The 72,089-nt window shown below is 35.1% G+C and overlaps 2 protein-coding genes across 3 annotated transcripts; both read right to left on the minus strand.

Annotated features, from left to right (window-relative positions):
- Nucleotides 1-23,483: 23,483 nt before the first annotated feature.
- On the minus strand, nucleotides 23,484-32,496 carry LOC110642737 (phosphatidylinositol 3,4,5-trisphosphate 3-phosphatase and protein-tyrosine-phosphatase PTEN2A). 2 transcript variants are annotated; one of them, XM_021794873.2, is made up of 13 exons: nucleotides 32,351-32,496; nucleotides 30,802-31,255; nucleotides 29,028-29,129; nucleotides 28,881-28,937; nucleotides 28,053-28,118; nucleotides 26,539-26,715; nucleotides 26,332-26,418; nucleotides 26,186-26,250; nucleotides 26,023-26,099; nucleotides 24,868-24,914; nucleotides 24,598-24,728; nucleotides 24,422-24,491; nucleotides 23,484-24,298 (listed from the first exon to the last, which is right to left on the minus strand). In XM_021794873.2, exons 2-13 carry the CDS (start codon nucleotides 31,225-31,227, stop codon nucleotides 23,762-23,764), a joined length of 1,842 nt encoding a protein of 613 aa, XP_021650565.2. In that variant the 5' UTR covers nucleotides 31,228-31,255; nucleotides 32,351-32,496; the 3' UTR covers nucleotides 23,484-23,761. The 2 variants fall into 2 exon arrangements, with proteins under 2 accessions (XP_021650565.2, XP_021650564.2); XM_021794872.2 differs by having other exon boundaries at nucleotides 30,802-31,235; nucleotides 32,351-32,483.
- A 23,238-nt stretch (nucleotides 32,497-55,734) lies between these two features.
- LOC110642740 (cysteine proteinase mucunain) lies at nucleotides 55,735-58,603 on the minus strand. The gene is made up of 5 exons (XM_021794876.2): nucleotides 57,874-58,603; nucleotides 57,145-57,380; nucleotides 56,863-57,003; nucleotides 56,204-56,674; nucleotides 55,735-56,108 (listed from the first exon to the last, which is right to left on the minus strand). Exons 1-5 carry the CDS (start codon nucleotides 58,349-58,351, stop codon nucleotides 56,013-56,015), a joined length of 1,422 nt encoding a protein of 473 aa, XP_021650568.2. The 5' UTR covers nucleotides 58,352-58,603; the 3' UTR covers nucleotides 55,735-56,012.
- Between the last annotated feature and the right edge of the window lie 13,486 nt (nucleotides 58,604-72,089).

A 72,089-nucleotide genomic window follows, 5' to 3' on the forward strand; every position in this document is an offset into this window, starting at 1 on the left:
GTAGAGGCATTGCTTCAGGCAGTCAGGGCACAATTGGTCAGTCAGGACAAGGAAGTGCTTCAACCAGAATCTACGCAATGAAACAGCGAGAAGAGGCTGAGACTTCTGATGTGGTAGCTGGTACATTCTCTATCTCTGATCAAGAAGTATTTGTATTGTTTGATCCGAGTTCAACCAATTCATATGTTAGTGCTAGCATAGTTTGTTCACTTGCATTGTTCCATGTGTGCAAATGGGTTTTGAAGTGCTAGTAACTAGTCCGTTAGGACAAGAGGTCGGTCAACAGAATCTATAGAGACATCCTTTGGTGATCCAAGGACATGTTTTCTGTCGGACTTGATTGAAATGCCCTTGAGAGAGTATGATATTATCTTAGGCATGGATTGGTTAGCTGGGCATCATGCTATGATTGATTTGAGATCAAGACAGTCACTTTTGGTCTCCTTTGTGCGGTGATGTGGTAATACACGGAGAGGCATTTATTGCCATCAAACATCATTTATTTGCACTAGCGGAAGGATGATTAAAAAGGGTGTGAAGCATACTTGGCACATGTGATAGACACCCAGGTGGGGAGTCCAGCACTAAGGGACATCCCTACGGTATGTGACTTTCCGGATGTATTTCCTGATGAATTGCCAGGATTACCTCCAGAAAGAGAGGTGCAGTTTGAAATTGATGTTATGCCTGGTGTGGACCCAATCTCCATAACACCATATAGAATGGCACCTGCAGAATTGAAAGAGTTGAAAGTGCAGTTGCAAGAGTTGCTTGACAAGGGCTTTATCCGCCCTAGTGTGTCACCTTGGGGAGCGCCAGTATTGTTTGTAAAGAAGAAGGATGGCACTCTCCGGTTATGCATTGATTATCGGCAGTTGAATAAGGTGACAATAAAGAATAGATATCCATTACCCCGCATTGATGACTTGTTTGATCAGTTGAGGTGCGGTATGTTCTCCAAAATTGACACGAGATCGAGTTATTATCAGCTGAAAGTACAAGAGCAGAGTATTTCTAAAACTGCCTTCAGAACCCGTTATGGCCATTATGAGTTCTTGGTTATGCCATTCGGGTTAACTAATGCTCCGGCTGCTTTTATGGATCTGATGAACACTATCTTCAGACCATACCTCGACCAGTTTGTGGTGGTATTCATAGATGATATATTGGTCTATTCGAGGAATGCAGAAGAGCATGATAGACATCTGCGGATTGTACTGCAGACTTTGAGAGAGAAACAGCTATATGCCAAATTGTCGAAGTGTGAATTTTGGCTGAAAGAAATATCTTTCTTGGGGCATGTAGTATCAGAAGAGGGCATTAAGGTAGATCCAAGTAAGATTGAAGTCGCTTAATTGGAGGCCACCAGAAATGTCACGAGAAATTCGTAGTTTTAGGTTTATTTGGATACTACCGTAGATTTGTGAAGGGATTCTCCATGTTGGCATCTCCATTGACCAAGCTGCTTAGAAAAGATGTAAAATTTCAGTGGACGGACAAATGCCAGCAAAGTTTTGATGAATTGAAAAGATGTTTGACAGAGGCTCCAGTCCTGACTTTACCTACTCCGGGTAAAGAGTACACAGTTTATAGCGATGCTTCTCACAATGGGTTAGGTTGTGTGTTGATGCAAGATCGAAATGTTATTGCCTATGCATCACGCCAGCTAAAACCGCATGAGAGGAATTATCCAACACATGACTTGGAGCTTGCAGCTATTGTGTTTGCTCTTAAGATCTGGAGACATTATTTGTATGGGGAGAAGTGCTACATCTACACAGATCATAAGAGTTTAAAGTATTTAGGCACCCAGAAAGAGCTGAATTTGAGACAGAGGAGATGGTTAGAGTTGATAAAAGACTATGATTGTCTGATAGACTATCAGCCAGGGAAGGCTAATGTTGTGGCTGATGCCTTAAGTCGCAAGACTATGGCAAGTCTATGGGTTACTCCTTTGTCTTTGGTACATGAGTTGAGATCATTGCATGCCAGCTTAGAGATTAACGATAATGGGCAGACAATGGTTGCATGGCATGTACAGCCAGTGTTGATTGATCAGATTAGAATGGCTGCTCAGAATGATCAGAAGTATCAGAAGTTGATGGAGGAAGTCCGACAGGGCAAGAAACCAGAATTCTCACTCAGAGATGATGGTCTATTGCTACACCAGGGCAGAATGTGTGTTCCTAATGATGTTGAATTGAGGAGGATCATTTTAAAGGAAGCACATGAGTCTCCTTTTGCCATGCACCCTGGTGGTACAAAAATGTATAGAGGGCTAAAGGAGCATTACTGGTGGATGGGTATGAAGAGAGATGTGGCGGAATTTGTATCCAAATGCCTAACTTGTCAGCAAGTAAAGGCAGAGCATCAAGTACCCGCTGGGTTGTTACATCCACTACCGATGCAGTGGAAATGGGAGAGAATAACGATGGATTTTGTGATGGGACTTCCGAGGACACAGAAGAGTCATGATGCAGTATGGGTCATTGTTGACAGATTGACTAAATCTGCTCATTTTCTGCCAGTCCGGATGGACTACAGTTTAGAAAGATTAGCCAAGTTATACATCGATGAGATTGTGAGATTGCATGGAGTGCCAGTATCTATCGTATCAGACAGAGATCCTAGGTTCACTTCTAGATTCTGGGGTAGTCTTCAGAGAGCCCTAGGAACTAGATTGAACTTCAAGATCGCATTCCACCCACGCACGGATGGCGATGCGAGAGGGTAATTCAGATCTTGGAGGACATGCTACGGGCTTGTGTGATTGAGTTTGAGGGTAGTTGGGATACACACTTGCCTTTGATTGAGTTTGCTTACAACAATAGCTACCAATCAAGCATTGGGATGCCTCCATATGAAGCTTTGTATGGCAGGAAATGTAGAACCCCGTTGTGTTGGGATGACGTGGGTGAAAGAAAAATGATTGGACCCGAAATAGTTCAACAGACTGAAGAGAAAATCCAGGTGATCAGAGATCGACTTAAAGCTGCATCAGATCGTCAGAAGTCCTACATTGATTTGAAGAGAAGGGATATTGAGTATGCAGTGGGTGAGAAAGTTTTCCTCAAAGTTTCTCCTTGGAAGAGAATTATGAGATTCGGCAGAAAGGGGAAACTAAGTCCTCGTTTCATTGGGCCATATGAGGTTCTGGAGAGAGTGGGTCCTTTGGCATATCGGTTGGCACTACCTCCAGAGTTGGAGAAGATACATAATGTCTTCCATGTGTCTATGTTGAGGAGGTATCGATCAGACCCATCTCATGTACTACCAGTAGAAGAAATAGAAGTGAATCCAGACCTCACATATGAAGAAGAACCCATAAAGATTCGGCTTATGAGGTGAAGCGGTGAATAAGCGAATCTGGTTGGTAAAAGTCTTTGTGGAACCATCATTCAGGCCAAGAAGCTACTTAGGAACGAGAGGAGGACATGAGGAGACAACACCCATAGCTATGCAGAGATTGATACCAGGTAAAATTTTGAGACGAAATTTATTTAAGGGGGGGAGAATTGTAACACACCGTTGTATAGCTCAGTATATTTCATCATTCCTGGCCGGTGTCGGTCCGGACAAATAAAGAGATTAGAGCCACACTTAAGACAAAATGAGAATCGATAAACTTAAATAATTAGTAATATTTAATTAGTTAACTACAAATAAGAAAAATAGAACATAAGAGGTTAAGCAGAGAGTCACACGATGAGTGACCTCCTGAACGCATCGCAAGTCGTTTTAAACTCAAATTTCGAACCGTAAAAGTGACTTGCGGTCCTTAGGACCCTTATGAACACAATGGAAAAGAGAAAATCATGAAAAGAAGCGTTAAGTCAGTCAAATAATTAGGTCAGGGAGCCGGAAGAAATATTGGATTATTTGCAAACCGGGATGAACCGGCGAGGGGCAATTTGGTCAATTGACCCCGAGAGCGGACTCCTGACATAACTGTCAAATAAAATCGGAGAAAAGAAAATTTCGGAATCGACAATAGAATTAAAGAACTAATAGAAAAATAAATAGAAAACAAAAAAAAAAAGGAAAGAAGTTAGAAAAGTCAAAGGTGATGTCATAAAAGAATTAATAAATTGAATTAATTAAATTTGGATTTAGTGGTCTTCCATAAGCAAAATAAAAAGAAAAGAAATTGGTTTTTTTTTCTTCATTCCCGTCAACCCTCATTTCCTCTCTCATCTCTCTCTTTTTCTTAACTCTCCATCTCCACAAACTCCATTAAAGCTCAATTTTGAGCTTGTATATCATAAAATTTCACCATAGAAAAATTAGCCACCATAGTTAAAGCTTATCTAGGCAACTTGAGAAGAGGATTGGGCAAGAAAGAAAGAAGGAAAATTTGAAGAAAAGGAGGAAGTAAAACCTAGAAACCCACCAAGCAAGGTTAGTATGTTAAACTTCTTATTTCTTCACTTAAATGCATGATTAATGGTTGAAATGAACTTAGGATTAAGGAAATGAAATAAAAATATGGGGGAAGGACAAACTAGAATTTCAGCCAGCCATGGATGTGGGAGAGTTTGATGTATTTTGAATGAATTAAATGTGTTAGTAAGCTTGCATGAGAATGGTAGTAAGTTGGAAATGCATAAATGGGAGTAAATGCAACATTTTAGTGTAGTTAGGGTTTGAATATTAGGGTTTGTGAACCAAAAATTTGGAGAAATGCATAAATGATATTTTTGACCAATTGTGGACTGAAAAATGGTCAATAATGACCAAATGAATTGTGTGGGAATGGTGGAAAATTTAGCTAAATTCGTAGGTTAATGGTCATGCTGCTGGCAGCATGACCAAACCACTTTGAAGGACCAAAACTCAAATTTTACAAGCTTAATGGATATGCCACCAATTGGAGATGAAAATAGACATAAAAGAGCACAATTTTCATTAAGGAACCATTGCCAAAAACTGACCAAAACTTGGTGAAACAATTGACCAAAGTGAGTTGATAGCAGGCTGCCACTGCACTAAACTGACCAAATGAACAGTAACTGTTCATTTGGTCATAACTCGAGCTAGGTAGGTCAAATTGACCTGAAATTTTACCAGCAATTAGATATGATATAGACCTAAAACTTTCATGAAGAACACCAACCCAAATTAGGCCATTAACTCATTCAAATCATTGAGCAAAGTTAAAATTTCTGTACTGAAATTCTGCAGATTTTTAGTTGAGCAGCAATGTTTGGATAGCTATAACTCTCTCTAGAAAACTCGGATTTAGGCGATTCTTAAACCGATGGAAACCTAAGACATAGTACAACATTTCATATGAAGAAAGTGAGACCAAATTATGAACTTAACTTGATCAAACAATTGACCAAAGTTGGACCAAAAATCTGCCAGACCCAAAATACCAGTATGAACAGTGCACGTGAACAGTAAACTTATTTTGGCTATAACTTGAGCTACAAAACTCCGATTGAGGTGATCCAAAAATGAGAATACACTTAAGACAATAAGGAACATTTTCTATGAAGGAAGTTTTGTCAAATTCCAACAGTAGATCGACCAATGGAATAGTGCAACTTCGGAAAACCAAAACCGAAAATTGGCAATTTTGCCAAAATGACCTAAGCTTTAAACAAATGACCAAAACCAACAAGTTTGGTGACCAAAATGTGGTATGTGGGTGAAGTTGGAGTTCCCATACCTATTAAGCCTTAGAAAGTCAATAATTTGACTTGAATAGTGCAGTGAATAGTAACCCGAAACACAAAATTTCGAGAACGTCGAATTTAACACGTTAGAGTTAGGTAAATGTGAAGCTAAGTTTATTTTGAATTTATTTTAAGTTCTAGTACTGAAACATTGTAAAATTGTGTGTTTCAGTTGAAAAGAATATCGGGAAGGAACCCGAGGAACCGAGTCGAGGCTAAAGGACGACTCGTTTGAGGTTTGTGCACAACGTGTAATTTTTGTAAATTATTTGCTGCATATTGTTTTGAATGATTTGAAAAAGTGAATTGAGACATTATTTATGATGCTTTAATCGAAATTGTTGAAAGTTATTGTGTATATTTGAAATGACAATGTTTAGCAAATTGTTAAGATAAGTTTTGAAACCACAGTATCATGACCATATATTTGAACACCTCACTAGCACGACTAGTGGGGGTAATTAATTTCGAATTTTGATTCCTTCTCTGGAGAAGTGTTGAGGTGTGCCAGTAGAAGAGGATGTGAATGGATATCCATATATTTGAGCTAGCTAGCCTTGTGATGTGATTTCTCTTTAGCGTCTGGCTATTGAGATTCTATTTGTTTCGAATGGCATGATTTAACTGTGGGTTTTATGAAATGTGTTTTGATACTTTGAAATAAACTTGGTTTACATGTAAAATCTTACAATGCATGATTGTATTTAATTTTCATGTTTAGTCAAATTTTTGAATGAATGTGCTTTAAGTTTTGCATAAAGATTATTTTAGTATATTGTGCACCACTGAGTCCTAGTACTCGTGATAGCTTTATTGTCATGCAGATCTGAGAGATTAGAGGAGCAGTTTCGAGTCTTTGAGGTGTGTGAAGTCATTAGCTTGAAGTCTTCGGGTATAATTTATACCCTAACTGTAAATATTTCTTTTGATGTATATATTGCACATAAATGTATGGACATGTACATGGGTCTTGAGCAGCTTGTACAAAGTTTGTATAAAAGTTGTAATAAATTTTAATTTGGACTTTTTGAATGTAAATTTTAGTATGATGAATATATAAATTGTTTATCTTGAATGGAATATGAATAAATGATATTGATGGACAGTATTTTGAGAATTTTTGAACTTGTGAATTTTGAGAAATTGGTTGAGATTGAGTTTGAAATTGAAGTAGTGGTTGAGAAAAACTTTTAGAAGTGCTTTTTACAGGTATTCGAAGAACGTTTTCTCAAAATACAGAGGAAACTCTGTCAAAATTTTTATAAAATTTGCGGAAAACTAAAATGGCCAAAAATATTAATTAGTTTTAATTTCAACTAAATGTTTTAAATACTTATTTGAAATGCTCACCACTTGTCAAAGATAAGAAAATTGTTTTAAAATCCCTTGTAGGGTACTTAATGAGTTATCGGTAGGTGAAGTTCGGTAGTTCATTAGGTATTCTACGGGATCATGTTATGCCTTACAGAGGGATAAGGTGTGACATACTTGTCATAAGTGTCACTAGTTTGGCCTACTTATCATTTATAAGTGCCTATCATGTTTGTCATATGGCATGAGACTCACCATTCCATCTTATTTATATCCCATATAAATAATTTGGGAACAAACATGAATACAATCTTTCTGGATAAGTCATGTTCTTATTATGAAGTATCCTCGATTGTGAACCTATTTATGATACTTTGTACTAGAAATACTGTCACTCATATTCTTAACAACTTAAGAATAGAATTTCTAACAAAATATCAATGGACCTTTTCTATTACACATAAATATCTTATGTAAACGGAAAAGTGAAAATGCCTTTTATTAATAAAACATGTATAAGATACATACTAAATGATATGCTCTAGGGCATACTACTAACAATCTCCCACTAGCACTAGAGCCATTCATTGCAATACCTTAGACCCATGTTCTCAAGATGTCGATCTAACTGAGCTTGTGACAAAGGCTTAGTGAATGGATCAGCTGGATTTTTCAGCTGATGTTATTTTTCTGCATGGCTATATCGCCTTGCCCAACTATATATCTGATAATGTGGTAGTGCCTTTCTACGTGTTTGGATCTCTAGTGAGACCGGGGTTTCTTATATCCAAACATCTTCTTTTGTAGCATTTTATGTAGCAATATACTCGGCCTCTGTAGTGGAATCTGCAGTCGTACTCTGTTTGGAACTCTTCCAACTAACTGCACCTCCATTACAAATGAACACATATCCAGAGGTAGACTTTCTATCATCGATATCTTATTGGAAATCAGAATCAGTATAACCATCCAATTGCAAGTCTCCACCTCCATAGATCAAGAATAAATCCTTAGTTCTTCTCAAGTACTTAAGGATATTTTTGACAGCTATCCAGTGTTCCAAACCTGGATTGGATTGATACCTGCTAGTCAAACTAACAACATATGCGATATCCGGCCTAGTACACAACATTACATACATTAAACTTCCAATAGCCAAAGCATATGGAATCCTAGCCATCTTATCTCTTTCTTCAGGTGTCTTTGGAGCCATCTCTTTAGAAAGATGGATACCATGTCTCACTGGTAACAATCCTTTCTTGGAATCAAGCATTTTAAACCTCTTTAACACCTTTTCTAAGTATAGACTTTGGGATAAACTAATTATTCTTTTCGCTCTATCTCTATAGATGCGAATCCCAAGAATATAGGTTGCCTCCTCTAAGTCTTTCATGGAGAATGTATTTGACAACCATACCTTTACAGTTGTCAACATACCCGTGTCATTACCCATTAACAGTATGTCATCCACATATAAGACAAGGAAAGTGATAGCACTGTCACTAACCTTCTTATATACACATGGCTCATCCTCATTTTTGATAAAACCAAAGGATTTAATGGCTTCATCAAAATGGATGTTCCAACTCCTCGAAGCTTGCTTTAACCCATAAATGGATCGCTTTAGCTTGCATACCTTGGAACCATGTTGGGATTTAAAACCCCTAGGTTGTTTCATGAAAATGTTTTCTTCAATGTATCCATTGAGAAAAACTATTTTGACATCTATCTGCCAAATCTCATAATCATAGTATGCAGCTATTGCTAATAGAATTCTAATTGATTTAAGCATGGCAACAGGCAAGAAAGTCTCCTCATAGTCGATTCCTTGCCTTTAGCGAAACCCTTTCACTACTAGTCTTGCCTTATAAGTCTCTACCTTTCCATCAGAACCAATTTTCTTCTTGAAAACCCATTTATTCCCTATAGGTACAATACCTTCAGGTGGGTCAACAAGATCCCAAACTTGATTCTTATATATGGAATCAATTTCAGATTTCATAGCATCAATCCATTTTGAAGAGTCTATATCTGATATAGCTTCTTCATAGGTAAGTGGATCATCTCCATGATCTACTTCTTCATGAGTAGACAACTCTTGTTCTTCTTCATGAAGGAAACCATATCTCACTGGTGGGTGAGATACCCTGGTTGTTCTACGAGGAACAGCTGTAGATGTTTTATCAACGGGTGTAGGTTGACTAGATGGATCTATATTCATCTGATCTGTTGGATGATCAGAATTCTCCAATTCTAACTCTATTTGCCTTCCTTTGCCTCCTTCTTGAACAAACTATTGTTTAAGAAATGTAGCATCTCTACTCACCACAAATTTAAATATGAAGTAGGCAAATAAAAATAATATCCAAAACTATCTTTTGGATATCCAACAAATCGACCTTTTTCTGATCTGGTTTCCAATTTATCAGTGTTCAGCTTTTTGATATAAGCTGGACAAACCCAAATCTTAACATGCTTAAGACTTGGTTTTCTTCCATGCCATATCTCATAATGTGTGGAAGAAACTGATTTTGATGGAATCCTATTCAGAATATACAAAGCTGATTCTAATGCAAATCCCCAAAAGGAGATTGACATATCAGTATAGCTCATCATACTACGTACCAGGGAGAACCCATAGAAATAGGAGTTAATTGCACTCTCGACCATCCTATCGACAGACCAAAAATAAGCAAAGTCTAGCTAAAGACTATAAACAAAGCACTTTTTGGGAGGCAACCCAAAAGTTTTTCTAAACTTTTCCTTTTTCTTCTTTTTCTTTTTGATATTGATTTTTTTATTTCGTACTCATTAGCATTTCATTTTGTAGGATTTTTTGAAAGGGAAGTAGAGATCAAGTGAGGAAATGAATCACCGAGTCAAAACCACAAAAGGGAAAATTGGACAAAACTAGGGAAGTAGCTTTATTGCTAAACTTTACATCCATTCCATGTGTTGTGATGATAAAATTTTTCATTTGACAAAAATTTGGAAAATCAGAATATTACACGGGTCGTGTACTAGTTTTACAAGCCCCGTGTAACTTTCTGGAAGTCTGTAAATTTCATACATTTTCGACTCCTTGGGAGACAAAAAGTTACACGGGTCCATAGACCAATTTACACAGACCGTGTAATGTCTTCAGCAGAATAACTAAAAGCCAGAAAGTTACACGGGCCTCTTTGTATTTGGCACGGGCCATGTAACATATCCAGCAAAGAAACTGGAGAAACAAGAAGTTACATGGGTCCCAGAGGTCATTTACACGGGCCGTGTACTGCGACAGAATTTGAAATTTTTGGGCAGAAATTTACACGGCCCTACATATCGGGACCCCTGTAGTGATATATGATCTGTGTATCATATCGTAGACGCGACTCCTGAAGCACGAAATGCGCGAAACGAGGAGTCCTAACGACTCTTTAAATACACCCCTAGCATTAGAACTCTTCATAAACACAAAACCTTTCATCTCCTCCCCTCCTTGTCTATAAAAACCTCTCAAATCTCATCTCCATTCACCAAATCAAGATCTTCTCCTTCCCAAAAACTAATCCATGGCTCCTGTAAAGAGATCTGCAAGAAGGATTGGCTCTTCTTCAAGGCAAAGAGGAGAATCCTCACCTTCTCCACCTTAGCTTCTACCACAATGCTCAAGAACAAGGGTAACCACTCCCTAACCACCTCAACAAGCTCAACCTCCACCACAACCACAGCCACAACCCGCTCCTCAACCAGAAATCTCTATTCCTTAGGGATTTCGTGATGATGCCCACAAAGCAATGTGCACCTGACTTCACGCCTGAAAAATAAGCTCCACCAAATACATGGATTTCCCGCTTTTGGAGCAAATAGGGTTGCAAGACGAAATCAATGGGCTACTTGATAGCATCGGGTGGATAAGGTTCACCCAACTCCAATTCCCAACACACAAGGACACCACGCTAGAATTTTTGGGTAGCTTCAAGGCCACCTTATGGCCTACCAATAGGGAGGACAGGGGCAGGATTGAATTTCGCCTCCTTGGTGTCGACCGGGTAATGAACATGGACGAGTTCAAAGTCATCTTTGGCTTTGACAGCGCCGGCCACCAAGAAATTCCTAGGAACCGCATGCTCTACAACAACATCAACTTTTGGAGTTCCATTGCCCCAAACTCAGAGTCGTATAACTCCAGCAAATCCAAATCCATGGGCATCACTAGTCCAGCATTGTGTTATATACACCAATTCGCAGCCCACACCATCATGGGCCGTGGTGACAGCCTTGGCATTGTCAATGCCAACGAGCTTCTCTTCTTGTGGTGCATGGTCACCGAACAACGGTGCAGCACTGGCTTCTTCTTGTGCAACCATCTCTGACAGCTCTGTCAACAGTCTACCAGGTATATCATGCTTGGTGGCCTTGTCACAACTATTGCCCTCCACTTCGGCTTCGTTCTAGGACATCACAGGCTACGCTTCATCACTAGAATGTCAAGAATTGACCAAACTATCTGCATATCCATGGGGATATATAAGAAGGTGGGCAACACATACTACCTATTGAATGCTGAAGGGAACGCCATCCCTCGGAGAGACGAAGCAAGAGAGGCACCTGGCAAGACTTCACAACCTTAAGAAGAAGGCCAAGAGTGGATGTTCGAAGAGTTCCCCGTTCGAGTGCCTCCATACACACCACCACCGACAGATCCGGTACTCGCATACCTACAACGCATGGAGTCCACAATATATAACAGGATGCGAGCTATCGAGGACAGCCTCCAAGAAGCCCACAACAATTAGATATGCTAATGGACAAGTTAGATGAGGTGGAAGAGGAGCTAGCATCACCAGCATCTTCATCATCACCATCAGAGACCTTTTAGAGCTAGGACTTTAGGATAAGATCTTTATTGTAATATCTTACATGCCTTAGTCCTAAGTTATAATCATAGGTCTCTTTTATTTGTTTTATGTCCAAAAATTTTCATGCTTAATAAATAATATGCTTCCTTAAAATTTTTGTACATTTTCTCTGCTTTTGCACATTATTTCAACATTGAGGACAATGTTTGATTTGAGTTTGGGGGGGAGGGAGGGGGGGATACAAGTGCATTGCATATCATTACATCTGCACATCATTACATTTTTTAAATTCAGCTACATTATTCTTGTGTATCAAAATTTTTGAAAATTTTTTACAAAATTTTGAACTTTAAATTGTGAAACTTAGCACTATAACCAAACTCTAGTAAGCTAATAATTGGACTCCATGAGATAGAGGAATGAACATATCTAGATAGGCAAAGAGGGATTCTAATATGTTATTTGTGAAGAAACTAATCTCTTTAATGGAACTAGACTAGTTAAACCTCTTCATAACTATTAATTTATCACATTGAACTTGTAAAAATTAAGAGAACAATTTTTGAAATACAAGCAAACCTAAAAATGCCTCACTAGCTCTAGAACATATCTTATGGACCTATCAAGGTGAAATCCTAGCATATGCTTGATGAAGAAATGATTAAGGCATTCTTTAATATAGCCTCACTAAGCCTTAGCCACCCCTAATTAAAATGTATATCCCTTACAGCCAACTTGAAGCCTATGTTTACCCTTTAGAATTTATTGATTACCCATGTTATCTACCTAGCCCCTAGCCTAAACACCTACCATACCCTTTTGAGGAAGCAATTTGCATAAGGAAAATGAAGAGAGAATGTAGAACTCAAGAAAGAGTGCAAGTGTGCAATTGAAATCAAAGGAAAACTTGCCTTTCCAAACTAGCAAAAGCAATGAGTTTGGGAGAGAGGACAAAAGGGACATAAAAAGAAAGAAAAAAAGAAGAGAAAAGAAAAAAAGTCCCAAGATAAGTATCATGAAAGCATGCTTGGCACTGTAAAAAGCCAAAAGCCCTTCCTCTCCATATAAAATCAATACTTTATGCATACATGCTATCCTCATATTTACATTCCCTAAAAACATTTCATTGGCAACCAAGTCATTATTCCCTTAGCCCCATTACAATCCTTTTAAAGACCTTTTGATCTTTTGAAAAGTGCATGCTATATTAGTGGAGATAGAAAAAATTGAGATATACTTATGGAGTTGGAATTGTATTACTTCATCACAATTACTCACAAAAGAGGCAAATTTGGGGGAGTTAGTGTTTCTCAAATCTATCCCAATAAAACAAGTTATGTGTGGCTTATTAATGGTCTTGTATAGAGGAATGATCAATCGAAAAACCATGAAAGGAGGTGAAGTTCTAAACAGGCAGCTATTAGAACCCTTATGCCTTGAAATAGGGAAATTGGAATGAAGGTTGGAGGAGTTCAATCCTATGCTTATTAAATTGTTGGTTATATTCCTAAGTATCCACTGAAATGTGTTTTAAAACAGAGTTTTGCTTTTCTTGAGGACAAGCAAAAGTTTGAGTTTGGGGGTATTTGATACACTTGAATTGTATAGATGTTTTTAAGCACATTTGTATACTATTTCATAGCATTTAGGCACGTATTTCCATGCATAGTAGTTGAATTCATTAGTTTTTATAATTTCTATTGTCAAGCCCTTAATTCCATATTTTCTGCATCATTTCAGGTGTTTGGGTAAAGCCCCAGAGTATAGGAGTGCAAAGGAGTCAAGAGACGGAGAAGTCAAGAGACAGAGAATTATTGCTGATACAAAGTACACAGGTCATGTAAACCAAGCCCCAGACCCGTGTAACTCTCTTCTGGAAGAAAGCCAAGAGAATCAATGGAGAAACACAAGTACACGGGTCATGTAAGTAGACCCGTGTAAATCACAGGGACCCGTGTAAGTCTCTGCCGGGGACAAGCTTAAAGCACCTTATGGGAACAATAGTACACGGCCCGTGTAACTAGGCTCGTGTAGTTGGCGCAGACCCGTGTAACTTTCTGTGTCAATGCAAGATTTCACAATTCTCCTCTAGCAAGTTACACGGCCCTACATTACGAGACCCGTGTAGTGACACACAGGCCGTGTACTATGCTGCAGCCAGTTTTATAACTCAAATTCCCCTCCTATTTTCTGATTAAAACGAGAGTCCTAAAGCCTTTTGGACTCAAAATGACCTAACCCTAGAGCAACCAATATAAGTAGAAAAGAAAACAGCAAAAGAAGGGGACTGTCTATCGTCATCGTCATCATCATCTATCATCGGGACTGCTGCTGAAGGCTGCTGCTGTCGAGCTCTACATCAGTACCAAAAGAATTTTTCCAACTGAAGCTCCACAAGATCAAAGCTGCAAATTCTCTTCGATTCCTTCGTTTCATCTCCCTAGACATATTTTTATTATTTTATTTCTTCTGCATAATTTTCTTTTTACTGTTTTTACCTTTTATCATGATGCTTGCTGAACTCACCATGAGTAAGTAGTTTTCTTATTCTGGATTTGAGAGAGTAGCTCTTATAATTATTATTATGGATGAAAACTAAGTTTTATTTATTGGATTTGAGATTCATTTCTTGATTTAATTTCTTGTGATCTTAATGCATGCTATGTGCTAGTACCCACTTAGCCATGATTGTAGATGTTAATTGAAGGACTGAAAGGTGAAGATTAACATTAGAAAATTAAGATCTTGAACCTAGGAATTCTGACCTAAACATTGGCTAATACCTTTGTGGAACTTCAAAATTGGTTAAAAATCTTAAAGGATTTTAATTAATTTAATCACCACGAAAGTAGGGTTTGAGTCAATTAGAATACACCCTAAGTTCCTTGAGGGAGGATTTAGGATAACTTAGGACTGATTTCCATTAAGGAAAACAACCCTCAATCCAGTAAATAAACTAGACAACATCCCTAATAAAATTTAAGTGTAAAATCTTAATTCTAGAATTATTCCAAAATAGATTATTTCGTTTTAAGTTTACCATCCTAGTGTTTAAAGTTATCAAACTTCATTCCCTAATTATTTGATAGCCTAGATAGTAAAAATTTCCATGTAGATTGGTACTTGCTAAATAAAGTCCTCGTGAGAACGATACTCTACTTATCACTTTATTACTTGTTAGCGATCAATGCACTTGCAGTGGTTGAAAAACCAGCAAAAAGAAGCTCATAATTCTAAGAATAGTGTGCACCCTGAAGCCACCAAAATGTATCAAGATTAAAAAGGGTGTATTGGTGGCCTTCCATGAAAAAAGGGATTGCACAGTTTATGACTGCTTGTGAGGTCTGTCAGAGAGTGAAGCTGGAGCATTAGAAGGCAATAGGAATGGTTAACCCACTATCCATTTTAGAGTAAAAATGGGAAAATATGGCCATAAAGTTTGTTGTGGGGTTACCAGTTGCCTCTAATAGACATGACTTGATATGGGTTATGGTGGACAGGCTGACTAAGACTGCTCACTTCATTCCTATTAGAGCTAATTACTCTGTGAATAAGTTGGCTCAGGTGTGCATGGTGAAGATAATAAGGTTGCATGGAGCTTCAGTGACAATAGTCTCCGATAGAGAACCATAGTTCACATCAAGGTTTTGGCACTGTCTTCAAAATGAATTAGGTACCAAGTTAAACTTCAGCATGGCCTTTCATCCTCAAACAAATGGACTTTCAAAAAGGACCATATAGACTTTTGAGAATATGCTAAGAATGTGTGTACTTGACTTTGGTGAATCATATAAAAAGTACCTTCCCCTAGTTGATTTGCATACAATAACAATTATCACTCTAGCATTAGAATGGCACCATATAAAGCTTTGTATGGGAAAAAGTGTAGGTCTCCTATGTATTGGGAGGAAGTTGGTGACCTTAGAGGGAACGGAGTTGGTAAAAGTTACCAATCAAGCCATGCCCTTAATTAGGGCAAAGTTGAAGATAGTAGCCAGTAGACAAAAAAGTTATGCAGATCTCCATTGGAGAGAAGTGGTTTTTCAAAAGGGGGACATGGTGCTTTTGAAGGTATCTCCAATGAAAGGTGTCATCTAGTTTGGCAAGAGAGACAAACTAGCTTTAAGGTACATTGGACTGCATAAAGTATTGCAAAGAGTTAGAAATGTATCTTATAAGTTCGCTTTGCCACTAGAAATGGAAAGGGTATATCCAGTGTTCCATATTTCTATGTTGAGAAAGTTTGTGTCAGATCCAAATAAGGTTATAAGTGAACCAAACATGGAAATTTTAGAAGATCTTTCTTTTGTTAAACAACCTATTCGGATTGTAGACACTCAAGTAAGGAAGCTGAGGAACAAAGAGATATCGATGGTTAAGGTACTATGGAACTACCACAACATGGGAGAGTGCATGTTGGAAACCTGCGATTCCATGATACAACAATATTTCCACCTTTTCTAAGTATGTTTTGCATCCTATGTTTGTTATGTGTTTATTTTATCATTCGAGGACAAATGCTATTAAGGGGGGGAGAATTTAATATCTGCCACTTTCCAACGTCAGAATATCTATCTTGACGGAATATTCTGGTGAAAATTAAAACTTCACTAACAAAAGAGTGGCGGTGAGATTTGAAAAAATATTCATGTATGTGGTATGAAATGTTCAAAATATATTTAAGAATAAAAAAAGTTTTAAGGGTTTTGTTCTTTTAAAGTTTTAAAGTGGTTGTTTTGAGTAGAAAAAACTTCGACAATCGAAGGATAGGCTTTTGGCAGTCAATGTTCTTTTTATGGTTCAAATGCCCATTTGAGCAGAATTAACTTTGGCAGCTGAAAGTCCTCAACAGAGAGGGTATAAAAGGGACCTTGGCTCATTTCCTGCCCAAAATACTTCAGTTTTCCTTCTTTTCTGTAACACCCTAGGCAAATCCCACATCGACAAAACACGGGAGAGATGCTGGGTTTATAAGTTGGCGGTTCGTAACTCCTAGTGACGCGTTTTAAAACTGTGAGGGCTTCAGTCCAGAGCGGAAAATATCACTAGTGGTCCGGGCCATTACATTTGTGGTATCAGAGCCACTCCGCGTGCAACCTTGAACGATGGTGGGGTCGCTCAAGGTTGCACGCGAAGCGGCTCTGATACCACAAATGTAACGGCCCGGCCCACTAGTGATATTGTCCGCTCTGAGCCGAAGCCCTCACGGTTAAAGCAGCGTCACTAGGGTTCTGCTAACTTATAAACCCAGCATCTCTCCCGTGTTTTGCCGATGTGGGATTTGCCTAGGGTGTTACATTTTCTCTCTCTCTCAACTACTAGAGCATACAAGGAACTCTTTGAAGAGATTTATTAGAAATTTTTAAGATCTAGAGGTGGATTCTTCCTTTTGGAAGTGTGGAAGAGTAGATTCAAGCTTTGAGGCTTTGGTTCTCTCACTTCTAAGCTCTAAGAAAAGAGGTAACTTTCTTTTCTTCTTGATCTAAGAGGTAGATCTAAGAGAGTTGTTGAGGAATTAAGTTTCTATAACTTTAATTTCATAAAAGTTGTTTCAAATTAAGTTTTTGGAAGTTTATGCTAGGGTTTGGGAAAACCTAGGATTTTGAGTTTTAACTAATGTATGTAGGTATTAAGCATGTTTTCTAGTTGTTCTAGGCCTTAGAGATGTGTATATGTGATGGGGCTATGCTTTGGAACCTTGAATTGAGTTTAGGTGTTGATAAGAGAAGGGATCTGCAAGTTTTTAACTTGGAAATTCTAAAAATCCCCAGGTTCGGCTACCAAAAGCTAAAGGTTCAACAACCGAAGCTTGTATTTTCTCAAAAAATTTAGAAAATTTCTAGGTTTGGCAGCCAAAGTCCCAAACTTCGGCAGCCATAGTGGCTACTGCCCAAAATAAGCCTAATGAAAACTATTTACAGATAATTAATGAGCATCCTCATGTATCATGTCATATTTATTTAGGATATATGTATTTAGAACACGAAGTTATTGCATAATTGCATAATTTACTGTTGGTGCATTGATGGATATTGGATGACCCATTACTCCTCCCATGTTATGTTTATGTAACGTTACATATGTTATGGATCCATAAGTAAATCCTAAGGGGAGATCTTGATGTTGCCCTTTAAGGGAGATTTGATAGTTGTCCCTGAGTATATGAAACAAGTCATGTTTAAAAGGAAAGTTTGGGGAGTTATTAGTGATAATATCCATCTTACGTAAAATGTTTGTGATGTAAAAATCCACGTGAATGATGCATTGCACATGTATGAAAGAATGACGCAATTAATGATGGTTAGTTTACTCACTTAGCTTGTGTAAGCTTATTCCATTCTCCTAACCCCTAGGTGCAGGGTTGGAGGACTAGAAGAGTTCCTTAGCCCTTATGTATGATGTATGGGTAGATGGACATATAATTTATGAATGGATAATACTGTGCTAGTGATTAAAGGAAAATTAAAAAAGATGTAATAATTACTTAAGTACAATGATGTATATGTTGTGTTAACCCTTGTGGAGGTACACATGTTGAACCATTACACTTTGGATCTTATGTATGTTAAGGTTCAGGTTATGAACTATAATTATGTTATGAATGTTTATGTATGGATGAAAGGACTAAGGTGTAATGGTTTGATGTATGTCAAGAGGGTGAGATCCAGGAATGTATGTTTCGTAGGTTTCAGGCTTACTATGGGTTCCAACAGCCTTAGGCTGACCCGATCCCTAATGCCGGTAATGGTCCCTTGGGTTAGGTCATTGCAAAAGCAGCCAAATGCAGAATAGAATAGGTACTTAGACAGGAGGCCTTAAATAAAAGTAATGTGGTCGATAGTGGTGGTACCTATCTTGGTAGAGATCAGAGCAACATAAGAAGTAAACTTCCCTTTGGCTCCGGTTCTATGATCAAACTAGGGGCATCATCACCAGTTATCGGTGGACCCATCAATATGTAGATATCCTTCAAGGTAATGGACATAGGTGCGGACTAAAATTAAAGAGAACATGAAATAAGTCCATAGTAGAATTAAGGAGCAAAGCAGGTCAAGTACATGAACCTCTCAATGCCAGCCCTCTAGCAAAGGCTCGAATATATGGGAGAAAGTTTATCAATCCACTTGGCCCACCCAGGTGTGTATCTTGGCCAAGATTTTATTTCCCCTAGTTTCGGGATGGCCTTTAGAGTGGTCCAGACCAGCAGCTCATCTACCTTACCAAGAGGAAAGAGAGGACTTGGAAGGTCAGTAGAGGTATGCAGCGATCTAATACTAGCATTAGAAATGCTCATTTTATAGAAACAAAGGAAAGGAAAGTTAAAGAAGCACCAGGGGAAGTGGCTAAAAGAAATTATAAATAAGGCAAGAATACTTACTATCATGGGTGAACTGGTAGAAGAAGACCCGATACTTGAAGAACTACCAAACGAAGAGAATCCTAAGGCAGCACATGGTCCAAAAAAAATTTGGTAGACTTTCCCCTGTACTGGGAAGGAATAGAAAATTGGCCTATTAAAATAAAGGCCAATCTTCGAGAAAAAGCAACGAACATAACCTGCAAGGAAACACAAAAGCACTATTATAACAATAAACACAGGAAAGAGTAGGTGCAGTAGAAAATATTCTTACCTCTAGCTACTATGGAAAAAGGGTTAATACTGGACAATGGGAAGCCGGGAGAAGAGAAAACCCTTAGGGAAGAAAGGACACTAAGTCCTGGAATAGAAGAACTCAGGGGAGATACCATAAGAGGAGATACCGCACTAGCACTGGTACCAAGTGAGATGCCAAGTGTTATACTAAATATAGTACCAGGTGTTATAGCAGGTGCTATAGCAGATATAGTGCTAGGTGTAGTAGCAGGTGCTGTACCAAAAGTGGCACCAGGTGTTATACCAGATGTGACAATTGCGGTGACAGGTGTAATGATAAGTGATATGGCAAGTGCAGTAGTAAGTGCAGTGGATGACATATTGACGGTAAAAAATATGAAGATAAATATAATGCAACCAAGTTATCTGGCATACCCCACGCACATAAAATGAGTCAAGATAGCCAAAGTTACCAATTTCATCTCAAAAGAAATGAAATTTATGGTACCTATAATTCTCTTCAAATCCATCTCAAAATTCTCAAAATTCATGAAAATCAATAACACCCAGTACTCATATTTTCAAGAAATGGCTATCATAACAAGGATTGATTTGAAAGAAAGCTTGAAATTGAAATGGAGAAGAAGAAGTACTGAATATGCAGTGGGTATAGACAGAAAATGGGGTGAGAATCACCAAAGAAGGGTTCAAGGGCTGCCAGTGAATGGAGATATCGATGATGGACATTGAGCGGTGACCAAAAAAGGATCTATAGTGATCGAAAATGACGTGGTAACCAAGAAATGGGATGCATCGGTCCAAGATTACATGAAATTGTACCAGGAACACCACGAACTAATGGTGAGAATGCTTACTGGCGAACAACTGTGGATGGTGGACTGACGATGGAGTGAGAATAGTCTAACCAAGGAGTGCATGGTGGGAATGGTAGTGCACCAACAAGAGAAGAAGAGAAGCAACAAAAGCTTGAGATGAGTTTCTCTTGGGAAAGTTTGAGAGAAAATGGATGGAGGGGAAAGAAGGTTGCAATAAATGTGAATAGATAAGTTTCTCTTATGAGGCAAAAGGCTTAATTACTTTGGGAATATGAAAGATTGATTAGACTTTTAATAGAAGTCTATTGGGATTAGGACTCACAAAGATTAAAAATTTAAAATTTAAATCCTCAAAAGAAGCCCACAGGTAAATCATTTAGGTAATAGAGGAGCAAGAGAGGTTCAAGTGTTTAATTAACCACTTTAGAATGGCCTCACCGGCCAATTAATGTGCTGGAAGCAATTATTTACATCAAAAATAATTTAATTATCTCATTAATTATTTTAAGCCCATGATTAATTAAATTAATTTTTTGTGAAATTAATTTAATTAATTTTGTTGTATTAATTTAATTAAGAGATCTAAAATAAATATTCAATTATTCTTGGGAGTTACTAGTTAAAGGAAGTTATCAGCAGTTCGTGAAGGGATTACCAGATCATGGGCAAGTCACCTGCGATTGAAGAACAGGTGCAGAGAAGTTGTTGAAACCATTGGACATGCGACGTGAGGAGCGCCTATTCTGGAATGTTCATAGGATTAGTCAGGTGCTGCTATAAATAACATCTGCTATGCTAAATTCAAGGGACCCAACCAACCACTCAATCAATCAATAACAACATACTCCAGTAGTCTATTTATCTTTAATTTTATCTATCTTTTATTTTTCCAGCATTGCATTTTTTTTCTCAGTCTTGTACTTGAATTTTCAGCAATTCATACAATTTTCGGTTACTTAAATTGTTTATTTTAAGTGAGATTTTGACGAAGTTGTGTTCAGCCTAGTGAGGTTCCCACAATTGTTTGAGAGAAGTCAGAAGAGCGCACAGCTAATACATTCTATATTTGGCACGCCTACATTCCTAAGCTGTTAGTCAGCAAAATTATTTTCTAAGGAAATAGTTCCTTTTGATACTGATAGTTATGTAATGACAACCTTTGACCTCCAATCCCAATGCTTGAATAATAAATAAGAACTCCTTTAGCTTTATGTTTCTCAAAGAAATTTCAAAAGTTCTTATTGTCAAATCTCATAAAATGTATAAATTGAAAAACTCAAAATAGAAATTGCTCAAAAGAATTTAAATGCAAATGAGAGAGAGTGTTATAACTCTATAATAAAAAAAATTTGCAATGAACACTCCTTCAAATACAAAACTCTACAACCCAAATCCATCAAAATGAAAGACACATATAAAATTAACTAAGAAGGAAAAAGGAAGGAAATTAATATACCCATAAAATTAATACAGCAGTAGAAGATTTTTGTCCCAATCCTAAATATCAACTTTGACGTCTAAACTTAGATTCTCAATCTTCAAGCCTAGTATGAAGAATGTCTTGTATGTGCACTTGCCAGTATCATGTTTTTGAGTTTGGCTTCAAATCTACTTGGACCAATAAGGCTACTCTGGCCAAATATTGTTGTGTCTGACGAGCTCAAGCGTCCTTCAAAATTACATCATGCTATTGAAGCCCAAGCCATAATTTTGCGTGATGTTGATGAGAGTGTGGAATGATTGATTGGGATGTAAGAAAAGTAGTAGAGCAAAAAGGGGGAAAGAAGGGTAAATCAGGCCAAAGGCTGGTTCAAGCCTAGAATTGGATTGAAATTGAATCAATTAAAATTAAGATTGGCTCTGGTTGTGTATAATCCATACACACATACTCTCACATCTGATGTAAAATCTTGAAGGACCAGTGATTTGGTCAATGGTTTCTAGCTCTAAATCAGTTCAAAACTTGAAATAGGGGTCGATTTTGGTTCTCCCTCTCAACCTTGAACTAGAACTAGCAGTTCCGGCGCACGAAGAAGGCATTAGGCGGTTGAAATGAACTGCCTGCAAATTGAAGCCAAAATTGGAACCACCTCAAACCAAAACCTCTATTGATTTGGACCAAACCCGCTTATAACCACCTTGAACCAAAATTGGTTGGCTAGAACCACTTAAGGTCGGTTTGATTCCAGCTCCAACCTTTAACCGAAAGCACCAATTCCAGCCAAGACTAAATTGGTGGTCAGTTTTAAGAGGGGTCATGATTGTACAATGTAGAAAGGGTTAGATTGCTAGGGATGGCACCTATTTCCAAACTCGATCCAATCTACCCCAACCCCAATATTATGTGGGGTGAGGATGGGGAGACCACTTTCCTGCCTTGAATCCCCGTAACCCACTTACACAGTAATATATTATTATTTTATTATTAAAAAATAATTCATTTCTATATACTTAAATATTATAATTTTAGAAAAAATTATAAATATGTTATTAAAATTATGTTTAAAACTTAAATTTTTAGCTTATAATTTATTTTTTTAATAAATAAATTTATATATAATAAATTAAAATAAAACAAAAAAGAAAAAGAAAAGCCCGCGAGGAAACTTGCCTTGCCCCAACCTGAAACTCTTAAGGAGAAAGGAATAATGAGGGCGGTCTCGATCTCTAACCTGTCTCATTCTTAATTAAGAGGGGAGATATGGTGTTTTAAGAATTAATATTTTAATTTTATTTGACTTTATCTAATCATTTGGAGCGTTGACTAACGGTAGCAACAATATTGGTTTAAATTGCACAAATGGACTTTTGTTTACGAAATAAAACTTTGAATGCCAATTATTACATTCTCGGATAGTTAGAACAAAAGAACAAGTTTTATCTAGCTTGTAAATTTTATTAATCGCTGTTTTTTTATTTAATTATTATTATTATTATTTTGAGTAGAACAAGTGAAGGACTCATACCTGAAACTTGAAACTGTTAAGAGAGTAATATACCTTTAATTAGTAGATCAGGCCAAATAATATGCCTTCAATTAATAGACCAGGCCTAGTTATTCTATAAGTTACCCTGCTATTTTTCTTATCATTAACCCCGAATACAAGATTTCAAGGAAATGTTGTGAAAAAGGTAAATAATCTATTCACTAACAGCTTTAATGCAGAAAACAGAACCTAAGGTGGTTTTAACTTCAACATATAGGTCTGAAAAAACATGCAGAAACAGAATTGTACAATATTAGTCCAATAATGTACATCTTATCAATGTAAGTAACAAAACAAATCGTACCACAATTTAATGCAACAATGATTCGTTCATTCAGCCTACTATGGCATAGACATCTGATAAGCCAGAAACATACATTTACAACGTAAAAAGTAGAAGAAAAAATAAAAAAATAAAAAGGATTGAACCAACACCAATGGTGCATCTATAACTTGCAAGCCAATTTATGTACAGATCCTTCGATGAAAGCATCGGCATTCTCTTTCATCACTCACTTTCATAGTCATCTTCATCTCCAAAAGAGAAAACAGAAGCATCAGCAGCCATTGCTTTGAACTCACTCTCTGAGTTGTTAGCCCCAAGGCTTGAAACAGCTCCACCAACAGCATCGCTTTTTGGCTGACTAGCAGCATGCACCTGTTGTGAGCCTGTGTTTCCAAGAGAAAATTGTTCGGTAGCATGTGTTAAACTTGCAACTTGATCTGTTTTAGTATTAGTTTCAGAACTAGAAGTGGTTGTGGTGGCAGTTCCTCCTCCTGCAGAAGCAGCTTGAGCTTTCCTTAGTTTTGAAGAAACAGATTCCTCTGCCTCACTGTCTGAAAATACATCATCTTTATCATTTCCCTGGTCTTTATTTTGCTTTGGAGCAGCTGCAGCTGCATTCGCATCAACTGGAGCTGGAGCAGCACTTGAACCTTCATTTGACTTCTCAGCAGCAGTTTCACTGTTTGGCCCTGTTGGAGCAGCGCCATTATAATCTACTAGCACAACCTCAACCTGGAATCCTGGGGAAGGCAGTTTCCGCTGCACAAAATCCATCGAGATTGTAATGGAAAGTTGTTAACATAATGAAGGGAAGCATTTGAGACAGTAATATTGACAAAGGGAAAAACCTATGCAGAGAGATAAATGCGCAATATTTATTACCTTGTCAAACCCATCAATATCATTGGTATTTAAAACCTTTCTGTTTTCCATCATTGTTGTGTTTAACCAACTGAAATTACGAAAAAAAAAAAAAATGCAATCAGTAATGCAACTTGTTTTAATTGTTGAAATATAATAGGATATCTGTTTATGGGGAATCAGACTAGAATACTAACAAGTAAAAATCTCCTTGGCGGTCATGAAAATGGACTTTAAAGTCTCCAGCCACCTCTGCCAGACCAGGTTCCCCTGGCAAAGCAAAGACCATAACCCCTTTCTTTGGTGCACTAAACCAATAGTCTTCTGGCTGCAGAAAGAAATATATATAGGTGAAAACACATCCAAAGAAAAGCATAAAATTTAATTCAGAGTCAAAACCAAAAGTCCAAATAAGCTTTAATGGAGTCTTGGCATGACAAATCTACCAAATACTCAAGAAGACCTACCGACAAATCCACGGTTCTGGGATGCTTTTTTGTGGAGAAAAGAACACCTGTTGATAAGGAATTTGTCAAAGGACACCCAAGCTTTTATTGATAAATATAACAAATTTCATGTGCATTCACGCCAGAGTACTGCAAAGATGATTTAACTTGCGCTTTTGTTCTACATTTTTCACTCATTATTCTCTTGGTATACCTTTCATATTTGTGCACGAGTAATTCCATGGCTGAAGCCGCCTCAATATTTGGGGTGCTTCAATGCACTAGTAGTCATTACCTAAAGAGGGCCTACACTCAAGTCTATGAAAGCAGTTTTCTATATAATGTTTGAGAGATTAATCACTGCAATCTCTTTTGGACCTCAGTGTCTCACATATTGTTAAAAAATCCTTATATAATAATTCACTCACCACTGACCAAATAAATAAACTGCTTTTTGTCACAGTTGCATGGCTACTCATGAGGCAGACATATTTTGCATAGAAGTCCATACCCCATAAAATTTTCAATATGCTCCAACAGACAGCAACTTAAAGGTTTGCATCAACAATTAAAATGATAAGTACATAAACACAGATAATTCCATCACATAAATCAGATCAAGCCAAAACAAATAATAAAAAAAAAAAAAAAAAAAAAGAGTAACTTCCATTATGTGTGGGAGTTTTTATCACAAAATCCATGTGATGGGATATGAAAAAAAAAATGAGAGGTCAAATAATTTCCCACATTTGGAAGTTTCAAGGACTAGGAAAAAATTATAAGTACTAAGGATAGAATAGTCATATTTAAAAATTAGGTTATAATGTTGAGGGAGATGTAACTCTTATTCCCTCAATTTTGATGGGAAAACAAAATGAAGTTCGAAGAGATAACTAATCCGCCGTTATCCTTTCTTTTCCAACCTAATTAAAAACCCAAACAAGGAATAGCTCTTACCCCTCAAACTTTTCCTTTCCTATCCCCCCATCCAAATGAAGTGTTCAGGAATCATTTCAATCTGCTCGTGATAGGTTTAGGAATAAGTGAGCACTCATGATAGGTTTAGGAGAATGAGACACATCATGAGGCCTACTGGCCACTATTAAAAAATCAAGTGTAAAAAAAAATCTAAAATAAGAAAATAAAACAAAACATAGCAAGAATACCACAACACACCATTATGATCAGAGACAGTAATAGAGGGCCTGATCCAATAAGGACATCGATGAAGCCGAAATCCCCTAAGAATGCACCTGCATAAGATGTTATGTCATTTATTGGAGAGAGAGAGAGAGAGAAGAAAAAAGAACTTACGTTAAACAAAAAGCCAGAAGTATACCTACGCCCTCGTTGGTTTTCACCATTGAAGTATGTTAAGATGCGTTCGAAGTATTTTACATATCTCTAAAGAAAAGGGGGAAAAATCATATAAAATGAAGTAGGCCAAATTTTCACTTTCAATAAATATGGTAATAATTCACTCACAATTTGACTAGGCAGAACAAGCCCTTTTCCGTCAAAACACCTCTTCTGGTTGTAATAGTCAATGGACTCTTCAGCAGTAGGAAAGAACTAGAGAAAGATGACAAATTACTCTACTATTAAAAACTCAGCAGTACAAGCAAAGTGTCACTAGATATTCAACCAAAATCATCTTCATTCAAGAGTATAAAGTGACAAAAAAAGGAGCACCTTTAAGTATAGAAGAAGGCTAGAAATCATCAGCCCTGTCCTTGCCATTCCAGCCTTACAGTGCACCACAACGACATTCTCAATATCCTCCTTCAACCACGAGTATGCACTTTGGCAGAATGATATTATCAGTTGAATTGGAGGGCAATTGTGGTCATCAAACGGAAAACTAGCCACCTGATTAAAGAGTTTGATGCAACAATTTTAAAAGTTACAATGTGTTTATCTGGGCATTCAGATCAACGGAGGAACCATCTGAGTGAGATTAAACTTATAGAATATCTCAATATTGAACACAAATAAAAATGATGTCATACACATAACATAGTGAATAACATCAATGTCAAGCGCAAATGATGATGATTTCATCTCATGTAAACATAAAATGAAGGAAAACACATAAACTGCTCCACAAGTTGCTTGAAAAGTTAGAAGGATGTTAATGTTAAAAACAGTCTCACAGAGCTATTTAAAACCTTATGAACCTTAAAACAATCACTCTAGAAAAGCTGCTATCAAACTTAGAGCTGTGTTTAAGTTATCAAGAATGTGTAAAAGCAACAGTATCATTAGTAGCTTTTCTGTTAACATAGCATTTACTTTCTATTTCTTGCATTGAGAAGATCTAAAAATTAAATATCAGATCTAACTCAAACACCTTAATTCTTCGCATCAAAACTATCAACATTAAACCAAGGCCAAGCAAATAAAATCTGCAACAATTATTACCACATATTAATGCATTTAGTATCCAGTTAGTATCCAGTATGAGCAAAAGCTCATTCGCATGTGCTTTCTAGTCCCTGACACAAAAAAAATATCCGATTCTTCTCAAAGAAGCTCCAACATCTAACCCAACTGCCATGATTTTTTAATGAAATATTTTATAGCAAAAGACTTCCCAAGTCTTGGTAATGAATGTAACACTGCAATTTTATTAACATTGAGTATATAGTAAGGGAACTGTGTAAGCATTCCTTCACAAATTTCAAACCTTCCATTGAAGGGTATCGTGAATTAATGTTGATGAAGCTTCAGATAATCACAGGTAATTAACATTATAGCCAGCCCATGCAAGATCCTAGTGACGCTGCTGGTCTAATTTCATTTCTTTTCCCCAAACCAGATTAACTGTCATGCTTTCAACGCTTATCAAATGCATTCAATCTTGAATGCTATGGAAATACAATAATTTTATAAATAAATAAATCTAGGCCTTATTGGTTTTTTTCTTAGCAGTATCCTCAACAAGAACGATTCCTCATGCAGTAGCTGGGTGGGACACTGGATTCAGATCGACTTTTTTTGTCAAATCTTTAATTAGGATTGCCAATCAAACAAATCTAAAATATATATATATATATATATATATATATAAAACAAAAATCTGATTCAAACTTAATGAAAGACAACCATGATAATCCAGTCCAATGAAGTTCAGACGCTCTCCCGCATAATGTCAAGATTATAAGTTGTACTCATCCCAATATAGGTAAGTAAGAAATATAACACACCTTTCCTTCAAGTAATGATGCATCATACAGCCTCTCAGAACAAAGATTGTATACTTTGTACTTGCCCTGCTCATAGAAAAATATATCAAACATACATAAATATATGCAATAATCCACCAAATATAAATAAAAAATAAAAAAGTTATAATTGCTTCAGGAACAAAGAAGCACACTTTATTACCAAAGGAGAAAGGACCACCCTGAAGTACCAAAAGTAAGTCTTCAAATGCAAAGAATCAACACTTGAGAACTTAGATTTAATCTAAATTAAATTAGAAAAAAGGTTCATAATGGCAACATTTGGTACAAACACACTAGGACATAAAATTATACAGTTGATGGAGACATTTTAGAAAGTGGACTCGGGCAGACAAATGGCAAACACAACATTAAGTTGACCAGAACTCATTCTCTTTCAATAGATATGGTCAATTGAAACTCATAAGGCATATAGCATACTTGAAGCGCCAATAAGACACACTCACATATATAGCTATTGTATGCAAATTTTTTACATATGAGAATATAAGTGATTAGTATAATCCATCATTGTCTTCCACAGTTAAGCAGAAAAGGGAACATATTGCAGCCGCTAAGGACAAAGAAAATGAGAACCACTCATTTCCAATAAGCAAATTTCCATAAAATAAAACTAAAGTACTAAACGTTCTTTGGTAAAAAAAGCTATCAAATAAAGTTTAAAATATCATTTTACAATAATTCAAGGAATCAAATATTCCAAAGTCTATCATAAGCAATCATTTGAGGTCAAACAAAGAGAACAGAGGTCATAAGAAAGTGAAAAAAAGAGTAGGCATAAGCATGAACCTTGTGATGAGTTTCAAAAAACTTAATCACTTCTTCCATGTGGTTTCGATAGAATCCCTGCACCACATAGCTTGATAGTTGAACAACTGGCACTACAATTGATTAGGCAAATAAAAAGAAATTCATAAGGCAGATTAACTTGCTGACCTCAAAATATCCAAAAAACCCAGAGCTCATATCACCAGCAGGGAACCCCATGGCAATTATATTCTCTGTGATATAAGTCATATCCAAATCAAAACCTCCTTCCTGATGAGAACAAATGGGCATCTATTAGGGAAAACACATAAATGTACATAATTTGAAAAGAGATTGTCATAAATGAAGAAAACAATTATCAAAAGATATATGTAAATATAATTTACTGTTGTGATCACTTAGTCAAGGCATTATCAGAGTAAGAAATTAGGTTCAATTTAAGAAATGCAGTCCAATCTCTACACACACAAATATTCATTTCTTAGGATGCAAATCTATGCAGTCGCACACCTACTTTAAAGGATATGATTATAAAAATAGCTATGGCGATGGGAAAAAAATTACACAAAATATAGATAATTCACTCTATGGAGACAGATATAAACTTCACCACCAAGACATCAACTACAACAAAAGATTATAAAGTCTCTACCTAAAATCCAAATACACCGAAAATTCCAAGAACATCCATCTCATAAATCATTAAATATTTGTAGATCCCATGCCAGACCAAGGGTGATAACTCATCAATATGAGACATCTTCACAATGTGATAACCATTATGCTAAACTATGACCTATGATTATGAAGAATACTAATCAGACAGTCTACAAAGATTGTTCATAAATAATATGTCAGCATGTCCCTTCTTTTCTTCTCTAGGATGAAGACAATTCTTTTCAATGGAAATGAAAGGATAAAAAGAGGTTCAAGAGTAATATATCCTCCTCCAAAGAATGAAAACAAAGAAAAAAAAAAGGAATAAAATATAGCATTCCATTCCTACAGGAGATCAATAATAACATGTCAGTATAATTAATTAATCAGGGAAAATAACATAATTTTGAAGTTCAAACTCTATCTTTCCTCCACAAGACAGCATGTAGCATATGTCTTGCATTTTTCCCAACTAGGATAATAGTGGGTGTTTTCACACACCTCACATGTGCTCTTTTCAGGAAGCATCTGACTGCCTTTGGTGACTGCTACGACCTAACAATTAGCTCTAAGCACCTGATAACAACACTAAGTTCTACCACGGGTGAGTTGACGAATTACCTGTTAATTGTGAGCGGATGAGAACTCTTTTGTGTTTGCAAATATAGTTCTTTTGAGATTGCCCATGCATAAAATTTTGAAATAAGAGTTTTAAGGATCTCTTTGTAAACCTGGGAAAGAGGCATTGAATGCCATTCATTACGCTATTTTGTAGACAATCTGGAGAGAGCAAAAGTTGAGACTTGAGAGCCTTTGAGAGTACAGAATCCACTCTAAAGGATTACAAAGTGTTAGCTCCATACACTTCAATGTTGATTGACAAGAAAGTTTAGATCCAAAACAATGGATACTCTCTTTTTTTTCAAATCTTTCTTAATGAAACAATGAAAAAAAGAAAAGGATTTTCAAAGTTAACCCCTAGAATGATGCCCAATTCAATGCCTTGGTTAATGAATACTGTTTACTTACTAAAAAATATTAAAAAGATGCTACTTCTTCCTCAGTTCTACAAATTCATTCCTACTTCCTACCTTTTACTATTGAACAAATTTCAAAAGTGGCTGTAAACTAGAGCACAAACAACTTCTTCTTCCCATCATAAAGTTGAAGAATAAAACATTAGTAAAATGTAAAATTGAAAAAGAACCATCACAAAAAGTAAACGTGGGAGTGATCGGTCTTCTTAATTAAAATTCACAGAATTTTGAAGCAGCCATGATCCCACCTGGTATCTTCGCTTATTTTGAGAGACAGCATGTCGAGCCTTGACTTGTACAGCCTTTACTGCATTCTTGGATGTATCAACCAAGCCTTTAGTGATTGTTCCAATAAAACCAGGTTGTGAAGTTGTTGAAGTTCCCTCCGAACTATCATCAGCTGGAGGGGATTTTGGAGACAAGCGCAGTCCAAATCCACTAGTAAAACGGGCAAAACTTGATTTCCCAGAATTTCCAGTTGGTGAACCATCTTGTGAGGAAGACAATGGCTGGGGAATTTTCAAACTTTTGGCCCAAGATGCTAAGCCAGGTGCAGATAGCTTAGAAGGTGCATCACGTGGGGAATTATCTGTTCCAGGATCACTTGCAGCATGAGGTTGTACATTGGGAGCTTTAACAGATGGAGTTGATGAATCAACAGATCCAGAATCCATTCCCCTGACTTAGATATCTTGATGATTACTAAAGAACAATATTCAAGGAGAATTCAAGAAAATGGCACATAGGCAATCATTACAATGAACTAAAATACAACAGAAAGCTGAAAATTAAAGAGAATTTGAAATAATAAAAGAATGAATTATACAAACAAAGAACAATAACAAACAAATACATAAACAATTAGAGACCATATAGTTTCCAATGTCCAAAGCAAGTGTAACAATAGGCAAGACATAAATGCAAAAAGATGACCAATGAACCAAATAACATCCCAATTTTTGCAGTCATTTTTTTCCGACTGCTAGCCACAAGAACACACACACACACACACACACACACACACACACACACACTCAAAAAAAGAGGCATCTCTGGAAGATGATGCGCAAATTGCATCATCTTGCACTTTTTAATCATTTGTTCATACACAAGGACACTTCACTTAATCTTTTAATTAGTTCCTCACAGACATTAAGATCACGAAGTGGAAGAAGAAATATTCCCACCAGGAAAATTAAAATAAACAATGCTCATTCCATTAACTCAATACACAAATCCTTAAAACCGCATTTTCCAAGGATAATAATATAACTATGACTCACATCTAAATGGAATGCGATATGAATTTTATCCATACCCAATGCTGATAAGAAATATTATACACAAAAACGAAGATGCAGCATAAGAGCTATCATCCCAGAGAAAAATGTGAGAGAACACATTGTAGCATTATCATTCTTGGAAACAAAGAAAATGATAACAAGAAATGACTACCAGCGGACGAATTTTAGCTGCTTCCACTACAATTAAGATCAATAAAACTCAAATCATCCTATTGCAACACTAAATACTTCATTCATTCATTGGATATTTCTTAATCATTTGTTCATAGAATAACAAGTTAAACATAGCAGATGAGGCACTTCCGGGAAAAATTACAGGACTCAATAAACTAAAACTCAATTACAAGAAAACACATTACAATTCGAAAATTACCCCACTTCCAAATGAATCCATTAAAGAAAAATTAAGATTCAAAATTCAATATCAGCAAAGCAGGAATATAAAAGAGAGGAATTAAATCAAGCAAATTGAGATCTATGACAATGATCTTACTCTGCAGAGACTCCAAGCGGAGCATAAGCCACAAGCTTAGAGAAGCTGAATTAGGGTTCAGAGAAAGAGAGAGAAAGAAAGAGAGAGAGAGAGTATTGTAGTTATCAGTTGTGAAGGCTTTGATGTTCGTGTCATTTTTGTCAACGGATTAGTAGAGCTGTAATCGTGATGGATGATTAGTATTCATTTTAAAAATTGTCATCCAACGGTAGGGAAGAATTGGGAATTTTATTATCACTAAATTAAAATTATTATTATAATAATTATCTTTTTAAGGCTTTGTATAGAGAAAAAAATATAAAAAAATTAAAAAAAACTATATATATGTATAGAAGAAGGATAATTAAATTCTGAATTTCTCTAAGAAATTAGAGGTATATTAATAATTGTGAATTTAAAAATTAATAATTTAAAAAGTAATTTATGAAAAAGCATTAACTCACAAATTCATGTGTATTGGGCATTTTCTTTCAACTCGATTCTTTTTATTCAATCAGTGCAAGTAACTCTATAAAATTTAATTTAATGCTTAAATTTTTGATAAATTAACAATAAGAGTTCAATTTTAGTGTTTTTATTTCTCAATAAGTACATCATCTCTTTTTTATTTGATTTATTTAATATGATATTTCATTGAATTTGATGAATTTTTTTAACAATCTAAGTTAATGAATTTATATAAAATTCTAGTCTTTAAACAATGATTCTACTGATACCAAAATTGATAGAGCAATAAATGATTATAAAGAAGATCCCACGATAATTAGAGCAATTTTCCTTAAACAAAGGATTCGGTGTAAAAAAATTTGTAATTGATAAATTTTAAGTATTTTTTGGATATATAATGTCTATTCAATCCTCCATAAAATTTTCATATTTAAATTTGTAAAATTCAAAAGTTTTCTCTCTTTTTACTATTAGGATTCTAATTAAATATCACCAATATTTTAACGTATCATTTTTCACCAATTATTCAACCAATCAAAGAATATTTCATCATCCCTTTAATCTATCAATATTTACTATTACTCTAACTAATAATGACATATCTCAACGTCTAACTCCGTTTTTCAAGCAGGAGACTTCACAACTTATCTCAAGCATTTTTTCTTGTGTATCAATTTCCCCCCCTTTTTTTTTCTTTCAATCAAATTTAGATTTTCTATCTCATATGTCCTGCAAGCTCTATAACAAAGGAAAGCAATCCGATTTTCACAAGAGAGAAGTAAAAAAGGAAAATGTTATATTATCTCCAAAATCGAATCAAATAAACCAAAAACTTCAAAAATAAAAATTGAACCGAACCGAATTTCTACAAAAACCAAACTGAATTTCTAAATTAAATCGGTTTAGTTAATTATTTCGGTTTGAATCGAATAATACTCACCCTTGTTTTCATTGATTAAATGACATGATGTAATTTACCATAGTTAATTGATTTATAATCTGCTTGATTAATTGATAAAATACTCCTTAGTATTTAATTATGATATAATTGATTATAGTTACTTGATTTATGATCTAATTGATTATGATTTACTTAATTAATTGATAAAATACCTTATAATACTTTATTATAATATAATTGATCATAGTTACTTGATTTAAGATCTAATTGATTAATAACTACTTGATTAACTGATCTAATTGTTAATAATTACTTAATTAAGTGATCTAATTTATCGTAGTTACTTGATTTATGAAATAATTGATTAGGTGATCTAATTTTTAGAAGAGAAAAGAAAAAAGAAAAAAATATTATGTTATCTCAAAAACCGAACTAAATTAATCAAAAAATTCAAAAATAAAAACTAAAACGAACTGAATTTCTATAAAAAAAAACTGAATTGAATTTATGAATTAATTCAGTTCGGTTAGTTTTTTCGGTCTAAACGGAATAATGTTCACCCTTATTTAATTGATTAATTAATTATGATGTAATTAATTATAGTTATTTGATTTATGATCTAATCGATTATGATTGATTTGATTAATTAATAAAATACATAATATTACTTGATTATGATATAATTGATCATAATTACTTGATTTATTCTACTTGATTAATTGATAAAATAGTCCTTAGTATTTGATTATGATGTCATTTATCATAGTTACTTGCTTTATGATCTAATTGATTATGATTTACTTAATTAATTCATAAAATACTCGATAATACTTAATTATAATCTAATTGATTATAGTTACTTGATTTAAGATCTAATTGATTAATAGTTACTTGATTAATTGATCTAATTTATCTTAGTTACTTGATTTATAATATAATTGATTAGGTGATCTGATTTCTAGAAGGGGGAAGAAAAAAGGAAAATATTATATTATTTCCAAAACCAAAATAAATAAACTGAAAAATTCAAAAAATAAAAACTAAACCAAATCAAAATTTTGAATTAATTCGATTCTATTAGTTATTTCGGTCTGAATTGAATAATGTTCACCCATATCCAATTGATTAATTGATTATAATGTAATTGATCATAGTTACTTGATTTATGATCTACTTTATTAATTAATAAAATACTTGATAGTACTTGATTATGATCTAGTTGATCATAATTACGTGATTTAAGATCTAATTGATTAATGGTTTGATCTAATTGTTAACAATTATTTGAGTAATTGATATAATTGATTCTGATATATTGGTCATAGTTACTTGATTTATGATTTAATTGATTATGATCTACTTGATCAATTAATAAAATATCCGGTAGTACTTAATTATGATGTAATTGATCACAGTTACTGATATAGCTCCCATATATATATATTTGACTTAGTAACTTGGGTTTTCAGATAGCTCATGAGCTTAATCATATTTAATGGTTCAGTCATGAGATTTATTTAGTTAGTTCAACCACTGTAAGACCCACTCAATAAAAGGAAATAATCTTGATTATAGATAAACAATCTTGGTAGGATTACTAAATATAGCAATGCCTATAATTATACATTATAAATAAAAATATAATCCTATAATTATGCTAGCGAATAACATTTACATAGTTGACTTACCATAACCAGCCATTATTTATATCATATATAAAGAAATCAGATCATCTATGGAGGTATGTTTTTTCTCCCTAATCATTCTAATGCATTATTCTCTCATATTACCTCTAACTTGAGCATTGGAGAGCCCTTACTGGGTCCATACCCAGTGGACCTTTGACTCATTTATTTTCTATTTTGCAAGTCCATACCTGCAACGAATTTCCATGGACCGTAACAGTGGCGTTGCCTATGAAAAATGATACAAGAGGCCATCTCTCCATCTTCGTTTAGTTTGTTAGATATACATCTCAGGCCATCTTCAGTCTAAACTCAAAATAGGGGAGGGATATAGTGTTTAAGAGAGAATAAGGCTCTAACAAAGGGGATGGCTAGTGGCTTGCTACAGCCCAACATGAGAAAATTTGGTGATCTTGATCTAACAAATTCAAAGAAAGATTTTAAGGTAATTGGCTCAAAATTTTTAATTTGTGTATAGTATGCCTTGCCCCAATCTCCTTCTTTCTTCTATCTAACAAGACTCGATCTTGGAAATGAGCTTGTTTAGCTCATGGTTTCGGCAAGAGGTGACCATAGCTAGTCGTATTCGTAGTGCAAAGCAACTATTTTGCATGAAATTTTGTTTGCCCCTAGGAAAGAAGAAAACCCTTTTATTCTAGGCCTTGGTTTTCAAATTTAATCACAAAATTGCCACCATTTTGTTGAATAAAATTTTACAACATGTCATTACTATTTGTATAGAATTTTGCTTATTCTCACAATACATGCCACCACTGATTATTAATAGGAATAGCCTAGTTTTGCTCATATTATAGCTTTGCCTTCCATTATGTATCAACATTGGCTTTTTATTAGTTTGTTGAGATTCACACAGTGAGCGAACACCTATATGTGTTGCATGTAATTTCATTCATTTTTTAATTTTACTAAGATTTGGTGGGTCATAAGTCTCTATTAAGTGGTTCAAGTGTGCTGGAAGACTAGTTATTCACATTGACTCAATGGTTAATAAATTTAATGATTAGTTCTGTAATGTCCTGAATTTTTGAATAATTATTTTATGTGGGAACTAACTAGTTTGGCAGACCCAAGAGGGGCATTGTGTAGTTATTGTGTTGTGGGCCTGAGGCCTTTTGGATTGAGAAGTGTTAGTTGAGTTATTTTGTAGGTTGGGTAGGTCCAAGGTATAAAGAAAACTCTGTCAAATTTCCAACATAAACCTAAGGTGTCTTAGGCTCTTTAGTTTTAGTTTTGAGTTAATATTGATAAATTTCTTAAATATGATTATTTAGATGATCCGAGTTAACCTTCCTCATCTTCTCAGTCGCCCTAGTGACATTTGGATAATCTATGAGTAGATATTGATTTTATTTATAATTTTAATATTATTAATATATATTCAAGGCATGCTCATGCATTCACTTATATATATATATACATCTATATGTAGTTAAATGTTAGGCATGCCCTTATGTTGCATATTTTATTGATGAAATTGTTGTGGATGTCGCCTTAAGGTAATTTGGAGCACTGTGTGTGTGTTGGCATGCATGTGGTGTGGATATGGATATGGGTAGGATGGGTAATCACAGCTGGAGCTTGACTCGCTAGGACTCGATCCTTATATGTGGATAAGTCAAGGTGAGTACGGCTTTAAGTTAATCTCACTGACCCCACACTTAGATTATTAAGAGAAAACCCGGCTTGAGTTGACCTCACTGGCAGGTATTAGAATTAAGAGAGCTATATAGGGGATCAACTCCCATAGGTATATATTTTGATGTGACACACGAGTGTGTGAGTGCTTCAAATTATCTTTTGTGCGAATATAGTTTGAATTATTTAAAATTATATGTGTATGTTGCATTTCATATATAGGAATGTATTAAGTTTAGATAGTTATAGAAATTGTATTTAAAATCAATATCTTACTCTATGAGTCGAACGCTCACCCCTGTTCAACTATTTTTCCTCAGGTGACATATGGACTTATTGAAAATAACCTACTTTCTTTTCTCACAGGTTAAACCAAAGAAGTTCAGTTTACTTTTATTATCTTTTGTTAAATTCTAGCACTCCATATGTACCAGTAGTGTATTATCCTTATGTGCGATTGTATTAACTAAACTTTTGGAGTTGTAACCTTATTTATGTGGAATGTTTGGATGCGTGAGATATTCATTCCTTTGGATGAGGAAGCTGAGCTCCCATTTGATTATTTATCTGCTTAAAAGGATTGTGAGGTCGAGCTGAGCTCTCCATATTATTGTTTTATTGGTTTACAGGTTGGGTGAGTTGGATTGTCCAATTTATGATCGAACTCTGTCTATTTGCTTTCTTGAAATTAGACTATATTTATAGGATTTATGGTTATGCTAGAAATAGTTAAGCCTATTATAGGCTTTGGGGCCCTTATGTTGACCTAAGTCCTAATGCCAGTTCGACCTAAAAAATGGGTCATGACAAAGTTGGTATCAGAGTTTAGGCTTTAGATTCATAGGAAAGTGTGTACCTGGGGTTATCACATGCAAAGTATAGGTTCCTGTTTCATTTTTTTCTATAACTCTTCGTTTTTAGATTCTACGTTATTCTTTAGATAGTGTAAGAGTGCTTCAGTTTAGTATCTCAGTCTTTATGGAGTACATAATGATGTGAACTTTAACTAGCAGACATGTTGATATCTGCCAAGAGGATACGTACTCTAAGAAATGTCATGTTTCTATCAAAATAGGGCTAATTAGCATGCTTATCCACTGTAAGGCATGAGTACATAATTGTGACTTATGGCAATATAGCTACCCTAGATGGAGGTAAGGGTACCACTGCTAGCAGTTATCAGTAGATAGCCCAGTGAGGGCAAGTTTATGGTATCAGTGGGTTAAAGAGAGATAAAAGGTTGGAAAACCTAATCTGTTGGGATACACCATAGTGACCTATGTAATGTTCTCATTATTTATACAAGAAGCTGTAGATTATAGTACCGACATGAGATTATTATATAGAACTACGTGCATCCCTAATGTGTTCTACGTGGATGTTTGCAGCTAGCTTTTGTTTTAGTATGGATATACCAAAATAGAGTTTTGTTTTTGCAAAGGAGTTTGAGACTCCTAGTTAGGGGTTTAAAACTCTTGAGCTAGAATATCGAAGGTCCCAGTTAGGCGATAACTAGAGTCAGTGACTTGGTTACCCTAGCATGAGCTAAAGTTACATCAGGAGTAACCATAAGATTAGAAGTTTCAGTATAGTTGCAAGTAAAGGTAGCACTTGCAGAGTGAGACCATTTAGTCTCCAATATGGGGTCATGGAAAGTTTTGGCATTACAATGAACATTTTGCCTAAAGTTTAGTGAAAATAGTATCTTCTTTATGTGGCAGCAAGGCACAAAGTATGACTTTGCTCCCTTAAAAAGGAAACCAAATGCTATGAATGGTGTTCATAGCCTATGAAATGGCACTTTAAGGAGTGTACAGTATGATAAGAGAGCAAATAGCCTGACATGATTATGGCAAGGTGACAGATGCAGTATCTCCTTTGCAGTTAATAGTGATTTAGGATATGGTCTTATCCTTTCAGGAGGGACAGAAGGTTACTACTGGTGATGGTGACCTACGAAATAGCATTCCAAATGGGACTATAGAGTGAGGTAGAGAGTTGTTAGCTCCGGCATCCTAGAGAGGGTACAAGTTCCATTGTATGAATCATAAGTGATCAGATCATGATGGATGTAAAGCCTTTGAATTGAATGATGGGTTTGGATACCCAATATCTTAAGTTTTGGCTAATTGAGTGGATATGGGAAAATAAAATCCTTACAAATCCCCTCTTTAATTTAGTAGGGGGTAGTATATAGTCTAAAGGATAGGGACAGAGATCACACAGTAAATGCATGACTGTAATTCTCTAAGTTCCTTTTCAACTTCTTATTACTCAAGAAAAGAGTATACTCTAAACAAAATAATGTTAAGGGCAGTAAGTCAGTAAAGGAAAATTACAAAATGCCAGTAAATATAGGAAGTGTATAAATGAAAATTTTGACAGTTGGTTATAGATGCAGCATAACCCCAATGCCAGTGGAAGTACGAACTAGAGTGGTCAAAGGACCAATTCTGAGTAACATCAAGGTATAGATGACTTGGTATAGACAGTGAAAAGGTACAAGTTTCTGACATGACAGTTAGGTCAAGAAAGAGAATAGAGCTACAGAATAAAATAACCAAAGTTCAAATTTGGGAAAAATAAAAGGAGTTGGCTAAAGAATAAACTGAAAGGCCTAAATTAGGATAAGATTAGGAAGAGTAAAGTCAAGATACAGAGGAAAACATTTGTCACAGTATAAAATCAAAAAATGCAAAACCTAGAGCTGGTCATAGTTGGTGCAGTGTTAGGAGCCAGAACATGAAGCTCAGAGTTGTAGGATTTGGAATAGACTTTGTCTATTTTCTATCCCTAAGGTAGAATAAGGGACAATGAGACAAGGATTTTTTTATATTGTTAATAACATGAGGAAAGTTAGGTGAGATATGCAACCAAAGTAGGTAGGAACCAGAGGGTGTGCAATGGTAACTTGAACTGTCTTATTAGACAAAGAAGTGAAGTCAGTAGATAGTTAATTGAATAAAAGTCAACCTAATGAATTCAAATATGCTTGATGAGAGAAAAGAATTAGGGATAATGGCATAGAGATTTGATGTTAGAATTCAGAATGGTGAGACCTAGAGTCTGTAATCGAGAGTTAGGTAAGTGTTTTCAATGTGACCAACTAGGTAACTTTATAAGGAAACATGAGTGACAATTTGATAATAGGTAACAGAACAATAGTAGAAGACAAGACACGTTTAAATGTTACTCATAAGTTACTAAGAAGTATAAAGATCAAAGTAATGAATGTAAGACTAAAGATAGTTCTAGAAGGATTTGATAGTGAGAGATAACTTCTAGAATACCACAGAAGACAGGGACATAGGATAATATTGTTAGTTATGAAATACAAATGGAGTGTAAACAGATATAGTAAATTTTGAGATTATATACCAGGTAGAGCGATGGTATAATAAAGAGTTGGTGCATTGAAATCTTGTAGGTAGAGCACAATAATTGCGAAGAGACGATGAAAATTGAAGAGGAGGATCAAGAGATATGGGTAAATTTGAGGCTGAAGTCTGGACAGCTGTAGGCAATAGATGTGGCTATATCAAGAAGAATGAATGCATAAAGTATCTTATTTGGGATTATGGTACAACACCCATTTCTCACTACCATGATAGTTCAGGTGGAAATTATAGGTTCAAGGATGCCTATCTAACCATAAAGAGCAATTCCCTACAAAGGATAGTAGGGAATGATAATGTTTTGATGGTCATGTTAAGAAGGAGATATAGGAAGAATCATCCATGGTGAATGGCCTGTGTTCCATAAAAAGAGTAGTAGGTTGGTGTTATAGTATGATACTATATGGTGGATGTGCTAGTGAAAACCAATTGCAAAGTTAGAATTTTAGAAGTAATGGAGTTAGTAATCAAGTTAGGATTAAGAAATAATAAAAAGGTGTATTTCCATATTCCTAGAGTGGAAGAGTTTAGCTTTGATGATAACAGAAGTATGGCTCTATACAATCTAGTGTCAGTCATAAGTGCTAGAAAGATATTAAGGCGTGGCTGTCCAGGTTATGCGACACTAGTGAGGGACACATTTATTAAAGGTACTTGTATGGAAAATGTACCCATTACTAGGAAATTTATGGATGTTTTTCCTGAGGAGCTTCCTAAGATGCCACCTGATAGGGAGATTAAATTCTGCATAGATGTTGTCCCAGGTACAAACCCCATTTCTATACCACCCTATAAGATGGTGCTAGCGAAGTTAAAAGAATTGAAAGAATAATTATAGGACCTTCTGGACTAAGGTTTTATCTGGCCAAGCACATCACCTTAGAGTGCTCCTATTTTGTTTATAAGGAAGAAGGATGGGTTATTGAGGTTGTGCATTGACTATCGACAAGCTAAACAAGGTCACAGTTAAGAATAAGTATCCTTTCTCTCAAATTGATGACTTGTTTAACCAGTTGTAAGGAGCAAGACACTTCTCTAAGATAAACTTGCGATCAGGCTATTATTAGCTGAGAATAAAGAGTAAGGATGTGCCAAAAACAACATTCAGGACTAGGTATGGTCATTATGAGTTCTTGATGATGTTGTTTGGACTCACTAATATACCAGCAGCTTTTATGGATCTAACGAATAGGGTGTTTAGACCATTTCTAGATCACTTTGTCATTGTTTTTATAAATGACATTTTAGTTTATTCCCAGACCAAGTAAGAACATGCTTGGCATTTAAGGATGGTGTTGTAGACCTTGAGGAAGCATCAGTTGTATGCTAAGTTTTTGAAGTGCGAGTTATAGTTGGAAAGTATTTCATTCTTGTGACATGTGGTATCAAGTGAAGGCATTCAAGTGGATCCTAAGAAAATTGAAGCAGTAACTAATTGGCTTAGGCCTGTTATAGTCATTGAGGTGCGAAGTTTTCTAGGCCTAACAGGTTATTACAAGCGCTTTGTATAGATCTTCTCCAGGATCGTAGCTCCTCTGACATGGTTGATTCAAAAGAATATCCTATTTTCCTAGTCAGATGAGTATGAGGAAAGCTTTCAGAAGCTTAAAAACAGTTTAATTTCAGCTCCTATATTAACTTTGCCTATGAGTGGAGAAGGGTATACCGTATACTATGATGCTTCTAGAGTTGAATTATGGTGTATTTTGATGTAGCATGGTAAAGTGGTAGCTTATGCTTCTAGATGATTAAAACAACATGAGCAGAATTACCCCACTCATGATCTGAAAATGACAACTGTTATTTTTGCACTGAAAATTTAGAGGCACTACCTGTATGGTGAAACATGTGAGATATTCACCGACCATAAAAGCTTGAAGTACATCCTCCAGTAGAGGGATTTAAATTTGGGATAGAGGAGATAAATAGAGCTTCTGAAGGACTATTATTGCACTATTCAGTACCACCCAAGTAAAGCAAATGTGGTGGCAAATGCTTTGAGTAACAAGTGGCACATATAACAACAAAGAGAAGATCATTGATACAAGAGTTGCATGAACTAATGGATTAGGGTTTGATGTTGGATATAATTGCTTCGAGTGCACTTTTGGCACATTTTAGAGTACAGCAGAATCTGTGGGACAAAATTAAAGTTTCCCAGCATAGGGACCCACAATTAATGCAGATTATGGAAAGGGTGCAATAGGGAAAAGATTGTGAATTTGGGTTTGATGGAGGTGGTACTCTTATGCAAGGCTCCAAGGTGTGTGTGCCAGATGTGGACAACCTAAGAAATGAAATTATGTGAAAGGCACACTATACACCTTACAGTGTTTACCCAAGATGTATAAAGATGTACCATGATGTGAAGAATAGGTATTAGTGGAATGGTATGAAGGGAGACATAGCAGACTTTGTGTCTAAGTGCCTAGCTTGTCAAAAAGTGAAGTTTGAGCATTAGAGGCCATCAGGGAATTTGCAAGAGATCCCCATCCTAGAGTGAAAGTGGAAAATGATTACTATAGACTTTGTGACTGGGTTGCCTCGTACTGCCCAAGGGTATGATTCTATAAGAGTGATTATGGACTATCTGACTAAGTTAGCTCACCTTTTGCCTGTATGGACCACCTATTTTGTTGCTCAATATGCAAGGTTATACATCCATGAGATAATCAGATTGCATGGGATTCCTACTTTCATACTATCTGACAGAGGGCCCCAGTTCACTTTTCGGTTCTGGAGGAAACTTCAAGAAACACTTGGCACACAACTAAATTTTAGTGTGGCTTTCCACCCATAAATAGATGGACAGTCCGAAAGGATAATTTAGACATTGGAGGATATGCTTTGCATGTGTCATGGATTTTGGAGGTCAATGGGATGATCAGCTACCATTAGTGTAGTTTGCTTATAATAACAGTTATCATTCTAGCATTAGAATAACACCCTATGAGGCATTATATGGCAGAAAGTGTAGGTCATTTCTGTGTTGGAAAGAAGTTAGAGAGGCAAGAGTACATGATTTTGATCTAGTGCAGTACACTTTAGAGATAGTTCATTTGATTAGGGAACGTTTAAAGACAACTTTCAAGAGGCAAAAAAGTTATGCATATCCAAGGAGGAAAGATGTAGAATTTGCAGTGGGTGATTATGTGTTCTTAAAGGTCTCTCCTATGAAAGGAGTTATGAGATTTGGAAAGAAAAGCAAGTAAGCACCCCATTACATAGGACCTTTTGAGATCATGGATAGAGTGGGAGCAGTTACTTATTAGTTGGAGTTGCCACCAAACCTTTCTCATATCCACCCAGTATTCTATATTTTCATGCCACTAAACCTTTCTCATATCCACCCAATATTCTATATTTTCATGCTTAGGTAATATTTTCTCTACCCTTCTCATGTGCTGCAACCAGACATAATGGAGTTAAATGAGAACTTGACTTTTGAGGAACAACCAATGGCCATAGTGGATTATCAGATGAGGCAGCTTCGATCAAAACAAATCTCAATGGTTAAAGTCCTATGGAGAAGTCAATTTATAAGGGAATGCACTTGGGAGTCAGAGTGGGATTTGTGCAACAAGTACCTATACTTGTTTAATATGTAATTTAGTGTATTTGTTCTGCCTTGTATAAAAATTTGAGGATGAATTTTCTATAAGGATGGAAGAATGTAACGTCCTAAATTTTTAAATAATTATTTTATGTGAAAATTGATTAGTTTAGTAGGCCCAAGAGGAGCATTGTGTAGTTGTTATATTTTGAGCTTGAGGCTTTTTAAATTGAGAAATGTTAGTCGAGTTATTTTGCAAGTTAGGTAGGTTCTAGGTATGGGAAAAACTCTGTCGGATTTCCGACATAAACCTAGGGTGTCTTAGGCTCCTTAGTTTTTTTGTTTTGAGTTAATATTGATAAATTTTTTAATATGATTGTTTAGGTGATCTAAGTCAACCTTTCTCATCTTCTCAGTCGCCCTAGTGACATTTGGATAATCTGTGAGTAGATATTAGTTTTATTTATAATTTCAATATTATTATTATATATTCAAGGCCTGCTCATCTATTCACTTATAAATATATATATATATATGTAGTTAAATGCTAGGCACGCTCTTATATTGCATATTTTATTGATGAAATTATTGTGGATGTCGCCTTAATGTAATTTGGAGCTGTGTGTGTGTATTGGCATGTGTGTGGTGTGGATATGGATATAGGTAGGACAGGCAGCCACGGTTGGAGCTTGACTCACTGGGACCCTATCCTTTTATGTGGATAAGTTGGGGTGAATAATATTGGAATTAAGAGAGCTGTATAGGGATCAGCTTCCATATGTATATATGTTGATGTGACACATGGGTGTGTGAGTGCTCCAAATTATCTTTTATGCAAATATTATTTGAATTGTTTGATATTATGTGTGTATGTTGCATTTCATTCATAGGAATATATTAGGTTTAAATAGTTAGAGGAATTATATTTGAAATCAATATCTTATTCTATGAGTCGAATGCTCACTCCTGTTCAACTATTTTTCCTCAGGTAATAGGTGGACTTATTGAAATAATCTGCTTTCTTTTCTCGCTGGTTAAACCAGAAAAAGTTTAGTTTACTTTTATTATCTTTTGTTAAATTCTAGAACACTGCATATACTAATAGTATATTATCCTTATCTTGGGTTGTATTAACTAAACTTTTGGAGTTATAACCTTTTTTATGTGGAATGTTTGGATGCATGAGATATTCATTCCTTTTGATGAGGCAGCTGAGCTCCCCATATTGTTATTTCATTGGTTTACAGGTCGGGTGAGTTAAGACTCTCCATTGAATAGTCTAATTTATGGTCGGACTCTGTCTGATTGATTTCTTGAAAGTAGACTATATTTATGAGCTTTATGGTTGGGCTAGAAATAGTTAGACTTACTGCAAGCTTCGGGGCCTTAAGCTGACCCAAATTCTAGTGTCGGTCCGGCCTAGAAAATAGGTCATGACAAGTTCGTTCCGATATGGAAAATTGATATACACATAATTATCATTACCTTTTGAGTTTCTAAACGATTAATTTGTCTACTAATTAAGATATATGAGATCACGAATTTTATATCTTTTCTGTTGGTTGTTTTTACCATTCTGCTACATGTTCTTTGATTGAATGGGCTTGGTTTTTTTTTTTTATCGTTATTACCATTGTGCCACCAGATCACGAACTCATGAATTTTAATATGAAATAACAAGTTTTGCCATTATAAATCTTTGCCAGAACTACCTAGTTTGACTTCCTCCTTCGGACTAAAACACAAAATTATTGATTTTATTAACATTAATTCACATTCCTTATTATTGGAACAAATAACACATATAATTCCTTTGGCAGTTTAATTAGAAATTTTAATTCAATATCAATTCTAGAGATTAACTTCTACCATTAATTGGGTAATTAAATAATTATTGTTGGATTAAATTATTTTCCATGTTAAATAGCAAAATTGTGGGATCTAAATTTATAGCCAAACTGTGGGATCTAAATTTATCTTATAATCTATTTCTATAAATTTACATGTGCCACCAATTACATAGCTCTTAAAGTAGCTTGACCTTACCCATAATTTCAGAATTACCACTTGTTTTATACTGCATAACACTCTACTAATAAGTACAAACATTACCACCATTTGCAGCTGTTTTAAGTTTTGTTTAAATTTACAATGTTGCCATTGTCATGTGCTAAAATGATTTTGTAAAAAAATTACTAATATGCCATCCTCTCATGATGTCTTTGGTCCCATTTGTTGCAATATCATCTCAATAAGTTTTATTAAAATCATAGAATTGTCATCTTTTCTTGGTTTTTCTTGGCAGTAGCACTTTACTCTGGCGATTGTATGAACTGCCATCACAAATGCAAGCTTTTGGTTTTATGTGAAAATCAATTTTGCCATCAAGACCTAAACTCCAAGTACCCATATCGTCCATGGTATTTCCTTCGAGACTCTTGAAAAAATTACAGATTTTAATTTAGATTAAATTAAATTAATTTTTTATTTTAAAACACATAAAATTGTATATAGCTTTACTGGAGATTTAAATCATTTTGATTGATTCAAAATTAAATTTAGAAATTAATTTCTAAATTTAATTTAAGATAATTGTCCATATTAAATGGATTAAATTATTTAGTCCATATAACTTTCCATGATAAATAGTAAAATTCTAGGATCTTATATTTGAAGTTTACTTATCATGCTCCAAGTTTTAGCCCTTAATTAAATTCATCTAATAATACACATGCATCAAACTACTGAACTTAAGTATGACACATCATTTTCACATCTTCATTGAATTTGAATGCCTTTATGATAAGTTAAAAATCAATATATGGATCTCTTTGACAAATGATATACACTTGATATATTGTATTATTTATTGAGAAATGTCAAATAAATTTATAGCTTGAATTATATGTGACTGTCTTCACAAAAATTTTTGTATAAGCATTAATTTTGTAGATAATTTCAAAAAAGCCAATAGGTCCAAAGCAATATTTCACCATTATCAGGCAACAATCTACCAAGCTAAAAATGAGAGTGGTTAGCACATCCACACCATAGTCCACCAGGCCAAATAAACTGAGAGTGTTAAGCCTATCCACGGTGATAGTTCGCTAGGCTAAATAAACTAATAAACTAAGGGTGCTTAGCCTATCTACGGTGATTGTCCACCATGCTAAATAAATTGAGGGTGCTTAGCCCATCTACAGCTATAGTCTGCCAGGCTAAATAAACTAACAGTGCTTAGCCTCTATCCACGACGATAATCTATCAAGGCTAAAAAATAAAAGTGCTTAGTCTACTTAAGGCAATATTCCACCAGGCTAAACAAATGAAAGTGCAAGTCCACCAAAGGCGATAGTCCACCAAGATAAGTAAATGAAAGGTGATAATCCAGTTAAGGTAATAGTTCGCCATTATCAAGTTTAAGGTGATAGTTCGCCCTCCAAAAATTATAAGGCGATGGCCAAAACTTTATTGTCTAAGTACAACGAACCTAAAGATTCGTACTCGAAGGGGAAACTAATGATATATATATATATATATATATCGAGTTTTTGAATGGCCCATGAGCCTAATCATATTTAAAAGTTCAATCATAAGATTCATTTAGTCGGTTCAATTACTGTAAGACTCACTCAATAAAAGGAAAAAATCTTGATTATAGATAAGTAATATTGGTAGGATTGCTAAATATAGCAATGCCTATAATTATGCATTATAAATAAAAATATAATCCTATAATTATGATAGCTAATAAGATTTACATAGTTGACTTACCATAACCAATCATTAACTATATCCTATATAAAAAAAATCAGATTATCTATGAAGGTATGTTATTTCTCCCTAATCAATCTAATAAACTATTCTCTCATACTAGCTTTAACTTTAGCGTTGGAGGGTCCTTACAAGGTCCATAGCCGGTGGCTTGATTATGATGTAATTGACCATAGTTGTTTGATTTATAATCTAATTGATTATGATCTATTTGATTAATTGATAAAATACTCGATTATACTTGATCATGATCTGATTGATTCATATTTATTGGATTTATGATCTATTTGATTAATAAATAAAATACTCAATAATACTTAATTATGATCTAATTGATCATATCTAATTAATTAATAGTTACTTGATTAATTGATTTAATTGTTAATAGTTACTTGATTGATTGATCTAGTTGATTATGATGTAATTAATTATAGTTACTTAATTTATGATCTAATTGATTAATAGTTAATTAACTGATCTAATTGTTAATAGTTACTTGATCAATTGATCTAATTTATTGTGATCTAATTGATCGTAATTACTTAATTTGTGATCTAATTGGTTCACTGATTACCTAGCCTGTCACGACCCAACCTATGGGCCGGACCGGCACAAGGACCTGGGTCAGTATAAATCCCCCGAGACTCATAGTAAGCCTTACTATTCTCAAACTCATTACTAGGCCCACAATTTAGGCCCAATATGCATATAAAATAATTTAAATTAAACTGTTATAATTGTATTTTGGGCTAACTTAACCCGGTAATTATTAGAAATTAAAATTGAGAGAGCCCAACTCAACCCTGTTACCTCATTTACAACCATTTAAAACTCATAAATTTTTTTTTTCATTTATTAATATGAAAACTTAAATTCATGCAGTTCCTGACAGGCTTAATGCTACTATTAGCACATGCGGAGTCCTAAATTACAAATTTGGAGAATAATAATACAATTAAATAATCTTTTCATAACCTGAGAGGAAAGGGACAGGTTATTCTGAAAAAGGTCTCCTCCTTTAGCCTGGAAAAATATGGTGAACAGGAGTGAGCGTTCGACTCAGAGAGTAAAATATCAATTTTAACCATAATCTCTATAACTATCTAAAGCTAATGCACCCTATAGAGTGAAATGCAATATCAACAATATTTTCACATCATAACAGCAAAAAGGTAATTTGGAGCACTAACACACCCAGCAATGTCAAATCATAAATATATGGGAGCTGATCTCCTATACAGCTCTCTTTAATCCAACATGTGCCAGCGAAGAACTCAAGCCGGACTTTCACTTAATAAACCAAAGCGGGGTCCCAGCGAAGAACTTAAGCCATGTCTACCCCGAAGGACCGAGTCCCAGCGAAGATCTCAAGCCGTATCTACCCATCCTGTCCATAGCCAACACTATGCACGCCAACTCACGCACACTGCTCCAAATTACCACAACAACATCCATGGCACTTTAACAATTTTGAATGAAACATAAAACGTGCCTAGTATTTAACTACATAAATACATATTTATAAGTGATGCATGGACATGCTTGAACATATAATAATATCGAAATTGCAATTAAAATTAATATTTTACTCATAGTACACCGAGGACTATTGTGGCTGCTGGATGCAGAAAAATAGCTGATCTCGATCATCTAATAAATAAATTATAAATTTATTAGTACTAAGTCAAAATAAAACTCTAAAGAAGCGACAGACAGCCTAATTCATGCCGAAAATTCGGCAGAGTTTCTCCTATACCTGGGACCTACCCAACCTGCAAAAAGATTCAAATAACACTTCTAAATTCTAAATTTCCACAATCACATCTCATCAACATCATATGGCCCCTCCTGGGCCCTCCAAATCAGACAATAGTCATAAACTTGAAAAATTATGTTTTAGTCCTTACAATTAGCCCTTTTGCAAAAACTACCCAAATGAGCTCTAAAAATTCTAAAATTTTGCCCCGTGGTTCTTAATCATATTATAAGGCTATTGCAAAAGGAATTATAATTTTTTGATCATCCACGAATATTTTATGAATTTTATTCTAAATCGATATTAGTCGAAAATGAGCAACTTAGAGTTCGGGTTTACCTATGCCAATTCTGACACCTAAAACCCGTCCAGAACATCTGAAAATGCTAGGATTGACTGTAATATTGATCACGTTCTGAGACAGGCCGTCAGGCAATCGGATCTAGCTGAAAATGCGGTCCCGACGCCGGTGTGCTATCCTCGATCCGATCGCACCTAAATTAAGTCCAAATTTTATTAATAATAATAATAAAATTAATTTTAAATTTTAGAAAGAAAAAGTTCGAAAATTTTACCAAGCGATCTAGACAGTCTGATTATGGCCTTTTTCAAATGATGTCCAATCAGAGCAGGACCAGTCCTATCTCTAAGATCTCGTCGTCCTGAGTCCATCGGTGGCCTCGGATTTTCGATCCAACGGTTGTATTGGCCAAAAATTGCCCGAAAAGATGCTATACCCATTTCTCTCTCTCTATTTTTATTTCTCACCGGAAACTTCCATTAAAACCGGTGGGGAAGAGTTGAAACTTTTCCCTTGGATTGAAACACTTTAACCAGGCAAAATGACAAGGTGGACGATGACCAGGATGCTGGAAAGGTGTTAACTTCACATTCTTTCCTTCCTTGTTGCTTGCCGTTTCTTGGGCTGTGTGGCGATCGTCCGACCTTCAGGGAGCTTGCTGGAGGACGCTGGAGTTGCTTAGGACCCTCACCGGCCACTGGTTCTTGCCGGACAAAAATAGTGGAGCTAAAAGCCCCTTGGGGAAGAGACGAGTTAAAGGACCCATTTCTTGGGTGAGGAATTATTAGGTGCACCCGGTGCACATACACCTTCTCTCACAATCATTTAGGACCCACTTCCTATATAATAGGAAGGACCCACTTTCTGTGAGAGAGGGAGCACTATTTTTTAGTACACCGGGTGCACCTAATAATTAGCCTTCTTGGGTCTGTTCTTCGTGGTTCCAAACTTAAACTTCTTTTTTTTTTTTTTTTTTTTTTGATTGGTTGTTGACAGAGGAGAAACTTTTGATTAAAGAAAATTCACATGCTGATGCCCTCTCTCCTATTTATATTATATATATACTATTATAACTATTATTAATTTTCCAAGTAAAACATATTTACTATTCTCTTAAAATAATATATTACTAACTTATACTTAGAGCTAGATTGTAATATAAATTACTTGCTTACAATTTAATCTATCCTATTTTATTGGTAATGATATATTAATGTAAATTAGAAAATCATTTAATCTAAATTAATTAAATTATCAACTAGTTAACTAAAATATAACATTAAAATTTTTAATAGAAATTTTAGAATCTATATTGTCATTTATTATTGCTTATGTTATTTTATTAATATAAAATATTTAATATAAATGCATAAATTGTTATTTATAATATATATATATATATATATATATATATATATATATATATATATATATATATATATATATATAAAATTAAAATTATTTAAAGATTAGAGGTGATCTATTTAAAACAATACATATATATAAAATATTCCCATAATATAACTATTGATTTCATCACATACTTTAAATAACTAAATTATAATTAAAGTATTGTAAATAAAACCAAATATATGACTATTTAAAATTCAGGTCATTACATAGCCGGTTCGGATAGGTCAACTCTAGTTTGCTGAATAAAGAGATTAAAACTTGAACTGAATCAATCATTGGTTTGGTTCTCAGTTCAATCGGTCCAATTGGCCTATCCAGTTCGATTCTAACAATACTATATGAAATCAATTGTGATTGGTTGAATTTTTGGTGTTGTTAAACATGATTAGTTGAGAGATTAGTGTGAACTATTGATTGGTTGAAGATTTAGTAGGATATGATTAGTTAAGAGATTAGTGACAACTGATTGGTCAAAGAAGAGGGGGCTATGATTGGTTGGATTTTGGAGAGAAAATAATTTAATTTAGAGCAATACAAGGGTAAAGCAGGCATTTCACTTTATTTGTACATTTTTTATAAATAGATTTTTGTATACCAAGCATTTTCCTTAAACAAATTTAAACGGGAAATAAAATGAAGCTAATAGTAAATAATCCCCCCATCCACAAAGATAGACTTATTCCTTTTTGTCACATTGATTAAGAAAATGTGGTTAATATAGTTAAACAAATAAATTTTGTTTTTTTTTTTTTTTTGGTAATATACTCTCCACTCATATTTCTCAATTAGTTTTTGTTTAGTGACATGAGTTATTTAATTTTTAATTGAGCAATATGAGTATAAAGTATATTAGGAAATGATTAAATAAAATTTATTGCTTTAACTATATTTACTACACTTTCTTAACCCATGTGAAAACAAAAGTAAGTCTATCTTTGGAGAAAGGATTAAACATTAATTAATTAAATTAAAAAGGGTAAAAGGGTTTTTGGAAAAAGTTTTATTTTTTATGAGGATCATAGCCTCACATGACTACATATCTCCTTTGAATGGAGAGTTAAAATCCCTATAGTTTAATGGCTCACTATAATTAAAAGCTTTTTGATAGGCTTTTAGAAATTTTGGAATTTATTGATGGCTTTTCTTGACTTTTACCTTGATGACTGGAACTTGACATGATCAAATTTGAGGACTTGAGGAAGGCTAGAAGCAAACTTGAAGGCTCCTAGGAATTTTGTTTTGGTATAAATAGTACAGTGAACAATACTTCTCCAAGCAAATGTAAATTAAAACTTCAAACTAATGAGTTTGTTGAAGATGGATTGACTTTATTTAGGTAAGCTATTATTTTAACCAATTAATAATCTCTATGTAACCCTCTAAATCCCTAGGAACCTAGAAGAAAGAAAGCAAAAATCATAGAACTCAACTCACATTATTTTTTTTTTCATATTAATTGATGAATTTTATGTTTAGGAGAACCTCTATTTATAAGCAAATATGATTTGATTTATTTAGGAAGATTTGAAGTTCATATTAAAATAAGAACTAAGAAAAATTCAAGTTTTGAGAGGAGTTTTGTAACACCCTAGGCAAATCTCACATTGACAAAATACGGGAGAGATGCTGGGTTTATAAGTTGGCAGTTCGTAACCCCTAGTGACGCGTTTTAAAACCGTGAGGGCTTCGGCCCAGAGCGGACAATATCACTAGTGGGCCTGGCCGTTACATTTGTGGTATCAGAGCCGCTCCGCGTGCAACCTTGAGCGATGGTGGGGCAAACACTGAGTCCCATAAGTGGGGTGGATTGTAACACCCTAGGCAAATCCCACATCGACAAAACATGGGAGAGATGCTGGGTTTATAAGTTGGCAGTTCGTAACCCCTAGTGACGAGTTTTAAAACCGTGAGGGCTTCGGCCCAGAGCGGACAATATCACTAGTGGGCCTGGCCGTTACAAGTTTGGATGAAAAATATGTTGAAATAATTTCAGAAACAACAATGAGGGGTGACACTGCTGAGAGGTGAGGCGACACCACTAGGCAATGGGGAGGTGGAGAGAGCAAATGAATTGGGAGCAATTTTTTTTTTTTTTATGAGTTTTGAGAAAAATCTGCATCTAGTAAAGGTCTTGGGAACCAGTGAGAGGGTGGAAAATGAAGGAGTTTGGCTTCAAAGGAAGAGGTCATGAATAGTATACCAATAGTGAAGCAAGGAAACTTGAGCCATTGGTGATTCCATGGTTAAGTGAAATTTTAAAATACAACTATAGTTTTATTAAAATCATTGACTATTAAGGGCTCTATCTGAGTCCCATCATAATCAATGGTCAAAATCTCTATGGTTGAGGGGGTATGACTGTCGCAGGAGAGGGACGTTGGTACTAGAGTTATGAGCAGTCGATGGGTGGCAAGTTCATATATGTTAAATTTGATTGGCCATATCTTCCTCATTTCAACTCAAAATCAAATGGGCCACCTATGGTTGGACATTTGTGGTTGTCTAGTTTCAAGTTCACCTCAAAATTACTTCCATAACTCCATATATTGCGAAACATAGTGAGCAAATGTCGTTTTTGCCAGTAAATTAGGGGCACTGAATTTACTTGAACTTTGGAAGCTTAGTTCTCTGTTTTTTTAAAATTAGATTTGGGCCCGTAACCTATACTTGGAAATCTTAAAATGTTTAGTTTACCATGATTGAAACCTCACCAAAAAAAGAAAAAAAAAAACATAGGCAATTGAATCAGGGAAATAAGTAAAGTTATTCATAATCAAACATCAACAAAATAAATTTTTGCACATGCATATAAAGCACTGTTTTTGCACGACTATTTCATCTATCAAATGAAAAACAAATTTTCTGAATTTTATATAAATAGAAAGCTTAGGCAGTTTCCAATAACATGTAATTTACATCTTAATTCCTAATGGCTTTTTTTGTAATAAATCATTTGTTAAAAAAAAAACAATTCAGTTAAATTTTCACAAAATCATGCTTAATTTCTACTTTTTTGAAATTGTAATTTTTTAAAGTTAAAAAGAATTGTATTTCTTTCATTCAAAATACGAGAATTAATCAAAAAGAAATTAATTAAATTGAATTCTTATAAAATTCTACATTCCAATTCCAAACAGGAAGGAATATATTTTGAGAAATAGCTCACAAATGTAATGAGCTCATGCACTAGTTTTGAAAGTTACGAATTTTACAAGAAAAGAATTGAATTCTTTCATTCATGAGAATTGATAAAAAAAAATAATAATTAAATTGAATTCTTGTAAAATTTTACATTCCAAACAAGGGGAATATATTTTGAGAAATAACTTACAAATGTAAAAAGTTACGACAATTAAGCACAAAAAAGTTTAAAATCACTCGGTTTTGATACTTTAAGCTTTAATAAAGTTATAAATCATTTGGTGGTATAAGGATAGGATGCCTACAAAAGCAAGGGAGATGGGAAAAAGAGTCATGAAAAATCATAGAAGAGGGGTGGATAAGAGAATGTATTACTTACAAGTTAATTTAAAATTAAGCGGTTAATTGTTTGGTAAAACTATTTAAAGTTAATTTTTAAATAATTCAAATGTTCGGTTAAAAGGTGATTTTAAAAAAATTTAATTTATCAAAATGATAAAAAGAATATTTCATTGATTATTGTGGTGATTAAAAATGAGAATATTAATTGTTGTAGTAATTAAAATGAAGAAAGCGTTGATATTTTTAAAAATCATTATAATAATATAATATTTTACTTAGTAAATAATAATTTTAAAATAAATGAATAAATTATAAGTAAAATGTTTTAACTAAAAAGTCAAACTAAATACTATTTTAATCGTTGAAATGGAAGAAATGATCACATCAATATCAATCAGCCAACGCAATAGGGATCACCGAAACTCTATCTTCAATCAATCATATGTGAGAATTTATGTTCATGAGCAAGCCATTTTTCAAATTTGTGATCTAGAGGCCTAGTTTTACATGACATTGTAATCATTGATTTTTTGGGGTTGCAAAGTCACAATAAGGGTCGGGTGAGAGAGAAAGAAAGAGTGCGACCAGGCCTACACATTAAGATACGAATTTATTTATTTATGTTTTAATCTTAGCCTCCAAATTATAACTTGTATGAACGTAAATTTGTGACAATGCAAGATTGAATGAATGCAATGAATTATAAAACAAAGAAAAAGAAAACAATGAGAGAGAGCCAACAAGATGTTTTGGTGTGGTAATCTAAGGATTGCAAGATTGGATGAATTGACTTATAAAAAAAAAAAAAAAAGTGTTTTGCAAGATAGCTTCAAAGATCCTGCGTCTACAGTCACCCCCAAAAATCAGTGTCAGTGCAGTACTCATACCAAGCCCAACCAATCAAAGCCATGCGATAAACCAGCAAATCAAACATTCATCAAATAATAGTTGTCATATGAATTGTGATTTATGCATATAAATTATGTTCGCACAAATATGTAATAAACCAGCAACCATAAATAATGAGAGCCAATGTTTGGTGACTATATAAATTTATGTGAAATGGATCCTTCTGTGTGTTTTTGTTATCTGCTTCATCAGAAATCAATATTTACAGTAATCACCATGAAACTGAAAAATAATAAATTGTCCTTGAGGGTTTAGAGAAAGGGTTAGATACACATATTCTAGCAGTTCAATGAAAGTAGCTTTTCTTCCTTCAACCTTGTTCCCTGATGGATGGTTCATCAAGCATGAGAAGCTGCTCCATAGCAACTTTGCTTAATGTCCTGTAAACCCTAATAGATCCGTCCAAAAGCTGTGCTACTACCATGGTGGGTTCTTTTAGCAGGATCTCGTCTCAGTGCTCTTATGCTCAATGGATTATCCTTGCTCTGCCATCATAAAATATGTCAGCAAAAAAGTAGAAAGGGAAGAATCCTTAGGAAAATAATTGAATTTAAGGAAAAAGGAATATGTTCTTTCTTACCATTCGGCAGGTTCCAGCATCAAGGTCACAGACGGGATACTCGTGAGGGCAGCAGCTATAATGGTCATCGCAGCAGGTTGCAGACTCAAGAGGGCAGCATCCCCATCCAAAGCAAAAGCCGCTATATTCATAAATACAGCAGCAGGTATTTCCCTCAGGACACGAGTAGTAATCATCACATTCAGTTGGGGGCTTCACTGGAGGTGGAGGGTTAACTGGAGATGGAGGGGAGGGACCAGGATTAGGGGGGTTAGCACCCTTCTTGATGGGATATGAAGCCTCCATTGCAATCCCACACTTGCCAGTCGTTGTGCTGGCCACATTACGCTCCATTTTAATATAACCTTTCTGTCCCCATCCAGGACCCCATGAATTCCTCACAATCCAGTAATCTACACCATTCTCTGTACCATATCCAACAGCAACCACACCATGGTCCAGCTGAGTGCCGCATCTTCCAGTAAAAACACCCTGAATGGAGAAAAGGAAAATTTAGGACAAAATAATCAATGTCAATAAGAACAAAGATTTTATTGTTTCTACATTTGATTTAGACATTGATAAGTTTTCTTAAATCCAATATCTGATTGAAACACAATTTATTTTTGTTAAACATGCATAAGAGAGCACTTCACTAGGCAGTATAATTGAGCAATTACCAATTGGTAGAGCTGGAAAGCCCTGCCACCAGCTTCTATGGCAACACTAACTGGTTGATGTGCTACAGCCTTCTTCAAAGAATTCTCATCATTCTCAGGAACATCTTCATATCCATCAATAGTAACTACCCTAGCATTTTTCTGCAAGATGATCAAATAAATTTAATTCCAAAGTTAAATAGATTAATCTGACAACAGAGCAAAGTTCAATTTTCTTCCACGCAACTTGCATGTTGCCTTCATGACAGAAAAGTAGTGATTAGAAAAAAGATAAAAGCATACCCTATTTGGATCACAAAAATTATCAGTAGCCTTGTAAGGGTAATCTGCTTCTGTATCAATTCCACCATTCTTAATGATAAATTCAAAGGCATAGTCCATGAGGCCTCCACTGCATCCCTGGTTATAAGATGTGTCACAGTCCACTAACTCCTGCTCTGACAGAGAGATTAGATCACCAGTTACAATCTGGTTGATTCCTTCCACTGCACCAATAGTCGAGAAAGCCCAGCAACTCCCTTCATTCAAAAACAAGCAACCAACTTACTTAGATTAGGCCTTAGGGAGATTCTATTGTCAAGCATAGCAACTAAAAATGGAATTGCTAATTGCTTCATTAACAAAGTTCCTAAATCAATGCTTTGTTCAAACAAATCAAACATAGAACTTGTCATTGTTCTTTATATAGCTGCTAATTTGTTGACCAAAAAATTTACAGCTTTGTGCAGATTACCAAAGCTATCTAACTTAATGATCCAATCCCCAATTTCGATTTTAATTGCAATAAAACTACAAAAACAAAAGCAATTTCTACTAGTATGGAAAATTCCCACAAAACTTCAGCTTTGCAAATAATACTACTGATAAAAAAAATATAACAACCAGGGACATAAGTTGACGATAGCTCCAAGGTCAGACAACTCCCTGTAAAGAAACTAATAAGAACATCAACATGATTCCTGGTCCCACGGTCCAATCCAAGACCAGAACACACGAAAGCTATAGACTTACCACACTGGCCTTGATCCTTGACAGGGACAACAGCTCCTTTCTCTCTCCAGTCAACCTTCTTCGGCAAATCATCTCCTTTATTGAACAAATACCTCTGACTCCTGCCGGCTCCCAATCTATTCTTCCTCTCCATCCTCGTACCCAAGAACTTCGCTCGGTACTCCTCGTTGGTCAGATCGGCAAACCGATTCAAACCAACCTTGTAAGTCCGGTTAACAGAGTTATGTTCGTCGATGAATCTAAGATTATCCCTAAAGATCTCAAACCGCTTCTCCTTCTCCCCCAAAGCATTGTAGGCTTTGCCATGTTTCATCAGCCAAATCTCGTAAATTCTTCGAATCTGAGCCTCGGTTCTTTCTGGTTGTGGGTTTTGTCCATGCCTGATATTGTAATCAATAATGGACATATCCAACGCAAGGGAGATTGAAAACAACGAAAGCAAGACGAACAAGGCGAGAGATCTCCCAGGAGGAGCCATGGCTGGGGAATGGTAGGTTGGTTGATTGGTTGGTGAAATGAGTGAATTTGCGATGTGGGTATTTGATTGTTGTATAGAAGGTTGGGTGGGTGTATTTTATAAATAGGAGATGGCGAAGCAAGAGAGAAGACGTTGAAGATGAGAGGAATTACAGAGACGAAGCTGGATTGAAACAGGAGATGTTTCTCGTCACGCAAGGTCTCGGGGTTGGTTGTTGGACTTGGACCCACCTAAATTTAGAGAACTGCGTGGGTGTCCATCAGCTCCTTTTGACCAAGCTTATAGATTTTTTTTTTTTTTCACGCTTTGTTTGGGAAGAATTTATAAATAGATAAAAAAAAAATAAAAAATAAAAAAGAGAACCTGATCTTGAAACGAGCTTTGGCTCAATTTAATTAAAATTTTTTTAATTAAATCATATTAAAATTATTTTTAAAATTATAAAATTTTAGATTTAAACATAGTTTATATTATGAAAAATAATTTATATATTAAAATATTTTTTATGATAAATATTTTTTATTATTTAATTATAATGTTAAAGTTAATACTGTACAAGTATATGTTTTAACAGGAAAATAAAAAATAATTTTTTTAAAAAAGGAAAAATTATTTTTCTTAAAAATAATTTAATTTTTATTTTAATAAAAAAAATATTTTTTATTAATTTATTTTTTTAGAGTTTAAATACTAAAAAATATAAAAAAATATTAAAAAAAACTATTGTACCTTGAATCAAAGAGAGTCTTAAATTTTGACCAAAATCAATTATATCTGAAAAAAGAAAAAAAAACATCTTATTGGGATATTGTTAAATAATAAAAAAAATTATTTTACACCTTTATTTAAAAATAAAATAAATGATTATAAAATATAATATAATTTTATTAATTTTTATTTTTTATTAAAAATAATTTAATACGAATGGAATAATCTCCAATAATTGAATAATTAAAAATTCGTGCCCATGATGCATATATACATACTAAATAATGACTTCTTTTTTAAAAGTTTTTTAGGGAGAAAATGAGCTGTGAAATTCATATTTTATTTTCCTCAATTTTCTAATTAAAAATAGTAAAAATATTTTTATTTCCTTTCCCTTTAGTATGTTTTCTATTGGAGGTGGCATGTGGTGTCTCCATGCAAATGGCAGTTGCCCATGTGAGAATATTTTGATTGGGTTTGCTATTGTTGAATTATTATTCATTAGGAGAATGAATGAATGATGAATCTAGACAGTGTTTGGTTCTCTGTGCTAAGAAGGATTTGGTTTTAGCATGATTCTGAAAACTTTAATTTATATACGTCATGTGGAGGTGCTAAGATATAGAAGGGATAAGCGTTTGCTTGTAAATTGCAATGCATCCTTAATATGTTTTGACTCTATATGAATAAATGACATATTTTTGCAATTATATATATTGAATAAAAAAAATGGTGAAATCAAATTATGAAAATAAGCTAAGATAGTTTTCAACATTGGAAAAAATATTTATTAAATAATAAAAATATTTGGAAATTAAATTATAATTTTCTCTATCAAAATTGATGATCATGCCCAAGAATATCAAACCCTAGATAAGAATCCAAAAGGCCTTAATTTCCACTATTTAAGAGTGCTACATACTTTCATGAAATTAGTTACAAAATTCAGTGAAGAACTAATTCTTAAGTCTACCCATGATGGGTTAAGCCTAAGTTCAAGTCCACAAAAGTCCTAACCTATATTACGAGTCTTTTTAATAATATTAATTATTTTAGTAGCCGTTAAGTAATTAGCTGTTTATGTAGTGTCGGTAAAGTAATTATTGAATTGACTGTTTATGTAAAAATAATGATATCATCTTTTGACCCTAATTAAAATACTCTATCAACTTTTAAAAGTTAAGAGGGGGTAAGATTTCATGAATCACCCCTTAATCTCTAAATATTAGTATAAATACTATATCACTGAACAATATAAATAAGAGAAATAGTATTTTGAAATGCGATAAATTATTAAGTGCACCCGGTGCATATGCATCATTTCTCACAATCATGTAGGATCCATTCTCTATATTATAAGAATGACCCCATTTTTTATTAGAGAATGAGCACTATTTTTTAGTGCTCCCGGTGTATCTAATAATTAGTCCTGAAATATGAGAGATGGGGAAAGAAAATGGAGAATGGGTAAAATGATGATTTTCATTTTGAAAAGATGGGCAAAAATGATAATTTCTCTCTTTTTAATTAGAAACCTATTATTATAAGTTAGAGAGACTCTTTTTTTTTTTTTAAATAAAATGAAAGTTGACTGACATTATCAATATAAATTAAAATTGAGGGACAAAAATTAGAGAATCCCTTAAATTGAGGGACTATGAGTGAAATTAGCCCTATATTTAAAGGAAACTAAATTATTTGCTAAAAACTAGTATGTAAATCCTATTGCTTTGTAGACACTGGATTTTGAAAAATAATGATAGCTAACAAATATTGCTAAGGATAACTTTAAGTGGATTTTAGTCTAGAAATGTCTTAAAAAAAAAAGTTAAGAACGAATTTTAATAGCCCTAGGGTCGCACCTTCCTAAAATAAATTTGTGTGAATGTACGATAGCCTCATACACCTTGGAAATAGACTCGTATGGGCCTATTTTTAATGTACCACTTTAAGGAGAGAAAAAACCAAAAAGAGAAGAAAAACTCATTTATGAAGCATGAAACCCCTCATATACAAAACCTTTCCTTAGTCCTATATGAGCCTAAAATAGGCTTGTATAAAGTTATATCTACATAAATTCAAAATTAATAAGTAAATCTCTAGGCATAAAAAAGGAGAGAAAACAATTATTTTTGCATGATTAATGCTTATTAATATTCATTTTCTAAACTTTATTGTCTAAACTCAAGTTCCAACATCCTTTTCATGTCACTTAACAAAGTACTAATTCTACTAGTATCTCTATTGAATTAGAATAAAATTTAAAATTGTCTTTGGTTAACAAAGCTCAAGTTAAGTAATTTGAGGCCCTAAACATATTTATTTTGTGTTGTTTTTTATGTGTTTTACGTGTCTTTGTCATACATAAGACCTAAGGTAAGTTCTAGAGTGGTCTAACTCAAAAGAATTGCATGGGATAAATCTTATTCAATAAAATAGTTGAGAACATGTAGGGCCAGAGCCAAATGGAGGAAGTAGAGAAAAAGGACTAGGAGAATAATGGGTTTGCTCAAGACTTGTAGGAAAAAATAGCCATCTAGAGGCCAAATATGTCACCCCTTATAACCTCTTCTAAACTTAACATAGAATTCTTTATTCCCTTTTGGTTAATTTTATTTATGTTTAATATACATATTTGCATATGTTTATATCTGTATTATATTGTTTGTTTTTCAATTTCATGAATATTGATATAAATGGTGTGCAAATGTTGCATTGATAAGGGATCAAGTCAACCAAACATGATTCAACTTAAGTAATCGAGTGGAGGTCAGCTAGTTAGCCAAGTAGCCCAAAGTGCCTATCATCTTCACCCACTTGTACCTAATTTTTGAATAGGAAAGAAGATCAAATAAGCTCTTATACTTTCAGTTGAGGACCCAATAAGTTTAAAATCAAGTTTTGGGCTAAATAAAAACCTAACTTTCTAATTGAGGCCAAATATACCTCATTTTAGAAAAAAAAAATATTTTCTTTATTTTTTTAATAATAAAAAATTAATTTTATATTTTCAATTTTAAAAGTAATTATTGTTTGTTTACATTCTTCAATTTATTTTAATTAAAAATATTAAATAGTATTTAATATATTAAAAATTAGAAAAATAATATTTTATTAGTTGAGGACTTATTTGATTTTAATTAAAAGTGTAGTCCTTATTTGGCCCACAACTTAATTTTAAGCTTATTTAACCTTCGACTGAAAGTACATAGGCTTATTTGGGTTTTTTTTTTTCTCCCTTTTTGAATCCATCTTTGGATGGGTTGATGATTAGGTACTTTGCATAAGGTCTAATGCCACCCATGATCAACGCCTTAGTTTTATCCAAGTAGTGACTCTTATTTCTTAACTAGTTTTTGTGGTCAGCAGCTCATTGCAATATTCCTTTACGCCTAAGAGTCTATAAAGGTATCATGGTCAATCGCTCACAAGGTAAGTCTGTTATTAATGTATACTCATTTTTTTTAATTGAAAATAGAATTGCATTATAAGGCCTTAGGCATTAGAGTACAAAAACATATATAAGCTCATCCGAAAGGACTATGATCCAATGACAAGCCAGAGATCTATTTAAAATAGCTTAGCAATGCAATTTGCAGCTATTTGTGTAGACCTCTTACATAAAGAAAAGGATTCATTGGTAAAACTGTGAGACATAGCACGAATAGCTTGAATTGTGGCTTAAATGTCCCAAGGAATGAACTCCCTTTTATTAGTTAAGGCTGAGAACAAGATGGAAATGTCGATCTAAAAAATACAAGAAGACACACCCATAGAGATAGCTAATCTGTGGCGGTCAAAGTGTCAAATGCTCGTTTCGTAAAGTCAAAGCTGAGCCAGAGGCCATTTAGCTACCTAAACCGAGCAGGATCAAACCAAACAAAAGATAACTTAGTCTAGGCCAAAGCTAAATAATAATAAGAGAAGGAGCAATCTTATCGCTCGAGAAACAAGCCAAGTACAACCTATACCGAGCAATAAAAGCATCAAGCAAAGATCAAACCAGATTATTAGGAGACAATCTCGAGATATCAGCCTGAGATTTTCTCAGTGATTAAGGAAATAACAATTTTCCTCAAAGCCTATAAATATTAAGAGTAGCCAAGGATCAGGTATGTTAGTTCTATCATAATCACTCAAAGCTATTCTATTATTTTCTAACTTAAGTGTTGAAGTGACTAGCTGAAAGGTTGTTGACCTTAAGCTTTGTTGTTTTAAGGCTTATGTGGCACCGGACTAGACCCTTGAGGCTCACGATAGCATCAGTGGCGCTGTTTATGGGGAACTCAGATTATCAGCTGATACCCCACATTTGAAATCATTCTTTTTCTCTTTTACATTTTATGTGCTACTAGTGAGTTTTAATTTTTAGTTCTAATTCATACTCATTTTTATGCCTTTTTTGCTATATTAATGGCTATATATCTAAGGACCACTAGTAAGAATGTCATCCTAATTACCCCTGCACTAGGAGGAAATCCATTGGTGATTACAGCAACTTAGAACTTGCCCAGACCCACTATTCCATCTAGTGGATAGGCCTCGCCATGCAACATTGTGATGCCTATTATCAGGCTTGATCAACACCTACCACAAGGAATGACATCAGAGCAAGTTTACCAGTGTATTAGATAAATGGAGGCTTAAATTGCCTTCCTCAAGGGATTGATCCTAGGTTCTAGTGCATCACTTAGAACACCTACCCGAGGAGTAGAATTTCTCCTAAGAGCACCTTCTGGAAAGGTAAATCTAGCCCAACTAAAGAAACTAATCTTGAGATTGTCCGATCGACAAACAACATTGGAAAAAAGATCAAACCAATAGGAGTGGATGAACAAGAGGAGCTTTTTAATGAATCGCCGCAATTGAAGGTAAACTGTAGTTTGGTGAAAGTTATGTAGAGGTACCAGAAACAGGTGGAGGAAGAAAATTTTGGGATTGGGGACGAGTCTCCACTATCCAAACCAATCCTGGATAAACAGTTTCCATCAAAATTTAGGCTACCCATCAAGACAAATACATTGTAATAATGATCCATGAAGCCATGTGGCGAATTTCTAAACAACGATGATGCTTCAAAATATGAATGATTACCAGTTATGCTAGGTATTTCCAATGACATTGACCGTGTTGGCTTAGAAATTATACCAGTGCCTCAAGCCTGGATCGATCCAAAATTTTCATTAGCACGCCATCGAGTTCAAGAATAAGTTCATCTCCTGCATCCTGCAAAAACAGTTATCTTTGGATCTTCAGGAAAAAAAAAATAACAAGAGGGGGAATCTTTAAGGGAATACATTGCTTGGTAATGCTAAATCAATACAAGTTAAAAAGCTTAAATCACGAGACTGTGTGTGAGGCTTTAAACAAGGGGATAAGGAACTTAAAGTTTTTTTCATTCAATGATCAAAAACCTAGTAGTAGACTACTACTAGCTGATGGAAAGGGGCCAAAAATATATCAGGTTGGATGATGAGTGACAGGCTTTGAGGGAGGAAAGACAATTCGGGTAAAACAAAAAGAGAAAGCAGAACAAGAGAAATTATAGCTTGGATTGAAGGCTATATAGCTTAGACAGAAATATCGAGTAGGATAGAGAAAGCTTCCACAACTACACGCCTTTGAATGAGGCAAGATCAAAAGTCCTTATGTGGATATAGAAGTACGACGAATTGGTCAAATGGTCGAAGAAACACAACTCAGAAACTTTAGGGAAGAGGGACAAGAGTAAGTTTTGTAGGTTTTATGAAGATCACGATCACACCATCGACGAGTGCAGGCAGCTTAAGGATAAGATTGAGCCGCTAATAAGGGATGGTTGGCTTAGGAGGTTAGCAAGAGGTGGCCAGGATGACAGATATTTAGAGAAAAGAAGATTTACCTTTGAAAGCAAGGATATCACCATCACAGAAAAAGATTAAAGTCTTATTGGAGTGATTCACATGATCACGGGTTAACCAAACATAAGGAAAACAAGCAATAAGAAGCTGGTTGAGGTAAATAGTAAGACCGTCCGAATAATTTTCTTGGTCGATGAAGATGAGCTAAGTAAGGAGATCATTACTTTCAGTCCTAATGACCATGTGGTAAAATAACCACATTCTGACCCTTTGGTTATATCCATGTAGATGAACAGGTACACAATATGACAGGTGCTTACTGATATAGGCAACTTGGTCAACCTCCTAACAAAAGAAGTCCTCGAGAAAGTTGGGCATAATCTAGAGAACCTGGCAAAAGTTACGTATCCATTTATCGTCCTTAGTGACAAAACAATCCCTGCCCTTGAAACCATCAACCTAGTGGTGGTCCTAGGCAATAAAGGATACAAGCGAGAAATCTACACGGAATTTGCGATGGTCGACATTCCCCTTTCATACAACATTATTCTCGATCAACCAATCTTAAATAGCATATAGTGGTTGTGCATGAGATTGCCCACCTTGAGAGGCATAATAATAGTACGAGAAAGCCAAAAGTCAGCATAGGAGTGCTATAAGAAGTCAACAAAAGTAGTTATGAAAGTAACTCTACTAATCGAGCTACTAGAGGAGCCAGAAAGTCATATCTCACCTGAACCAGCAAACCTAGTGACTGAGGTGGAACTAGAATAAAGGAAGAAAATTTGCCTTGGTACTATGCTTAGTGGGTTGAACAAAGAAGCAGCAATCTGAACACTGAAGGATAGAATGACAACATTTGCATGGAAGGCGAAAGATATTAAGGAAATAGACCAACCATAATCATCCACAAGCTAAGTGTAACCCAAAGGCAAAATCAATTCAATAAAAAGAAGAGACGATTCTTACCTAAATGCCAACTGGTGATAGAGGATGAAATTAAAAAGTTGCTGGATGCAGGCTTAATCGGGGAAGTTAAATACCCAATATGGGTAGCCAATGTCGTATTAGTTAAAAAGGCAAACAAAAAATGGAGAATGTGTATTGACTACACAAACCTCAATAAAGCATGCTTGAAGGATCACTACCCACTACCAAACATTGACAAACTAATGGATGCAATAGTTGGACATGCAGTGGTGTCCTTAATTGATGCTGTATTAGGATACCACCAAATAAGGATGGATCTGAAAGACGAGGAGAAGACTGCTTTCATGATAAACAGTAGAGTTTTTTGTTATAAGGTTGTGCCGTTTGGCCTCAAAAATGCTGGAACAACTTATCAATGGCTGGTGGACCAAATGTTCAGAGATTAAAAGAGAAAAATCATTAAAGTATATGTTGACGACATGATCATCAAGTCTAGGAGGCTAGAGTACTGTGCTAAAGACATAGCTGAAGCATTTGATGTGCTGGATATAACAGGGATGGAGTTGAACCTAAACAAGTGCATCTTCAGAGCAGAAGTTGGCAAGTTCCTTAGTGTCATGATATTTGAGCGAGGAATAGAGGCGAATCCAGAAAAGATCCAAGCAATCTTGGATATGCAACCACTGAGCAATATAAAGGAAGTTCAACCGCTCAACGGATGGATCACCACCTTTGGAAGGTTCATATTTTGTTCCGCTAGGAAATGCCTGCCTTTCTTTTGAGTATTAAAAGTAAGACACAAATTCAAATGGGCAGAAAATGCCAGGTAGCTTTTAAAAATTTAAAATAGTTTTTATCATGTCCACCATTACTCGACTCACTAAAACTGGGTGAGGTATTATTTCTCTATCCTTCAGTGACGAAAGAAAAATTGGTCCTTATCAGAGAAGAGGAAGGCAAGCAGAGACTGGTGTACTACATAAGTCAAGTTTTAAAGGGGTATGAGCTCAATTATCTGATCTTGGAGAAGCTCACATTTGCAGTCTTGTCGCCAACAACAAAGCTAAAACCATACTTTAAAGCTCACACCATCGAAGTTTGAACAAACTACCCCTTGCGGAAAATCCTACACTGACCATAGGCATTTAGATGATTGGCAATTTAATCGGTGATCCTTAGAGCATATGACATTAAATATGTCCCAAAGCCAGTGCTCAAGGCATAGGTGCTCACAGATTTTGTGGCTGAGTAATACTAATACCCAAAACTAAGGAAAATGGAAGAATAATGGTTTGCATAGGCGGATGGAGTGTCAAGTTCAACTGGTGTGGGCATAGGTGTAGTACTCAAAGAACCACACAAGGAAAAGTTAAAGTATGCGGCAAAATTAATGTTCTAAGCAATAAATAATGTGGCCAAATACAATGCCATTTTAATGGCCTCGCACATCATCAAAGAGGTAAGGGCCAAAAAGGTAACCATTTTTTATGACTCACAACTAGTTGTTAACCAACTATAGGGAAATTATCAAGTCAAAGACCTAAACTTGGTCAGATATGAGCTACAAATTCAAAATATGTTAGCACGAATCTGATCTAACAATAGAAAAGTAGACATTCTCTATGTACTGAGACAGGAGAACTATGAAGTGGACTCCCTAGCAAAGACAGTAGCAGTAGGCAAACAACACTTATCACAACCCATCGCTATTAAAGAGATAATAATGCATACCATGGATGAGCAAGAGGCACTAATAATTTACCCTGGAAGGATGACACCTATCTTTGGCTATCATGACCAAGGCACACTTCCAAAAGATCAACTGGAAGCTAAGAAGATAAAACAGAGAATAGTAAGGTACAGTATACTCGATGGCTTGCTGTATAGGAGATCCTACCTTCAACTATGGCTCAAGAGCATCAGCATAGAAGATGGTTTATTAGTCTTACTTGAGATCCACGAGGGACTATACGGTAGCCATAAAGGGGCAAGAACAATCTCCAAAAAGGCATTTAGATAAGGGTTCTTTTGGCCAACTATAGTTTAAGACGCTAAGGATTTGTTTTAGAAATGCCAAAAATAGCAACATTCCTCGCCTCCCATCAAAGAAGCTTTTAGCCATCGATAGTCCATGGCCCTTCTATCAATGAGGCAGAGACATTCTTAAGCCTTTTCCAATGGCATCAGGGTTCCACAAGTATGCTATAGTTGCCATTGATCACTTTACTAAGTGGCTGAAGGCCGAAGCATCACAATATGTGATAGTTGACCAAGCAATCACTTTTGTCAAATAGAATAGAAACCTGGCTCTCCCATTTGCCAAGCGTCCTATGGCCTTACCAAACTACACCTAGGTTCTGTGAGAAACTCCATTTTCACTCACATATGGATCAGAAGCAGTTATCCCTGCAGAAGTTAACATTGCATCAACTTGAACAGAACACTCCAAGAAGCTTCACAAGAGGAAGACCTGCGGTTTAATCTTGACATGATAGAAGAGCTTAGGGAGATAACTTTTGTTTAAATGGCACAATACTGATAAAAAATGAGCAACATGTATAACAAAAAAGTGAAATGCCAGAGACTTAGCTGTTAAATGATACGATGTCACTAGTGGCGTAGCCGAAGCTGGGAAGTTAGAATGTAACTAGGTTGGACCTTTTGTCATTCTTATAGCCACCCAGGGTCTTACAAATTGGCCGAGACAAATGACAAATTATTGCCCCAAGCATGGAATATCTATAATCTTTGCAAATGCTATCAATAAATAAGAATTATTCAGGACATCAGTTTGATTGAATATAAGGGTGCCTTGCCCATCCATGGTGATAGTTTGCTAGTTTAAAAAATGCAAGGGTGTATTCACGACGATAGTACGCTAGGCTAAATAATCTAAGGATACTTAGCCCACTCACAATGATAGCCCATCAAGACAAAATAGAAATACAAAGTATTTAGCTCATACCATTTTTTGAACATCAAATGAGTGGAATTACAAGAAACAAGCTACCTAGGTTTGATCTAATGACTTGAACAAGAAACCACAATGAAAATCCAAGCAACACATTATATTTAAGATCAATTTGTCATCGATTCTTCAAAATTCTAAATAATTTTCTCGAAATTTTACGCTCATAGTTAAAGCTGAGCAGACGCCTTTGTCTCATTCTATGTTGAGTGAAAATTTTAGATTTTATAACATTACGACTCATTAATAAGGTTCTCCACTGACTAAGGGATTGAGTGAAAATCACTTGTTTTAAACACTCGTTAACATAGAAATACTGAGGAAATTATTGGTTTTTTTAATCGTATTTACCACTCATGGGATCATTAAAGTTTTTTCAGATAATTTTTTACTCAGCCTAATGTTCTGAGCTCTCTTGGAAAATAAAATTTAGGATTGCTCACTTATTGTAGACTTTGCTCAACCTGGTGGTCCGAGCATTTGACGGTAGCAATTGTTGATTATTTTTTAGTAATATCGAACAAAATTATTTGAGAATCATCCAAAAAGGATAATTGTTTCATTTCATTTAAATAAAAGATTTTTTACAAAGGAAATTAGGCAGAGGGACACGTATCATCTTTGTCACTTGCCTGGTTACATTCTCTCTCTCTCTCTCTCTCTCTCTCTCTTTCTCTCTCTTTCCCCCCGAGATCACCACCTCTGAGTTTGTCCACCCAAGAAAAATCTTCACCTGGAAAAGCGCTTTTGAAGCTTGGACAATGTTGTACTAAACTTTCACATATATATATATATATATATATATATATATATATATATATATATATATATATATATATATATATATATATATATCCACTAGACGCTCATCGATGGTGGCCAACTCTGCCTCCTGCTCCTCAATTTTCCTTAATAGCATGGTCACCGCGTTATGGGTAGACTAGAGCTCGCCTTTTTTATTATCTAATTTCTCTTTTAACTCTCGCAGTTTGCCCTTTAGGTCTTGGATCTTTTGATCAGAGGCAGACATCGAGTTAGCAAGTAGATCGATCTTCATCTCTTGTATCCCAATAAACCCCTGTAAAGCCCTGTTCCTCTCCCTCAGAATTTGGGAGCAGGCCAGTTGCTCCATTTGAAGAGACATTGACTAAAGGGTGTGGTCTTCATCATCATCTTGATCCAAGCAAGCTTGATCTATCGGGAGAGTGTACTTTTTACTGAATCAGCCAGCAAGTTTGAAATTCTTAATAACTAACTAGCCAGCTAGCATTTGTTTGATGGTTTGAGGAGCCAGTGATGGCAAAGGAGGAACAAACTTAGTCTCCTTGGGGTCTTAAGCATCAGCTAGCATCCTTCGCTCTTATGGAGTCTGTGACATCCAAGGAGAGGTAACTCTCACCCGCTTCATTGCCGAAGGAGTGGACTGCTCAACAACAGGAGCTCTTTTCGACTTCTTTTTCCTTTGGAATAACTCTTCGACATTTTTTGCTCACCTAACCATGTCTGCATAAGCAAAAAAATCTTAGTAAGTATTAAAAATCAAAGTTATAAGTTAAAAACTTTTACCCTCGAGTGGAATATTGTTTTAGTGTTCGGCAACCATTAGGTCCCCAGTCACATACACAGATGCCCACCACTGAGCTTATATGTTGATCAAAGTCTTGATGGAAATTTTATCTGACCAAACAATAGACTTCATGGACATTACAAGGCCGAGGGGCTTGTAGTGCGCATCTCTCCTAGGCTTGAGGTTTCCATATTAGGCCGACGATGCTGCTCAGTATACGGGCTAATGATGCTACTCGGTATAGGGGAATAAATATTCTACATTGGCTTTAGGTTCAGCCATACGGTCGGATGATGCTTGTTGCTAGACTTTCAGTCGATGCTTGAGGATGTACACGATGAAGGGGGACATCGTGCTACAAGGAATATCAATGCTCAATGATCGGATAAGATACGTGGGAGACCCTCGATATGGATATTGGAAATCCTCTATAAGGGGAAAGACCCTTGAATACGAGTAGGCTGGACTAGATTGGGTGGAAGTCTAGGTGCTGCACGGGACTACTGTTTGAGCTAGGAAGTGGCCCCGTGACACTCCTAGATGACAACTTTATCCTCTATGTCCAACCTCACCTTCCTTGCTTGCATCTCGGCCAAACAATTCCAGCTTGTCTAAATCATCCCCCCCCCCCCCCCCCCCCCGCTCTTGTTTGTCCATCATATCTTACATAAAGAAGAATATATTTTTCTAATTCCTTAGGGAATATGAAAGATCAATAAATAACCCCATCCCCTTACAAGCATGGAAGTGCCAATACTCTTCGTTGTCTTTAGTATTGAGTTAAAAGGATCAGAGAAGATACTAGTTGAGGTGAGAAGCCTTTTCCTTTGGAATAATTCTCAAAAAGCTAATAAAAGCCTCTATGATTCATGATGCATTTGGGGGAATGGATAGCCGATAGTACTTAAGAACTTCAATGTCTAGAGGGTTAAGTGGTAATCGTAGGCTAGATTTCAATTGCTCTTCATAAATAGCCACATGAACCGGGTGAAGGAAAGTACTATCTATTCATTCTCTGTGACCTGTAAGTGATGGTTAGAACCTCTCCTTATTGACACCATAGGATTTAGAGAGATCCAATAGATCCTAGTCACACAAACACGATAAAAGCTCAGAAACTCCAAGGGGAATGTTTGTCTCAGAAGTACCCACCCCTGCATTCCAAACAGGTTGTGAACCAGCAGTGGCCAACAGGGTAAGCAGACTTGTAACCTTTAAGACCTCTACATCTTCGTGCTGCCAATGGTCAAACTCTAAAAATAGTTCACAGGTGCTAGTATCGGGCTATAAATGATTTTCAATGAACAGGGAGTGGCGCTTGAGTCTCAATTTTTGCTAAGATCACTTATTTTAAAGGAAAAAATAGTGAAAAGAAGATATAAGAAGGGAATAACAATCTGATTACCTTCAAAACAGTGGAATTTTGCAAATAAAAACTCGTCAGAGAGTCAGAGAAGATAATCGGAGAACCAAGAGAGAAAAACAATAGAAGAAATGGGAAGTGAAGAAAAAACTCAGTTTTTATAGGAGATTGTGGGAGCCATAAATGTTTCGAAATTCAAACCACCATCATTATGCCACTGAAAAATCATTTGTTTCTCTAAGAGAAAATTTAATAACAATAGTCAAAGTAACACAACACAAGAGACGTGCCCGACAGTTGTCCATGAATAACTGTGTACGAATCATTAAAGGACATGCATGATCAGATGTGACAAGGGTGTT

Source organism: Hevea brasiliensis, chromosome 14, assembly GCF_030052815.1.
Source record: "Hevea brasiliensis isolate MT/VB/25A 57/8 chromosome 14, ASM3005281v1, whole genome shotgun sequence".
NCBI lineage: Eukaryota > Viridiplantae > Streptophyta > Magnoliopsida > Malpighiales > Euphorbiaceae > Hevea > Hevea brasiliensis.

What these genes read in the sequence shown, in the direction of transcription:
- LOC110642737 (XM_021794872.2), bottom strand. Translation starts at nt 32,375, where the DNA reads ATGCTCCGCTTGGAGTCTCTGCAGA. An exon ending in CATCATTACTTGAAGGAAAG is followed by an intron (nt 26,716 to 28,052) that starts GTGTGTTATATT and finishes CTCTTTAATCAG; the next exon opens with GTGGCTAGTTTTCCGTTTGA. An exon ending in TTGTTCTGCCTAGTCAAATT is followed by an intron (nt 26,251 to 26,331) that starts GTGAGTGAATTA and finishes CCTTTTCTTTAG; the next exon opens with AGATATGTAAAATACTTCGA.
- LOC110642740 (XM_021794876.2), bottom strand. Translation starts at nt 58,351, where the DNA reads ATGGCTCCTCCTGGGAGATCTCTCGCCTTGTTCGTCTTGCTTTCGTTG. An exon ending in ATTTTTGTGATCCAAATAGG is followed by an intron (nt 57,004 to 57,144) that starts GTATGCTTTTAT and finishes ATCATCTTGCAG; the next exon opens with AAAAATGCTAGGGTAGTTAC. An exon ending in ATGCTGGAACCTGCCGAATG is followed by an intron (nt 56,109 to 56,203) that starts GTAAGAAAGAAC and finishes TTATGATGGCAG; the next exon opens with AGCAAGGATAATCCATTGAG.